We start from the raw sequence: 72,089 nt of genomic DNA on the forward strand, positions 1-72,089 counted from the left end.
AGTGTCATCGTGCAAGTTCTTTAAAAATGTTAAAATGTCGTAAAAGGCTGTCTTGAACGATTCTAAGATATTCTTTTGTGGCCTTGTCAAAATACCGGTGAGTGCTGCGGGATGACATAAATTGCACGACGTCGACGCAGGCTGGTTGAAGCGTCGGCTTGAATGCAGGCATGTAAAAGCGCGTATTAACACCCTCTCCTTTTTTCCTGACGCTGTTCGCAGTACGGCATCAAGAAGAAGGAAGAAGAAAAGCCTGCCGAGGTGGATGATTTTGCCGCTGGCAGTCTCAATCGGCGAAAAAAGACACCCGAGGAGATCGCCGCGGGAAAACCGAGGCCGCGGAACAGGACGATCTCACAAGTGAGTTTGTGCGCGCACTTGGCCCCCCGTCGTAATCTCAGACCGATTCTAAAATGAACCAAATGTCAGAAAGTTTTTAGCCACTCGCATTCGTACGCTGTGGCAGAAATCAGAGGTTTCGGTGTAAGTGACGCGACTCCGTGGGAAGCATAGAAAGCGTGCGTGCACTTTAATGCGCCGGATTAGCACATCGTGGTAGTAACGTTCCGGACGAGCACTCGCTGAGTCCAGTTGTCGTCCCTGAGACAGCCCTCAGATATAAGCCATCTGCCAAAGAACCACGTAAAAAAAAAAGAAACGCTACAGTGTGAGCGAGTAGATCATCTCACTGCGAGTAGCCTCCTTTGGCCTTTGCTCAGCCGACCGGTTTGTGTGTGTCTGACGCAGGACTGCGGAACACCATCGAGACGCAGGTGAACGAGCTGAAATCGAGCATCGAAGGCAAGTGCGTGCTGCAGTGAGCGCGGGCCTCCAGCTATGCAAGCAGCAGCAGAACACCGACGATGACGCAGAGCAAGGCCGCACGACGGGACGGGGGAGGGCACGGGGCCGCCCTTCCCCGGGCCGCCCGCTAGAATGGATACTCTATTTTTCGCCCAGCACAAACGCGCTCTTCCAGCGGCCCGCCGGGGGCGCGCTCGGAGACGCGCGGCCAAGGATACAAAACAAAAGTACAACGGACGAAACGCCGCCAGAGGCGCGGCTGAAGGCCCCGGCCGGTTCCCCCAGTCGTCTTCCCCTCGAGGCTGAATCGGCCAATGGCCCCTCCCAGCGCGCCCCCTCCTCGCACGGGCGGACGGCGGCCGCCTCCGGGCCCGCGGGCCGCACGGCGCCCGCCGACATGTTGATGTTGTTCGGCGCTAGCGCCCCAGGACCCCAAAGAGGGCAACCAGAACTCAGTGACTGTCATTGGTCACTGTGTGCTCGCTTCCCTCTCCGCCCCCCCCCCCCCCCCCCCCCCCCCCGCACCTCAGGATATAGACGCGGCAGTGAGCGAAAAAAGCAAATAAAGAAAGCAGCGTTCTACTTTTACCGCCAATAGACTATGAGGATAGAGCGTGTAGCGAGGTGTCCTTGTATACTTTTCTGCGTGTGGCCTTTCGTTTGCGTTTTTATAAAAATCTATATCGGATCTTGCAGGAGAGTGGCAGCGTCAGACATCCTCACCACTCTCCACTGGCCTATACGCCATGGCAATCCAATTCTCCGAGTTTTTTTTATTTCTTTCTTTGAAAGTGACAAGCCTTCTACCCGGCGAAAAATCTGAAAGACGGATGGCATGTGTCGCAGCGCTCCCACCTAAACACTCGTGGAGCCGTGCGGTCCGCGGCGCCTGCACGCGGTCGGGTGCATGGCTACACTCCGTTCCAGGTTGCTCTGCACGAAGGCAACGCTTAGGGCTCACGGGACTTTTCAGTGGTCGACGGTGGTGCCTGCACCCATCAAGGCCAGGCTGCGCAATGCGCCAACCGCTTGCGAGATAAGAGCTCTCACACCCGTGCTGCTCGCGTAGTCGGCGCGCCGGCACGAGACGTCTCGTGGTGCTGAGCTCTCGAAACAGCCCGTGTTTCTCGCTTCGACCACTGAACATCAGCCGCGTCTGGCGAAGGCCCTTGCGAACGTTGCGATGCGCGCCTCGTTTCGTGCGCCGGCTTTTGTCGAACTCGGGGCTCTCACACTCGGCCATCATTGGCCGCCTCTGTCCGACCAGAGCCGGCACGCCTTTGCCCCCGTTGGAACGGAGCGTGGTCCCTGAAGTGGCACCGACCGCAGCGCGCCCGGACAGTTGCTCAATCGGGGAAGAAGGCGCGGCCGGCGGAGCCGCCCGCCCCCCAAACCCTGTCTCTCTCTCTTGCTTTCCGTGTACATATGCGACCCTTTATCGTTGTGCTCTGTGGGCCTGCCATCGTGTGTTGTGCAGTATTCGCCCCCGAAATGCGGTGCGTACCCGTTTTTCTGTGACGTATGTGGCTCTGTCGCGTCTTGGAGGGGGAATAACTGTCTGGCAAACAGTGGTCTGCTTCGAGCGACGTGTCGACGTGCATTTTTTGCCTTCTGTCTGGACGCGCGTCTGTGTCTGTCTGTCTTTCTCCCCGCTGTGAGTGACAAGCCGGGAAAAAAAATGAAGACGCTGTGTCTCTGGCTCCGAGACAGACGGTTCTCGCTTTGTGGACCCGAAAATGACCTGACCTCCGTGGTCGGTGTTCCGGCTTTTGTGTTCAGCTCAAGGCGCCGGTCGTTGAAAATTGAACCCGTGAATGTGAACGAATTGTTTTTTTGAAGAATGGGGGGTTTCAGCTAAACAAGACGGCAGGGGACAATACATTACGCTGGGGCGGGCCGTTTCCAGGGGAAAAAAAAAAAGAAGAAACAAACTGTGCTCGGTTTTGGGTGTGCGTTGTGTTTTTTCTTTCCTTTCGCGAATCGCTGCGTCGCGTTTCTCGTAGCGTCGTAGCTGGCAGTACACATAGTTGGGTGAAAACACATCGGCGGTCCCGCGGCGCACCTCCGAGGCACCCGCAAGCCTTTCGGCTCCTCCCTGCGCGTCCGACCGCGGCGGCTTAGGAGGTGTGTGCAGCAAGAAAGAGCAGTGTGCGAGCTTAAACAAACACGCACTTTTTTGTGGCGAGTCTAGCATGGTGCCGCTTCGGCCAGCGCTAAGCGCAAAGGCTACGCGTGAGGGGTCAAGGTGTGGCCTACAATAAACGGTCTGCTGCGCGTCTTTGTACAATGTATGTATGCTTAGAAACGCTGCCTGGCGACATAGTTTTCTGGCTCTGTACAGCAATAACGGGACGGCTTGCGTAGCAGCGTGTCGAAACGAACCGTTTGAGGAAAGAGGGGCGCGGGCTGTTTCAAGGCCAGCGTTTCAAGCTAGCGAACGTTCATCGCCCCCAAGCTCGGAGAAACTCAGGTAGGTTGGCCCCGCAGTGTAGCACCCGACTTGCATATCGCGTAGTCGTGAACCACCGAAATCATGCGAAGCTTCCATTCGAAAATCAGACTGCAGCTCCATATTTGTGCGGAAATTCTTGGAATGCGGCTAAAGTCGATGCTTGCGCATGATGCGGGCGACCAATTAATAAGAACAGGTGGATGGCACGCAGGACTTCTGTCAAAAATTGGCAAGCAGCAGAGAGAGTAAAGCGCGTTCTGGGAGAAAAAGAAATTAAACAGCTGCGTAATAAAAACTCTCCCTACATCATTTGACCTGGACTTTCTCGGCATAACCGGCGCGGTGTAAGGAAGCTCAATACTTTCTTCTGACTATAGTCGCGAGATTAGGGGCGGCCTCCTATTTCTCCGACTTTGTTGCCGCAATACCGCTGCGGGCGGCACGACAGCTTTTGTGCAAGAAACTCGCGGGTAATCTGCTTGCCTGAAATGACTACGATGATTGGCTCTCTTCCACTCAGCTGCGATAGAGGCGAGAGGAATTATGGCGGAACGACAAAAGAAAGGAGAAAGAAGTCGGCTATTCAGTCTGCGAAGAAAAGAAGACTCCGCGAACACAGACCGAACTCCTACTTAATCTCCTTATACGAAATCGATTGATGCGAATACGCGCAGGAGAAAAACAGAAAAATACCGCGCGCTGCTTCTTTCCAAAAACCGGCATCCTTTCGTTTCCCTTGCGTGTGTAAAGTGCCTGTAGATGTATTATTTTTCTCTCTGAAGGCCTAGATGTGCAAAGCTGTCGGTGAGGGACCCATGCAGTGGGACATTAACCACTTGCGCCAGGGCGGCGCACGCATGGTCGGGCGCAGGGCAAGCAGCCCGACGCCCGGCCGGCAACTACGCTGACGCCGCGGAGTCGCTGACCAGGCCCTCGCCTCGCGCTCCCTTCTGCAGCACATCCCCACCCCCCCCTCCCAATACTGTGGTGAAATAAACGGTAGTGCGATGAAAAAGAAAAAAAAAAACAACGCTGCTGCTGTCCTGCCTATTCTGCGCGTCCTCTCTGGCGGCTTATGCACTTAAGCGAGCGACTGGAAGAGGCGCAGTGAACAATGGTAAGAGCATCTAGCGAGCGCGCCGAGCCGGCGTTCCAGCTGGCGGACCTAGCCGGCGCCTGATTAGGACACGCTCACCCGCTTTCACCCTGGGCGCTGCGTGCCCCTTGATGAGAACGTGTGGGCCTGTCTTATTCGGAGCCCCGACTGCGGGCAGCGTGCCGGTCCGCCCCGATTAGGACGGGTGAGCCTGTCTTTGTCAGGACCTCGATTTAAGACACGTCCACCTGTCTTGTCGCGGCTACACGGGCTAGATGCGCCACGCCCGCAGCACACTGGCAGATACAGGCCGAGAGTAATCACGTTTGCCGCAGAAGTTAGTGGCAGTGCATAATATCCTCAAGGATCAAGGAAAGTATCAGACAAGCAAAAAGGCTTTTCACGCTGCTTGCTGCAAGCAGGTGACGTTGCGAGGGTGCACAGTCCCGACCTGTAGTACTCGACGCAGATCAGAATTAAGGCCCGCGCAGATACAATAAAGGATGAATTGACTCACTGACCTGTGGACCCGTTTTGTCGCAGAGCCACAAGAGCATAGAAGCTGCTTATTGCCAGAGTCTGGCTTCATAAAGGCCGAGTTAACTGGTAAGCAGTCTGCGAGTTTTGCCACTGGGGCCACCCCAGGTGGTTCAGTGCGTCCTCTTCCAGGGGATTCCTCCGGGGGGGCAGCGTGCGCAAGGAGGGAGGCAGCCGGTCAGCGCGGGTGCCTCGGGGGCGCGCCCCGGGCGTGTCCCGGGGACGGCTCCAAACAACGAATCGCGCGGCGGGGGGAGCGCGTCTCGGAGGTCGTGGTGTGCGTGCGCTGCCCCGGGCGGGCCACGGAAGTTGTGTAAGGGCACCGCTGCATCGCCGGGGGACGACGCCCAGCTAGAAGGCTCGCGACCGCTGCACCTCCCCTGGCCCTCCCCTGCACAGGTTCCGCCTTCTCACGTCTCATAACCGCAGGTTCATCCTGGCAACACACAAGAAAAGGTCGATACAACGAGTAAAACATTAGCGGTGTGTGTGTGTGTGCTAGTCTCTTTCGTGCAAGACCCCCCCTTGACCGCGCCCCCTTTGCACCCCTCGTGTTTCTTCTCTCTATAGAGCTCTCTCTACATAGGTTCGCAGCTAGCTGGCTTGGAGCTCTCCAAGGCATTAGGCAAGGCACCGAGATGCAGTCTGTAGCGGTCTACTTCTCTGCCCGGGCGGACGGACGGCGGTCTGCCGCGAGCCACGGGGCCGGGAACCTCGCTCGCTCCGCACCTAGCGTAACTCTGTCAGCTTTGTGTATAGGTGCTTGGCCACATAATGGACTCACTAACCGTGTGTACACTAACCAGTGATTAAAGTTCAGAGTTTAAGCTGGTGCACCTCCTCCTCACTCTCTCGCCGAGCGCGCTGCGCTCCGGGCCGCATGGCGCCGGCCGGGGTGCGCGCCGACACTCCCGTGTCTGAACGGAACCGCGTCCCGCGGGACCGAGCTGCCAGGTAAGTACCTGTTTAGGTCGCAAGTGAGGACGCCTACAGCGGACACGTACCACGGGCGGGCGAAGTGGTGTTTCATGTCGGTGTCTCTGGAATTCTCACTACGTATGAGTGGACGTACGAGCCAAGAAAATCTCCAGTTCATTAAGAACTGTTTCTGCAACTGCTAAGAATACTTCCTTTGTGGCACCTGTAAAGGCTTATCCTCGATTTCACAATATCAGTAACAAGTGGGTACCGTTTTCCTTTTACTGTGTCAGCAGATTCATGTCCAACAATTTCGGACACAAATTTTGAAAATTGAAAAATTGTGGGATATTTTCACGGAAATATTGAAGGCAATAGCCCATTCTTCTTATATATGCAGCAGAATCTTCCTTTTAAAGTGTTTCCATCGATCGCATCGAACAATTAAGGCTTCCATAGAAAACCAATAGGCAACGCTTTTGACGATAGCAAAAACTTCAATAGAAAAAAAAATTCAAGACTTCCGTCGGGTGATGTACGGGTATATTGATTGTTATAGTGAAATCTTACATTATATGAAAAAATATTGCGCTCATAAACGGCTTCCCACTCAAAAATGCTTTTGTCCAGAATTGTTGGGTATGGTCCTCTTCCGGCGAAAAACCCGCGGTCTGTGTGTGTAGCGGACCGGGGCGGATCGGGGCACCTTCCGAGCGTCCTTCAGGCCGGAAAGGTGCCGCATAAGCTAATGCCTCTGTGAAAAGTTTGGAGCCCAGTGGAGCTTCCTTCTATAAAGCCGTGAAGTGCATGGGGCTCTCGTAGCATATGTGGAAGAGCAAAACTTCGGAACGGGGGAGAGGGCCACAGTTCCTCTTCCGCTTTCAAGAAATTTGAAACACTGGCGTTGAATAACAAGCCACACAACGTGCCACCCCCCCCCCCCCCCCCCCCTGGGCTCTATAAAAATTTTGGCAAATGCTACACGTACGCACGCAAAAAAGGGGGAACTCGTTTGTCACAGGCGCACGCGTTTATCCGATTTGTTTTTTTTTGCGCTTTCTGTCTGAAACACCTTGCCCTAATTTCCACCCATTTCAAGGATCGGACAGTACGCAGTTAAACCTGGCTATTTGAATGCGCTGAAAGTGGTCTCCGCGCAGTAAACGTGAAGGTGAGGTAGGACCTGATACCAGGTGACACTTTTAGATTAATTTTTTTTTACCGCGTTTTTTTTCTTTTCTCTTCCGTCACCTTTCACACCTTGACAAAAATTTCACTTCGTGTCTTGGCTTATCAATTTCAGTAGAAGACAGTGCAAACACAGTGCCGAAGGTTCAATCAGTCAAGCATCGCGTTCAAACCCGTAGAACCACACTGTGATCCCATGTAGTGCACAGTGCAATCAATGCAGAATTTTTGCATTCTGTATATTGGGTTTAACGTCCCGAAGCAACACTTGGACTGTGAGGGACACCCGTAGTGGAGGACTGGACAGTGTACATCACACGGGGGGTTTTTGCATTTTGGCTCCATCGAAATACGGCGGCCGCCGCTGGGATTCGATCCCGCAACCTTGAGAAGCGGCCGAATGCCAAATCTACTGAGCCACCACGGCAAGTGCAATGGAGTATTTATTTCTAAGCAGCGTCATCGAAAATATATGCGAACAAAACGTGCAAGATGATGTCGCGTCGTCAAGTCAATTGTGCCGGCTGCACAAGCCGTGCGTGCGGCAGCAAGTAGCACACGGACCGCGCAAAATGCCACAGCAATTTTTAATATCTTCTTCGTGCAATTAATTCCTGCAGGTGAAATAAAAGAAAAAATAGTACTTGGCTGCCTTTTCAAGGTCGTTTTACAAAGCTATCGATTCGCCTCTTTTTTTGCACATCACGCTTATGCAGGAACAGTTGTACGTCTGAAGCTACTTCATCAATAATAATAATAATAATAATAATAATAATAATAATAATAATAATAATAATAATAATAATAATAATAATAATAATAATAATAATAATAATAAAAGAAGAAGAAACTTTATTCTGAAGGTTTCTCGATGGGAGCAGTGTAGGTCGCTCCGGACTTGTTTCGTCTATGTCCAGGGCCCCCACGGAGACAGCCGCCATACAGACTCGGTCTATAAAGGCGAGCTGGTCCTCCAGGGCCGTGCTCGTCAAGGCCACCTCCCACGGCGCTCCAACGTGGGACTTTTGTGTGAAGGCACTGCCGGGTTACGCTGGCAGGCCCACGTGGTGTGGAATAGTGTAGTAGCCCTATACCCGCAATGTGGACATCTATCCTCATACGTGGTAGGATGAATTTTGCGCGGTATGTTTACGCACGGAAAGGCGCCTGCTTTAAGCTTAGTTTGAGGCGGAGGGTATCGTCTCCTACTGTCACTTATGTGCTGTAGTATTACGCCGTACCTTTGGGTTACAGGCTCCGGTAGCCACGCTTCAACCCCCGCTGGGTGATGCTGGTCTCGAACGAAGGCGTCAGCCGCGTGGTTCCCAGAAACCCTCGCGTGTCATGGTGCCCATAATATGTTTGATCCCAGGGGTTGCGCCCCCACGTTGATGAAAGAGTCACATGGCCGTCTTGCCTAGTCCTCCGTTGAGGTAAGAAGCAGCAAGGTCTTTTTATTATTATGGCAATTAGCGACCGAGGTACTTTCAGTATTATGCACTGCTAGTACCTCGGTCGCTAATTGCCATAATAATAAAAAGATCTTGCTGCTTCCTACCTCAATGGAGGACTATGTACTTTCAGTATTATGTACTGCTTGTAGCAGTGCATAATACTGAAAGTACCTCGGTCACTAATTGTCATAATAATAAAAAGATCTTGCTGCTTCTTACCTCAACGGAGGACTAGGCAAGACGGCCATGTGGCTCATGTACAAGCGCAAAATCTAAAAGGAAATATGTGACTAAGTTCTCCGACTGCTGCTCACTTTGGAGCACCAGGCATGTGAATTTTTCTGTTCTAGGCAGTTTATGTATACCCATTCACTCAATCTTTTGTCTTATCGGTCACTCATTAACTCGCTTACTCACACGTTCAAGCTGTGCAATAAAGAAGGATACCCTTCAATTTTTTTTTTCGCTTTAAAACCATCTATGAGCCCTCTATCGTCGCATCACCTCTTTAAAGCCCACCTACAATCTCGGTGGAGTTTATGGGTTCGTCGGATCAAACGGAAGAAACATTTCAATTAATAGTCACCTGAACGCAGCTACGTGTAGGCAGTTAAGGGAAAGCTGTACAGCTTTTTACGTCGAAAGCTGTTGCACGGGGCCCTCGCCGGCGGATTCATAGCGTAAACCGTCAACATCCGGTCACTTGACAGCAGAGACCGTCAGCACCCATCACGTAACGGTCACAGATTCACGGTCACGTGTCTACCGCCACCTACGTGACCAGCCCAAGGCGCGTGACCGGGCGCCCGTTGCGACCATTGTGGTAGCCCAGTAATCACAATGTTTGCAGGTCTTGGACTTTACAGCAGGTCTTAGCCATTAGCAAAAGACAGGCGTTTAGTGCACGGCAACAGCTTCCGCAGAGTTCAGTGTGTTATGCAACAGAGCGTACACGCTTGGAAATTTTTTTCAAACTATTCGCAAATGAAGAAAAATCTGTCCTGGTTTCGAGCCCGGGATCGCCGTCGCACCGGGGCAAAATTCAAGGTGCAGGGGCGAGGCCGAGCTAATCGACAACGCGAAGAGATCATTACTAGGTCAAGTTCGACGGATCCTCATCACTGTCGATCAAAGTACTTCTTTCTGCCCTTTCTTTTAACGCAGCACGCATTGTATAACCAGCAGAGCTGACAACAACAGTCCGACCTATCTGCACTTTTCCGTGTCTATAAATTCGCTCACAGGCATTCAGACGCAACGATTGGGTTGCCTCGCCCTCACATTAACTGCCCGATATCTTCGGGTAGTGTTAATTTTAGTACGACACGTAAGGAAGGCCATAAAGGTGAAACCTGTCCGGCGGCGTCTGTGTGGAGCCTCCGCCTGCCAGAGGGTGTTCAGGCAAGATTCTCCTCTCTCCACCTGCCGCCTGTCAACTGCCCCCGGACCTCTTTCCCCTTCCTCTCTACATCTTTAGGGGAGAAGAGGGAGATGCCGCAAGAAGATGGTTTCGCTGGTTTGGTTATGGGGGTTTAACGTCCCAAAGCGACTCAGGCTGTAAGGGACGCCGTAGTGGAGGGCTCCGGAAACTTCGTCCACCTGGGGTTCTTTAACGTGCACTGTCATCGCACAATACACGGGCCTCTAAAATTCGCCTCCATCGAAATTCGACCGCCGCGGCCGGGATCGAACCCGCGTCTTTCGGGCCAGCAGCCGGGTGCCATAACCACTGAGCCACCGCGGCGGCTACCGCAAGAAGAATGACTCAGGTTAAATGAAAATGACAAAGAAAATTACTCGGACAGCAGCAGGCCTACGTACAAAAAAAAATACAGCCTCCTTAAGAACTATCTGTGCAGAGATGAAGCTTGTCGGATCTACTCCTTCTAGCATAGCTCGGGAAGAGCAACCTGTGTCTCACAAGCCCTACCGGTGGCTGTGCTTGAAACAACCACCTGTCAGTGCAGTGGTGGCGCCGCTGCGGTGGTAGCTGTATGAGGGCTCGCCGCGATCTATAAATATGACACATTTTCCCTAGCTGCGTAGTCGAAATTCAAAGATAATCAGAAGTGAAACTGACTGCCGAGTGATGGAAACATGGTATTGCATTTCCTCCGCATCAGTCAAATTGATCGCCACTAATTTTCTGTCCTTTCTCTGGGTTCCGCAAGGAAACAAAAATTCCCAGTCGGTGCTTGAACTAGCCTTGGTATATGATGGCGACTTAACGTTGCGTCGATTTGAAATACATGAGAAGTGAAGAAGCGGCAGCGCCATCACCCAGTGTACTTTTAATGAAGCAAAAACAAAAAGCTGTAATAGGAACGATGCTGCGCCCCACAATTTTTTTAACGCGAGGGCGTTAAGGAGCTCGTGTCGCAGAAAATCAGGCGTCGTCGTCGGCGTCGTTAACCGTGAGCAAAAAAATCCACGAAAAACCTCGAGAGAAGCAGCCTAGGAGGCAGACGGGCCACCTAGACCACGTGACCTTGTGGCTTCATCCCGACCTGTTCACCGGATTGGTGCAAATTGCGCACCGCGGCAGGTGGCAGTTAAAAAAAATGATTGGTCGCGAGAGGTTGCTCGGTGCCATCGCAGGGCAGTGGCGCATCGCTTGACCACTGCACCACTGCTCAAGGAGTGGTATGACGACTCCCAGGGATCTATGAATGTTAAGTAGACAATGACCAATTCTACATATATGGGCATTAACCCATCAACGCTATCGCGTCATACCGCTAAGGCGGAGGTTAAGTGCCCCCTCCAATTTTTCTACGCTTCAACTAAAATACAAATTTATTACACTCCCATCGTTTACTGTTTCCTTCTCTGTTCATCGAGTGCGTGTGAAAGCATAAATGTGGCTCCGGCAGATGTCTGCGAATGGCCTCGGCGGCTTTGTCTTGATCCTTTGCTCCAGTGCCTCTTTCACTCTGGCAGCATCTACAATGACGCTTCTTGTCTGGACCAAATGCGGTGAGCCGTAAGATTTAAGTCTTCCTATTTTCCACGAGTGTCCTCAGCGCAGTGCTAACTTCCGAGGGTAGCCAGTTTTATCCCTGCTGCCTTTTTGTTCCTCCTACTAGCAGCGGGAAGAATGCGGCCATAAAGCCTTGATGCTCAAAGCAAGCTCATTCCTTCATTTCCGGCCGCGGTAGCGACATCGATGTAGGTAGCACGCGACAGCTAAAGTTCTGTAATGAGGTTCTTGTGCTTGTTGAAGAACCCCAGGCGGTCGAAATTGTTCCAAAGCCCTTCACTTCAGTGTGGCTCAAAGGTCGGGCGTAGCTTTAGCGCGCAAAAATTGACGATCTCATTTATCGCTTAACTGTTTTCCCCTTCCAGTTACCAATTTTTAACGACGGCCGTCTTAAGCAAAACATCTGCTTTTTCTCTTCCCCTGCAGTATTTTATTTGCTTTGCCACAGTAATTGTAACTGCGCGGCAAAACCAGCTTTCCAGTAGCATGCATTCGATGTTGAAGCCCTTTGCGATGTCTATGCGTTTTTTTCTTTTTTTCCGAAAGGACAGAATTTAAAAATTTTGCAAAGTTGAACGGCATTTATTAAGAGCACCTGCTACACCTAGTTTTCTTGTGAAAATAGGTAACACTTACCTGCTCCCAGAAAATTTCCTGAAGCGTCGCACGCCGTGCAAGCAACACGTTTGCGGTTACGTGGGTCATATATATATATAGTGATTATTTATTTAAAATAACAAAAGGAAGGTAAAAGATGTTTGCTCAAAGTAAAATGCAATCCTTTTAAAGTTAGACTAAACCGGTAATCCACTCGGAAGGCATTTGAGCACATGCAATGAAAGCTGAACATTACGATCTTAAAATAACTTTCCAGGTGCTAGTCACAGACAGACCGGACGGGCGGGCGGACGGACGGACAGACGGACGGACGGACGGACGGACGGACGGACGGACGGACCGACCGACCGACCGACCGACCGACCGACCGACCGACCGACCGACCGACCGACCGACCGACCGACCGACCCGACCTTACGGCACCTCTTTGGATTCGGTGCGACAGCGAGTGCAATTTTGCTGAGTAAATTAAAATGGCTGTTTATTTCGTACTTCTTTTTTCGTTTTTCACTTTAATCCTATTCTAGTTCCTTCCCTTTCTAATATATTATTTATCTTCTAAACTACGTTATATTGATTTCGGTGACGGTTCATGAATTTTTATATTCTGCTTTTACGCCACCAGTGCTGTATTCATCTCTTGCTCGTCTCTGCTGGGGCATCATGTACCCTAGCTGGATCGATGGAAGGTAGGAGCGTCCCCTTTAAAACGGGGTGATGGCAGTTGCCACCATGGTCAGCTTTTATCTTTATTTTTGTTTAACTGTGTTGTAAGTTATTAAAATTCGCCATTTGCCTTAAATACGTCTTACTGCACGTTTAACCTTATGTCGCCTCTCTGCTTTTGAGCCACCAGTCTTCCAATCGCTTTTTGCTTATTTCCACCTCAGATTTATTTACGTGACTATTGTTATCTCTAAACCCTAGGGCCTCAGGAAGAGTGACTGTGCCTGCATCGACATCGGGATGGATACCATCACATTTTAGTACGAGGTGTACTACTGTTTCTACAGATTTAGCACACACAGCACATGTGTCATCTTCTTCGTTAAATTTCTTTTTGTTTCTGCGCGTTTTAAGGCATCCTGACCTAGCTTCAAAGAGCAGGGCACTTCCTCTTGAGTTATCATAAAACGCTTCCTTCCTGATCTGCCTTTTACAGTACCGATATAGTTCAACGCTATGCTTCTTTTCCATTGAATCTATCCAATTTTCACCTTCCGCGTTTTTAACCTGTCGTTTAATGCTCTTTCTTTCTTCGTCCTCGTGTCTGGCATACTTACTGGTTAGCTTCCTAGTTCTTTACCGCCAGTGTGAGTCAACGCCCTTTCTGTATAGGCATTTAAATACCTTAGCCGCCCACCTGTTATCGTCCAATTTCCTCAGGCGTTCTTCGCATATTATTTTACTCTGAGCTTCCCGAGCTTCGATCGACGCCCAGCCTATATCCTCCTGTACTGCCTCGTTTGTGGTTTTCCGTGGGCACCTAGCGCTAATCTTCCAACAGCTCTCTAATTTACTTCTAATCACGACTGAACTTCTACCCTTAGGCACATAACCGCATTCCCGAAAGTAAGCCCCGGCACCATTATTCCTTTCCAAATACCTCTCAGTACTTCATACCTGTTGTACCACCACAATGCCCTATGTTTCATTATCCCGGCATCTCTTCGCCATTTTGCTTTGAGAGACTGTTCATGTTTTTTCGTGTACACCTGCCCTTCGTTTACCCATACCCCGAGATATTTGTATTCGGCCACTCGGGGTATTCCATGGCCTTTTATTGTAAGCTCCTGATCAGTTGTATCGTTGACAATCATCGCACCTGACTTAGTTGCGCTAAAACTGAAACATAAACTGTCTCCTTCGTTTCCACAGCAATTTACCACAGTTTGCAAATCTTTCTGGCTACCTTCTAAGAGTACAATATCGTCCGCATACATTAAATACGGTAGTCGTTGCTCAACAACCCTTCCGCCTATTCTGCACGACAGGTTATACCCTAGATTGATTCCTTCCAGCCTTCTTTCCATACTTATCATATAAAGCATGAACAGCAGCGGTGATAGAGGACAATCTTGCCTTAATCCTTTGTGCACCTCGACAGTTGTCGCACTCTTAATTCCTTCCCACGTTATTTCAACTTTTTTTCTCAATATATTTCCTGTAGAAAATCAATTACCTCATGACCGATACCTTCATCGTTAAATATGTTCCACAGGGGTTCCCTGTTCCCTTTGTCGTATGCACCGCTTATGTCCAGGAAGGCTAAATACAGAGGTCTGTTTTCCGCCTTAGCTATTTCTACGAACAGGCTATCATCTAAGCGCCTACCACTTCTGAACCGGTTCTGAAGGTCTCCTAGTATTCTATAACTTTCTGCCCATGACTGCATTTTAATTTCACCGCCTGCATCGCCAGCCTGTATACAACTGATGTTATCGTAATCGGTTGGAAGGATTTTATGTTCGTCTTATCGCCTTTCTCTTTATAAATCAAATTCATTTTACTGTGTTTCCAGCTGTGTGGAATTTGCTTGTTTGTTATGACTTCCTCCAATGCTTTTAGCAGAGTTTCCTTGCCTCTTGGGCCAAGTTCATTAATTATCTTGATTGTAATTTCGTCTATCCCTGCGGGCGTGCATTTTGGGATATTTTCTTCTGCCTTTTCCAGTTAAGGTTGGTCAGTTCTAAGCTGTTTTCTATTGTGCTCCTCCCTCTTTTAGGGCGATTACCCTATCGTCTTTCTAAATGACTCAGCTGTAACTGATGCAATGTAGTTCACAGCGTCAGCTCCCTCTAAACATTTTCCCTCGGCATCGTGAATCCGTTCCTGCTTTCTGCGATTCGCTTTGCCCAGCCAGCTTATATGGTTCCAGAATTTTCTTGCCCCCCCCCCCCCCCCCCCCCTTTAGTTGCATTGCGGACTTCAGCCAGCCAGCGATCAGATGACTGCTTTATCTTAGCCTGGACGATGACCTGCACTTGCTGTTTCTTTTGTCGATAATATTCCCATTTTTTTACCTATCTCCTCTTCAGATAACTGCGCCCTCTTTGCTTCTCTGTGTTCCCTTGAAGCCAACCGTCGTTGTTCGATGGCCTCCCTAATTTCTTATTCCACCAACTGCCAGGCTTCCTCTTTCCTCTCCTGTGGTTTACTCCTTTTACTTCTTTTATTTTTGCACTAATGAGTAGTTCTAAGTGATTATAGTCCCACTTTTCCATGTCATGTTGCTCTATTTCTTCCTGTATGCCACCGCTATTAGCGCGATTTTTTCGTCATTTAATTCGCGTACTCTTTTTCACTTCCCTGCATTTCTCTTTTGAGCAGGGCTCCCAACTGTAGACTAATACGCTTATGATCACTTCCGAGGCTGTACTTCCCCTCTTCGTCTATTTCCATTATTGTGAGCTTACTATGCTTCCCCTGCGACATTAAGCAGTAGTCAATGGTCGCTTGCCTGTTATGGGACTCCCACGTGGTTTGTCCCTCACACTTAGTTTCTGTATTTGCAATAATTAGGTTGTGTCGCTCACGGAAGTCTAGCATCAACTTCCCGTTACAATCTGTGTATCCATCCAGATCCTCGATGTGGCCATTTATGTCGCCCAGCAGAATAATATCGGCACCGTCTCCAAACTGCTTCATATCGTCATTGACACACTAGCCTAGATCCTTGTTTTCTTGCCTGCATTTGTGCCCTGTCCCTAAATAAACTACTCCTAGCCATGTCCTTTTACCGGCAATTGTACCTGACACCCAGCCATGTTCTTTGCAAGTTAACTTTATTCTTTGCCAATTTGTTCCTTCATGTATCAGCACACCTACTCCCCCTCCCTTCCTCTCCATTGTTGTTCTGTTGCTCCCTTCCCAGACGTAGCCATCAATGAACCGTGGATCTTCTAGATCCCTGAGATGTGTCTCGCATAGCGCGTATACACCTACTTTTTCGTCCTTTAACTGGTGTCCTATTTCTAACCACTTCGCTCTCTCTCTACCGCCTTGCATGTTTATGTACCTGATCCTGGTGTTAAATTTCTTTTTTTGTAGTTTTCTTCCCCGACCTCCTAGTGGTCATTTTGTTGGGGTCAGCCGCCATTGCTACACTTTCTACTTTGCTTCTACCTACCCCTTCGCCCTGAGTGGCAGTGGACTCCCTAAAAAAGCTACTGCCCGGCCTGCCACGCGCCAGCCAATCTCTGCTCCTAACCTTCCATTAAAATGAATGCCATCTCGTGTAAAGCCTCTGCCAAAGCCGGCTCTATGCACTTCCCTGTTTTTGTCTGCCACTTCAAAGACTTTCTCCTGGCTTAACTTCCTCAGCTCTCGATTCACAGCCACAACGTCATTGGCAACTCCTCCGTTCCATCCTTGCACCTCCGGCACTGTGCACACCACGATCTGGATTTGCTGTGCTATCGCCCTTAAATCGTCAACTCCCTCCGCTAATCTTTCCACTAATTTTGCAGCTTCACCATTCAGGACATCATTTAGCCCCGCCGCTATCACTACCAAATTGCGCTCTGCAACGTTCTCAGAAAGTTCTCTTTTTGTCTCTCTCAGTAATGCGTCCATTGTCCTCACTGGGAATGCCCCGACAGCTACCCGCTTATCACCCTTTACACGCTCCATTATAGTTCTTTTGCCCCTCCTCATATTTGAGCCACCACCCATAAGCACTCCTAACTTCTCCTAACTTCTCGATTATGCTGCCTCTTATCTGTTACTGTGACCTCATTCCTTGGAGCTAGCTGTTCCCCTTCTCTCCATCGCCTCCAGACTTCCCAGCTTCCACGTGTGCGCAGCTGTTCCTGTCTGAACCTGCCTGACCTACTTCCTGATCGCTGTCCATGCCAGTGCAGGCCCCATCCACGTGGCTGGCGCTGGAATGTCCACCAATGTGGCTTCGCTTGGCCGGTGTCAGCCATTTTTGCCTCCAACACTTGACTAAGCTGTTCTTGAAGTTTCCGCTTCTCTGCCCTCTCTACCTGTAGCTCTCTTTCTAGACCATCCATACGTAACGCTAGGTTGGTGTTCGCTTCGTCAGCCCTGTCCAGGCGTGCACTTAATACGCAGCATTTGCACATAAAATTCGCATCTTCAGCCTCCTCTACAAATTCGAACCGCGTTTCTTTCAAATTCACCGACGCCTCACACCCCTTGCATTGGCACATACGCTGTGGCACATACGCTGCGCCATCTGGCGGAGGCGAGCAAAAGCCAGGTGTTATTGCGCGACCGCTTGTCTGTTTAAATAAGGGCGGCTTATATTCACGCCATGTTCTGCGCTCCCTCAACGTTTACTGAATTCAGCCCTACGCGTGCCTCATCACGCTTTTGCAGCCACATGCATCTCTCGCTGGTGAAAGTACAACCAAAACTAGGAGCTGCGTCGGTTGAATCGGATATTGAACACCGGTGGCGTGAATAGCGGCTGTATTGAACATTCGCTGCACGTGACAGCTGCCTCACTTTAACGGCACGAAATGCTCAAAACCGCTCAGACGCTTAGCACGTCCCGTATTGCCCCCCCCCCCCCCCCTCTCTTCTAAAAAAAAAAAGGACTGGTGGCACTGAACACATTCATATTCTAAAAGGGTAAGCGCTTCCAGCGTGAGCCGTGTTTTTCTGTTGGTACTATGAACCTATAAGACGCGTGTACATTTTTTTTTTAGCTTGGTTTATTAGCTAGTTGTGTTTTCTGGCTAGTTCCACAATAACAGGACTTGGCAAGTCTGTTTGCATGCACTAATCAACGTCTGTAATAAAATGATTAATGAACGTTAATAGATAGATAGATAGATAGATAGATAGATAGATAGATAGATAGATAGATAGATAGATAGATAGATAGATAGATAGATAGATAGATAGATAGATAGATAGATAGATAGATAGATAGATAGATAGATAGATAGATAGATAGATAGATAGATAGATAGATAGATAGATAGATAGATAGATAGATAGATAGATAGATAGATAGATAGATAGATAGATAGATAGATAGATAGATAGATAGATAGATAGATAGATAGATAGATAGATAGATAGATAGATAGATAGATAGATAGATAGATAGATAGATAGATAGATAGATAGATAGATAGATAGATAGATAGATAGATAGATAGATAGATAGATAGATAGATAGATAGATAGATAGATAGATAGATAGATAGATAGATAGATAGATAGATAGATAGATAGATAGATAGATAGATAGATAGATAGATAGATAGATAGATAGATAGATAGATAGATAGATAGATAGATAGATAGATAGATAGATAGATAGATAGATAGATAGATAGATAGATAGATAGATAGATAGATAGATAGATAGATAGATAGATAGATAGATAGATAGATAGATAGATAGATAGATAGATAGATAGATAGATAGATAGATAGATAGATAGATAGATAGATAGATAGATAGATAGATAGATAGATAGATAGATAGATAGATAGATAGATAGATAGATAGATAGATAGATAGATAGATAGATAGATAGATAGATAGATAGATAGATAGATAGATAGATAGATAGATAGATAGATAGATAGATAGATAGATAGATAGATAGATAGATAGATAGATAGATAGATAGATAGATAGATAGATAGATAGATAGATAGATAGATAGATAGATAGATAGATAGATAGATAGATAGATAGATAGATAGATAGATAGATAGATAGATAGATAGATAGATAGATAGATAGATACGCAAACAAAGCTTCTAGACAAACTCTGCTCTAGGTGCTAGACGTTAGGCGCCTCTCCAGGAGCCCTAACCGGCCTCAATTAATGTTTGCGTATTCTTATAGCTAATAAACGTGAACAGCGATTTCTGCTATTTCCTTACTTTTTCTTTCCTTAACTGAAAAAGAAAAACGCTTTCAAGAGGTGTCAAAGTATCTTCAGCAAGAAATCCAGCATCATTTACAGAAGAAATCTCAGACACCAAGGCTATTGCGTCACCTTTTACCGACCATCGCCATCGCGAGTCCAAGAATGCTCAACTGCTGCACTACCATCCCTAGAAGATATCATTAATTAAAAGCAACCTGCGTTTAATTTGAAAGCGGCCACACAAAATTCGGTCGTCACCTCTCTGGTGCACGCCTCAGGTTTGCGATTGGATGGCATGATACGGACTCGATGTTAACTCCTATGCTGAGTGGTGTCGTTTTCTGCGTGCACAGCAATGAGTTTCTTTTGAGTGAACTCCAATAGATATTACGTGGCCGGTCCGTCGAAAATGATCGACACAATGGCAAGCCAGTCTTCACGCGCTGGGAGCTGATCTAGAAAAAGAAACGCGATTTAAGTAGACTGCTGGGCGGCCTGTTGGCTGTCTTGCGTCTGGTTACCGCTTATTCCTTTAGGCGTCAGAAGGAAACTTGCAGTGAAGTCGTGCGCAAGCCTAGCTCTAATATCGTTGCTGGCGTATGCGTTTGCGGGTCAGTCTTACGGAAGTCGATCAGATCGATATCGGTCCAGCGGCATCGTCACTCAGGAGCCTCATCAGCCCGGTTACTTAACTTCTTTATAGTTAACCCTAACATTTCATGAGGGCATCGGGTTTCAATGAAGTGTGGCAGCACTCGAGCGTCTCGAGGAGATCGTTAAGCCTGCCCAATAATCGTCGTAACCGATTCCAGTCGCACTCTTTCATTCTTATAGCGTCCACTTTCAAGCTACTTGCCATTATCCTGTAAAAGTCTGTCAGCCAGTTTTCCTCTGATTAGCAACTGGTTTCGCGTCTTCTTTACTGGTATGTGTCGTTAGTGTCAACGCTACTGGATACGGGACGTCAGTCATAAGAAGGAAATGTTGCACGTCTCACTGGAGTGTGCGTCATCAGCAGACCATGACACAATCGGAGCAACCTAATCTCGGGGCGAGGCCGGCACGGCAAGAAATACAGCGTCATAACGGTTTGATCCAAAAAGTAATGTCACACTAGGCAGGGTTGTAAAAATGAAACCGTTGTAACAAAAGCCTTAAAGCGATGATCGCACTCGCAAGGCGAAATATTGTTCCCGTTTGTTTTTTTTGTTTAAACATATAACAACATTTTCGCTCCTTGAGCTCTTCGTTGCATGCAACTCATTGCAGCGATATGCAAACGGCTGGGTGCTTTGTTTATTTTTCTTTTTAGAGAAATTGTAAACGCGGACAAGCTTCAGCGTTTCGCGCGAGATGTAAGCGCGGCACTTGGGGCAACACTTTTTTTTTCCTATTTTGTGTACGTTCTTTGGCACCGAAATAAAAATGCTGTTTTTATATTCAGCGCCGGAGCAATCTTTTAGTCTCACAAGGCAGCGTAAAATAAACCCGCCTTCTGAAAGTGCGGTAAGAATTATAGCCTTTTTTTTGAGAGCAGGCGCGCCAAGCGTATCACAGGTTTTTGTATTTTGCGTATTCACAAGCAGTGCGTCCATCTCTGGCCCAAGAATAAAAGTACGCGTGTGCCATCTGCTCTCTGCGCCAGCACAAAAAGCAATCGGCTGCCTTTTTTTTACAGCGCTAGGGCCCTGGAAGTGCGTCAGACTGCAGAGACAGCCATGCCGAAACATTTGTGGTTCTAGATAATCGTGCTCTCTAAGAAAATGGTGCAGCCAGAGCATGTGGTGCAGGCGGAGAAATATTTCAGGTCCAAGTAGTAAATGTCAATATTAAAATACAGATGCAAAACAACGATTAAAATTTGATGGCACACTTTATTGTTGATTTCAACACTTAAGATTGTCCGCGCGGGGTCTTGCCTGGACCCTAACCTCAAGTTTCATTACAACGTCGCTAATATTAAAAAGAAAATCGCCTACGGCATTGGGCTACTACTGAAAGCCCGTCTATATTTTAACCGTGCACCACTGTTCTCGCTTTATAAGGCTTTTATATATGCACACATTAACTACGGCATAATACGTTGGGGGAATACATACAATACTCACCTTAGTTCACTTCGAATTGTACTAAACCAAGCTATCAGAATAGGCACATCAAGCCTCTACAATACTAGTTCTATCCAGTTACTACACTCTAACAATTTTATCTGTCAGTGAGACTATAAAACACAAGCTAGACATATTATCTTTAAATTATTGAATAACCAAGCTCTTTTGTGTATGATTCCAGAAACATGCCTGGTAAACACTAATGTTACTAGATTTGCACTTAACTATAATTTTATCACTAATTATGGCAAACAACCAACTCATTTTTTAGTCTTCTCTTTTCGGAATACACTATCACACTGTATTAAAAAATCACGTTCCGTATCCGTATTAAAAACAAACAAGTAAAAAATTTTCTTCTAACAGGAAATAACTAATACGGATCGTTTTTAACCTTTAATGTTACGAATACTCATTATTTCTAGCTTTTTATTGTTTATCGTGGCTCTATGTAGTTCCTAAACTTTTTGGGTTGTTTATATTGTGTGTTTATTTGAATTTTCTAGTTCTATTCCGCTCAGTCTCGCTCTCAATTTCTTTTAGAGTATTTGTTGTATTGCATTTGTTCTTTCTGTTTATACAATGTTTCGTACCTTAGATTTATTGTCACTACTAAGCCCCCAAGTTTCTTCTGTTTATTAAATATGCTACATTATTTGTACTTTTTCTCTGTTCTCTTATATATGAATGTAATGCTTTCTTTGCCTCTTGCCGTACTATATGCTTATTTACAAGTAACAGCAGGCCCCGATACAGTCAGTGACTCTGGCACCTTCTGTATATTCATTTTTTGTAACCACCTATTCAAATTCAAATTCAACCGGTTTCAGTGTCATTGAGTCGATTCACTGAACGGTTAATGGTAAGCGATAGGGCTAACCTGGAAATTTAAGACATACATGACGGAAGCAAACAGCCGCAGAAACCAAGGAGCATAGGGGATTTCTTGAGAATTTATGGTGTTAATTAACTGGCAGTTAATTGTGTAAATACTCTATCACTTAAGGATAATTGATGAGAAGGCAGAAGAAAAAACAGCCACATGCCGCTGGTGGGATCTGGACCCACGACATCCGAATTTCGAGTCCAGTGCTCTACCAAACCAGCTACGGCGACGGCTGTCCACTCTGCTGCTCTCGTGGGGATTTATGTTTATTGGGTGTAAGCGAACCTTGAGAGTGTTCGCCAGCGCCACCCTCATCCATAGCGGTGGAACTAGTTCGTCCTGTATTACCGCGAGTGCCATGTAGGAACGTGGTCGAACGGCGGGGGCGGAAGCAGCGCGAGAGCCCTCTTATGCTACCTACGGCATCAAGACTGCCAAATTCGAGGCCCTGGCATAAGAGGGTTCCACAAATTGTATTAGTGCCATAGGTAGCATAAGAGAGTTCTCGCGCTGCTTCCGCCCCCGCCGTTCGACCACGTTCCTACGTGGCACTCGCGGTAATACAGGACGTGCTACGTCCGCCGCTATGGACGACGGTGGCGCTGGTGAACACTCTCAAGGTTCGGTTACACTACACATAAATACCCCCGAAAGCAAAAGACTGGACAGCCGTCGCCGTAGCTCAGTTGGTAGAGTGCCGGAAGGGAAATTCGGAGGTCGTGGGTTCGGATCCCACCGGCGGCTTGTGGTTGTTTTTTCTTCTGCTTGCTTATCAATTATCTTTAAGTGGTAAAATATTTGCAATATTAATCGCCAATTTATTAGCGCCACAAATTCGAAAAGAACAAATCCCCTATGCTCCTTAGTTTCTGTGGCTGTTAGCTTCCGTCATGTACGTCATTACGAACACCTGTTTTCTCTTCACCTGTGTCCTGGAAATTTAAGGTGCAACTGTGAAGTGCAAATTACCACATAGTGCTTGCGAAATTTTAGGCACGTAGGTGTAATGTGTAAAATTTGTCGCATGCAGGTACATGTGCATTCAGTCCGGAATGAAATGCGAACACGCATACGCCGTGCCTTTCTACTTCGCAGCGAGATATTCATTTACAACTGGTTTACGCGTATATAATTTGATAGATAACCTTAACTCAAAAATAGGTATCAGGCTATATGCACACCACAGCCGAAAGTATACTGGCAAAACATTTCGTCTTCTTCACAGGCGCTGTTCTCGTTTCATTCCGCCCTGACAGTACACCTGTGCTGACTGTTTCGCAACAGTATTCAGGCACCGCGAAAACAAGCAAGAAAGAACAGGAATGGGGGTTTTTACACACGCCCGTACAAAACTCGGGTCTTTAAACACGAAGAATATAACACGAGTTCTTCCTCGTTTCTCATGGGTGCAGTTTCTTCACAACCTTAGTGACGCCCATATAACCAGTAAGAAAGACGGTCTCCTAGGTAAATTAAAACGTCTCGCATAAAACGAATTTTTCGGTTAACTCGACTATTGCATTGTCCCGGTGGACTCCGATTGCAAATGCAAGAGCAACGGTGCTTCAAACTGAGCCCTTCTTTGGTAACACATGCTGAACGGGAACCGGAGTCCCAAAGCCCTCAGGCAGTGGAGAGGTTCTTACATGAACTCAAACAATGCGCCCTATTTCCTACCCTCGCAACGTCTTCGTCTCAGAATGCTCTTGGGAACGTGTAGTGGAAAAGGAAACAAGGAAGGCATAGACAACCGAGCTTTACTCTTTTTTGAAAGGGGGAGCACTACAACAAGCACCGACAGCGCTCAAAACATTTAAACCACCGCAGTGCGCCGGCATTCGAGGACTGAGCGAAAAGACTCCCCCCCCCCTCTCTTCCACTTTTTCTTAATTCTTGACCTGTTTCAGAAAGCTCCGTGTACTTCTGCACAGAATAGAAACTGGTACGTGCGAGATAGACGCCTGAAAAGAGAGCCTCTGGGCAAAGAGTATCAGCGCAGCCGCTGGATAGACGATTCAAAGAAATGTTGAAACAGGCAGACTCGATAGAGCAGCACTGCAGGTGCGAATGTCACCAATGCTAAGAAGAGCGTTCGGGGAATGCGCTACAGATGACATCAATTTTGAACGCAAAACGAGCTCTTTAGAAAGTATATCCAACAAATTTAAAATACAACTCATAAATAAATAAAAAGTTACTACCTGTGCTCTACAGTTTGCAGGAATTAAACCCATTCTTCTCTGCATATAAACCTATGTCGTACGTCGACCTGAATTCTAAGTTTAATAAATGCATGATACAAAACACTTTGAACGCGACATTCGAACATGCTTGTTGAGACTAAAGCGTAATGGCTGTTCCGTGTATTCCAGTGGGCACTGCCTTAATATAAAAGCCATCCAGAAGATACGATAGCGCTACAATGAAATTAGTTATTGTGAAACGGTTAGTATATAACGTCACCTGCTTAGTGCGTAACAGATTTTGTGCTTGGAACTTTTCGGCCACAGCTGCTCTAGCGCCATAAAGATACACAGTCATCAACAATATCCATCGATTTGAGGCTGCACTGCTAACAAGACGGCGCAGCTTATATACTTTCATTCTAGCTCGAGTCGAGTCTGTTAGACATCAGTTTTAAAGCTTTTGCGTGCAGCGCTGTCTCTGCAATAAGCTCTCTAAAAGAATGTAGCTTATTGCCTTTGGTTCAATGATCGTCAGACTTATCCAAGTTGCCTTCGCAGAAACTGTTCCTTACAGCCGCATTTTTTTTTGGCAGCTTCGCGATGCCTCTGGGCGGCCAGGATGATTGATGAGACAGATGAACAAGGCCGCCTCCTAACTTCCAGCGCTGAATCCCAAGCTCGCAAGAAAAACAAATCGTGCAACACGCCTATCTGAAGGTCCTGGTTACCGTGTCGAAAGGCTGTCTTTTTATTTATTTATTTTATTTTTCTGGAAAATCGATAATGCGGGGAATGACTTGCGCACGCTCGTGTTAAATATCAGTTTTTGCTTCCACTTATATGAAGAAAAAGCTGAGGTTATTCCTTGGTCGAAAGCGCAAGCAAGAATGAAATGGCTACATTATCGCCATTGCCGACCTCTTTCTCATGCGACGTCCGAGAACTATGCCCTCCCCTTTGCACTTTCACCACGTTCTATGCCAGCAGCGTCTACTGATCCGAACCCATACGTTTACTTATTGGCTGAGAAAATAACTCCATGCACTGCTTCCGGAAAAGCAATCTCGCAACACTTGGTGACGCCCTCTCCTGGCCCCTGTCACCATGCCTGGCCTTCAATGTCACATTGTACTTCCGCCTGCGCACCGAATGTCCTGTCAAGTGGAAAATGTTTTTCATTTAATTATGAGCACCAAACCTTTACGTTAAACTACGGTGGGGAGCGAACGGCTGCTTTGTAGACGCACAGCATAGCCGATACAGTCTCCTGTGCTCTCGCACTAAGACGATCAACCGCTCGCGAAAAGTAAGTGGGAGGGAGCGACATTCTCTAAAGAGCATTCAGGAAGGACATGGAGAGCACACTGCACTCAACAAATCTTGCCCTTCTATATTTCCCGAGGGACTCTCCGTGTGATAGTAGTCCCACGCGGTTTGCACACTCGCGGGCCATGCAGGATGCGTAAAAGAAATAACAAAAACTCCAATCTAGTAAGTTGGGTTTTTTTTTCGCGAAACTTCTGGGGGCGTACGAGCAGTGTGTGGCTAAGAACGTTTTCGAGTCGCTGACACGGATTCAGAGACTGAGAGAAAGAGAGAATAGAGGTTGAGGAAACGGCAGGGAGGTTAACCAGAAGGGTGTTCCGGTTGGCTACCCTTCACGGGGAGAAAGGGAAGAGGTGCGTAAAAGGAAAAGAGAGAAAAGTGCTAGGGGTTTAACGTAGTTAAACCAAGTAGACGCGCGAAAGCAGGTGTTCATTCTTCAATTGGAGAGGGCCCTTAAGCTCCGCCTTAAGGGTACGACACAATATCTTCAGTGGGTCAATGCCCATAATATGGAATTGGTCATTCTCTATACTTAACATTCACAGATGGCGGCGATTTCTCATACCACTATTGGCGCAGTGGCGCAGTGGTTAAGCGATGCCCCACTGCACTGTCAGGTGGCTGTTTCTATCACAGCCACCGGTATGGATTGCGCAACCCATGTTGCTCTCCCCGAGCAACCTCTTGCCTCCAATCATTAATTTAACTGCCACCTGCCTCCCATTGGCTGCAGATGGCGCGACGCTCCTCCGAACTTACTCGAACTTACCCGAGCTTACTCGAGTAAGCTCGGGTTAGTTCGGAGCACGGGACAAGACAAGATTCTTGCTCGAGGTTGGTACGTCTGGAGTCAGGGGCGTAGCCAGGAAGGGGTTCGGTGTCAGACCACCCCCGAAATTTTTTAAGCGCTGCATTCCCCCCTCCCCAACTCCTAGCGGCCTTTTTCTTTCGCCCATGTTATTTGCACAGTGCATCGATATATTAAAGTCTAAAAAAAAGGAGGTCGTCGATTTGGTCACCAAAATGGTTCCTGTTATAAAAACCAGATGGTATCACTAAGCTGAAGTTATCGTTATCATACATTCATCGCGAAAATAGTAAGTGCATTTTTTAAGCGCGGCCGGGCGCAGGTTCACATGCATGGGGTAGAAGTTTTCACAAATACCATTCGTTCGCAGTTGCTGACTTTGTTGTAGAGTTTTTGTGCTGTTGTATATTGTTTGAAAATATTGTAAATAGCCGCGTTTTTTCGTGCCAGTGTTCTTTTGTGGGAAAATAAATGTTCTTTACGAATCAAGTCCTCGGAGTCCTGTGTGCATTCGTGTTTTTATGTATTCGTGTTTTTCAAGTATCGTCCGGTGCTCCCCAGGGCAGTGTTCTTGTTCTTTACTATTTCTAATATATACTGACCATCTGCCAACCAACATTACCTCTACTATCTGTCTGTTTGCCGATGACTGTGTTACCTACCGTAAAATTTCTAATGCAGTCGATAATTCCGCTCTACAGAAAGATCTAGACTATATAACTGTTGCTTTAAGTGGCTAATGACGGTTTACACTCATGAGCGGAAATTCATGACTTTCAGCCGTAAAATAACAAATTCCTCCGTCACCTACTCGCTCAACAGACACCGAGTCACAACAGCGTCTTCATACAAATATCTCGGCATTCATCTTACTACAAACCTTTCCGGGTCGACACATAAATAGTCACAGCTAAGGCTTCACAAACCCTCGGATACTTAAAATGTAATCTTTATGGTGCACCATCTCACACTCGAAAACCAGCGTACCAGACATTTGTCAGTCCGCAACTTGAATTTGCATCACCCATCTGGTCACCTGAACCAAGTAACACTTAGCCTCCAATCCATACAGAGCCGTGCCGCACGCTTCATCGCTCGCGATTATAACCGTCATTCCAGCGTCATTAACATCAAGTTATCGCTATCACTTGAGTCTTTAGAATCACATCGCACAGTTGCACTCCCTTGCTTATTTCATAAAATGGTTTTCAGTCTTCACAGTCACACTCTGCCTTTGTCACGGCCATGTCGCCATGTATTTTTGGTCGTACTAAAGCGTTTAACATGTCTGCCTTACCACGTGCCATAAGCCTTTGGAACAGCCTTCCTGACGAAGTTACTAACACCAGAAATCCTGTCACATTTCGAGATATGATAAACACCGTAATCACCTACTATATTGGTTTTATACGCTTTTACCAGAAAAAAAAATTTACTGCTGTATAAAATGTACGAAACTGTGCTTCTGCTAACTTCGGGAAAAATCGTGTTCCACTTCCACCTCGCCGCATAATGAAATTTGTATGACGCTTTTTTTTTAATTCACTTGTAGTCTGCTGAATATCACTTACTAACTATTGTATAAAGTTTCTCTTCAATAGTTGTTTTTGCTGTAATGCTATCTAAATTCATATGTACTGCCCTACTCGCATAATGCTCCTATATAAAATGAGCCTGTGAGCAACGTACTTCAGTAAAAAGATATTACAGTGAACGAAATAACTAACCCTTCAGCTTTATTACAGCAGAAAAATTACTAAGATATATTGTTTGGGCGCAGGCTCTCGTTCTTTTCATTTTTTTTTACCGACGGCATATAACACCCCCTGAAAAATATTTCTGGCTACGCCACTGTCTGGAGTACTGTGGCCTGGAGCAATGTGGCCTGGAGCAAGCACACCAAGCTGAGATACGAGCGCTGAAAGCCAGCCCACCGCAGCAAAGGCCTGCACACCTTGAGGGCTGCCAAGCGCTCAGTACAACACAGCGTCCGTACTTCACCGCCAAACACATGGCAGTCACACGACGCAGACTTTCCTCTATGAAGCAGGGCTGCTTGCCGTCGTGGTTGGTAATGTCAATGATGGTTGGTAATGTCAAGGGGCGGATTGAACACAAGACCTGCAGTGCGTTTCGGGCAGCTGGCGTGTGCAGGCTGGAAAACAGCATGGTGTTCATAAAGGTCTTCAGGATAGCAACAACTTAATAGTCTTTGACGTGGGCCGGTTCTTGGTCTAGTGCCCGACCATCAGTGGGGTCAGGGAATTGGATCCGTGCAGCCTGCTCCGTCACTGAGGGTGTGCAGTGCTTGAACTTCGGGTCGCGGCCTTGGACCACAGTTTGGCCTGGTGGTGCTTCATTAGCAATAGCTTCGGGATCTTGGGTGCGCAGAGCTTTCTTGGTCACTGCGAGTGTGTCTAACTCCGGCAGGGATGGCCAACGCACTTCTCCGACAACCGTCCTTACATCGCCAGTCCTTTAAAGCGCCATGTGGAGGGGGAGGATAAGCGGCACAAATATCTGGATCATCCTTCCCAATGGCTAGTGCACTCTTAGACTTTCGATGAGGATGACGACGTCGTCGCACCTTAGCGCTGCCCTCTCTGTCATTTTTCTAAGTATCGCCAGTTCCCTTTTCATGTGGCGGCAGTATTTTGAGGCAGCGTCATGAGGGCCACGGAAGATGGCGCACTGCAGGATTGTTGCCCGGCAGGCATCGCCGCTGTGCGGGTCAGAACACTGTGGGCACACGATAATGAAACTGCACACAACACTAACATAACCCATTTCCATGCATTGCCAGCACTGGAGAGGCTTCGGGACGAAAGGCCTAACCCCGTGTCGGAAGTGCCCAACCTTTGCGTACGTTGGAATGCAGTCCCTTTGAAAAAAGCAGCTTGATGCACTTTGTCGTTCCAAGGCGCTGAGCTTGCAGTATTACTACTCCGTTGGTAGCTGATCGGACCAAAATGGACAGGTAGGACGTCGGCGTAGTAAGTGACGCCTACCGTAGTGCCGCTGCCTTGAAGGACATGGGATCGAAAGCTGTTGCCGCCGAGCGATCTGATTCAAACTTTCAAGAGCGTTCCGGTCCGTGATATCAATAGCGACTACATTACTATAGCGATTCACCCTCACGTCTTTAATCGCTCCCGGTACACAAGCCTCTAGGAACACAGACGTGGCTTGCTTGTTGATGTGGTTAAGTATATCGGTGGGAGTCTCTGACACAAACAGGAGAGTACGTGCCGGTGCTGCTCGCTCCGTGGTGATCGTGGACGTACTCGACGACGACGAGTCCTCACCTCTGCGCAGTCTTCGTTTGGCCTTATTGCTCAGGACCCTGATGAAGCCATCGTCAGCCGAGGAGTCACCGCTATCGGGCGAGTACAGCATGGTGGACTGGCTGCTTGCGTCGCTCTGGTGGCTGATACGTTTCCTCTGGGCGGCAGCGGCTGACACACCGGGCTCCACAGGAGGTCCAAGAGCGTCCACTTCCATCACCATTACAAAAAAGGAGCAGTGATAATGTCGCAAGCGAAGAGAAGCGAAGTGTTGTTGTTGTTAACCTCATACAATGGCACATGCCCACACAGGGGGATCGGCCAAGAATTGGGGTTCACAGAGAGTGTTTCACATGAATTTTTTCATGGCCGAAAGTAAAATGAACGCTGGGAAAGAAAGACGTAAACAAAAAGAAGAAACACCGAAATAAAACGGGAAACGCATAACGCACGCAGGAGATTCACACTGTTGGATTTGCAGCCGAGGGATTAAAAAAGACAACAACAACAACAACAACAACAACAATAATAATAATAATAATAATAATAATAATAATAATAATAATAATAATAATAATAATAATAATAATAATAACAATAATAATAAATGTTAGCAAGGCAGCGGATTAGATTCCAGTAAGAAATTTTGAATGCCGGTAAAAACAGATCGGCGGCTGTACCCATGTATGGTGGCGCCAAGCGGCAATGTGTTACGGCTGTACAAACTAAGGTCAAGCTGTTGCAATGGCATCGCTAAAAACCGTCTTCTCATCATTCTCATCATGGTGAAGCAGTGACAAAACAACAAGAAATGGTCTATCCATTCCTATTCACCACAGAATGCGCCGAACGGAGAAAGCGCCAAACCAGACCTGTGCAAATAAAATTTTAAGGGTGGGATCGCGCAGCGCAGCCTTGTTAGAGAGACCTCAAGCTGCCGTGATTGACATGATTTCCTGCTCCACGAATACCTCAGGTGCAGGTAATCACCAGATCTTAAAAGAGATCCAGTTGTCATTCTTAACAAATTCTGTCTCCGAAACCTCGCTGCTGTGCTGTACGCTGTAGCCGACAGGATAGGTAGCACGGGGTCACTGAGGGGCGCCTTTGCCAGGCTATCAGCAACTTCATAGACTGTCACACTGCTATGACCTGGTATCCATATCATGTGAACAAGGCTCAAATGTGGAGGGAGTAAGGATAAGAAGGTGTTTAATATTGGAGAATTCATAGTCGAAGCAAGGGACGAGCACAAAGAAAGAGAATCTGTAATGACAGCCACAGCAGAGAAAGATGGGTCTGGTTTGCGAAGAGCAAGCACCACAGCCAGAAACTCCGCTTGTAAAGTTGGGGCGAAATCCGGAAGGCCCACAGAAAGACTATTCTAGAAGGGGGCAATATGTTCCCACCCCTGCCTTTTCATCACATTTGGAGGCGTCAATTGCTATCATTATGCTATCGGCGATAGCATAATGAATAGTGGCGACGAGGCCGTTTTTTTTTCACCCATGCCACCAAGACGAATCCCGAAGCTCCTGCCTTCAAGCTGTATCGGAGCCAACAACGATGACCTGTCTACAGTAGCCGGACTTCGACGAAACAAAAGAAAAGTGGAAGCCTGTCCTATTCAGAGCAGAACCGTATTTCGAAGCAAACAGTGTAACGGGCTCGTCTAAGAAGATAGCAGTACTGGTTTGGGCAGTACTGGCAAGCAGTGCTAGCTGGCAGAGTTGCCTCACGTGCACCAAATGAATTGACTTACAGGGAAGTCGCTCAAAGTTTGGATGAGCACTGCGATCCGAAGAAGCACGAGATAACCGAGAGCTACAAGTTCTTCAACCACTCACAGCTTCCCGGTGAAACCGTTAGCACGTTTCTCGGCGCTATTCGCCGAATAGCAGACAATTGAAATTTCGGCACGTCGCTTGACCGCATGCTAAGGGATCGCATTGTCTGCGGCGTGCGCTCAGTCACCGTGCGGAAGCAAATGTTAGCAAAAAAAAAAAAAAAGATCTAACGCTAGAAGAGGCCGAAGCATTGGCGCTCTCTGTTGAAGTCGCTGAAAACGATGCTGAAAATACGACACCAGAATCGGCGCCCCTGCTTAAGCTTTTTCCAGCCCAAGTCGGTTCGAGCTTCACGTGTTCGTTTTGTGACGCAGCAGTGTGGTAGCGGCGAACATGACGACAGCAGCTGCATTTGGATCACAGCGAGCACCGGCAATAAAGGCCGCGTAGTGAAGGGGAAAGCTTTGGCTCTCGAAGAAGTCGCTCATAAAGAAGCCGTGCTTGAGGATGATACTGGAGGGGCGCATTTATGGACATTAGTTTCTCCACGAATAAAGCTGCCTCGAGCCCCCTATGCGGCGCACTTTCACACGGGATGGTGTGCAACTTCCCACGGAAGTGTATGCAGGGTCGCCTGACTGCGTCATTTCTCGGGATCTTTTTGACAAGCATCGCGACCAGTGGTCGGCGCTTAAGCCTTCGCGTGTGAAGTCATCATGTTATGTTGGACCACTGCCAGTGCTGGGAGAATTGCAGCTGTGTGTGCAATACAAGACTGTTTCCGTAAACCACTTGCTTACGATAAACCGCTCGGGGCCCAATCGGGGCCCAAAGCGGGGGTTACAGTTATCCGGTCGTCGACGCTAGACTTCCCAGACGCACCGCAAGAATCTACAGGAGCGATAAACATAGTCGGCGACTACCACGATGTACCAGCCGCGGATCTCAGAAGAGCACGGGCGAAAGGACTGCCCTTTGAGGAACACCTCTGGTTTGTTTATATCTCCCAGAGTTTACACAATTTAGTACACAAAAAACGTTAGAGATCACTGCGGCTACCCGCATTGGAGTAATGCGAAAACATATTGACGCTTCCACGCCACTCGTCGCCTCTCTTTGCCCCTCTTTGAGTCCATTGACGTTTGCTTCTAATTAATTAGCGAATTAATCTATGCCAATCAAACTTTTTATTCGATTAATGATCACTCATCAAACACATTTCAATCCATTTCTAGCTTTCTTTTTCCTTTTTTTGCATATTTTTCTACTATTTTGTCGTCCACGGATGTTTCCCCATCCACTGACTATATCGACGTCTGCGCTATTTCGACGTTCTTTTACATTTTTGGCCCTAATTAATTACTTAATCATCCTATTGACGCCAAATTATTTAAGCATCATCCTCAGATCGTCCTCTATTGATCACAACCATTCGTATGATGCTAGCTTTTTTTAGAACGTCACAATCGTTGTGGACACGTCTTGGTGACACGCTTTGGTGACACGACCCCGTCGACATAGCCTAGAAATAACCTAGATATCAGCCTAGATATTCACGCAGTCAAATAATGTGGAAACTGCATAGAGCTGCAATCTTTGCACTAATATGTTGTGTTCCACACTGTCATAAGCTTTGGCTACATCTAATGTCACCAAAGCAGCATGCATTTTCTGGCGCCGCGCAATGAGAATACGACTCTCGAGGTAGGCGTGTGCATTCCATATGAAATATTTTGGACGGGAACCAATTTGACAGAGGCTGACGCTATTTTCGCGGTCCGCAAACTTCGAAACACGTAGGAGTATGACCTTTTCAATTAATGTAACCACGTTGAATGTCAATGAAATAGGTCAATGTAGAGAATTTATTCCAACCAGCGGGGTGCCCCTTCGCTGAAACAAGCCGGTGTTTCAAAGGACTTCAGTACCTCGGAATGTATCCACCACCAGGCCAATAGCGTTGCTCAACAACGTGTTTCAGCCATGGAACACAAAGGACAAACTCTCACGGAGCAGGTGCTCACCAGACTTGCTCTCGTGTTTTCTTCTGGTTGCTGGGACATTTAATCGCCTGCCAAATAACGGTTGGCCCTCGGTCACCAGAAGCTCCGAAACACCTCTCCAAAGGCGTGGGCAAGAGGTGGTGAGTTAATTATTAACTAATAATCAACTAATAATAAACGAATAATAAACTATTTCATGCAATGTACAGATGTAACGGAAGTGAATGTGTGAGTCGTCTTTTCTATTCCTCCGCCTTCACGAGCGCGAAATAAAAAGTGGTCGGGGTTTAACGTGGTTAAACCAAGTACACGTGTGAAAGCAGGGGACACTTAAGCTTCACCTTAAGGGTACGACGCGATAGCGTTAATGAGTTAATGCCCATACATGCAGAATGGGTCATCCTCTAATTAGCATTCACAGATCGCGGCGAGTCCTCCTCCAAGTACCAGCGCAGTACCGCAGCGGTTACGCAATGCGCCACAGCAATGGTTGGCGGCTGTTTCTATCACAGCCCCCGGTAGGGATTGCGCAACCCATGTTGCTCTTCCCGAGCAACGTCTCGCGACCAATCATTAATTTAGCTGCCACCTGCCAGGGCAGGTTGGGATGGCGCCACAAGGTTACGTGACGCCCTCCTCCCATTGGCTGCAGCTTGCGCGACGCTCATACGAACTAACCCGAGCTTTCCCGAGCTCACTCGGGTAAGCTCGGCTTAGTTCGGATGAGCGTCGCGAGCTTACTCGGGTAAGCTCGGCTTAGTTCGGATGAGCGTCGCTCAAGCTGCAGCCAATGGGAGGAGCTCGGCTTAGTTCGGAGGAGAGTCGCGCCAGCTGCAGCCAATGGGAGGAGCTCGGCTTAGTTCGGAGGAGAGTCGCGCAAGCTGCAGCCAATAGGAGGAGCTCGGGTAATTTCGGAGGGGCCTCGCGCAAGCTGCAGCCAATGGGAGGAGCTCGGGTAAGTTCGGAGGAGCGTCGCGCAAGCTGCATCCAATGGGAGGAGGGTTAGTTCGGAGCTCAAGACAAGACAAGATTATCGCTCGGGGTTGGACAAGACAGCACGAACGACAAGATTCTTGCTCGGGGTTTATACGTCTGGAATAGTGCTTTCGCACTAATAGAGTACTGTGGGCGAAGATCGCTGACCTTTTCATTTTTTAACGCGATGGCGCTAACGGTCCCGTTCAGCGGAGAACCCAGCGTCGTAGTTGACGTGTCGAGAAAATCCTTATTGGTCGAGATGGTGGTGACGTCACAGCCACAGCCTGCGAAAATTACCCGCCTTAGTGGCCTGGCAGCTTTGGCGTTTCACCCCCGACATCGCCACATTAAACAGGAAAGGTGGCAAAACAGAGCCCTGCTGCACGCCAAGTTCAGCCGGACGGAGTGCGGGGGGAGCCCCTGAAACACGAACACGCATTGCGGGCCCGCTCAAAAATCTCAGGACATAGCGCAACAACCGTCCGCTCACCCGCGGCTACTGAGCCGAAAGTTGTGGGATCAAAATCGTGACCGCGGTGACCCCATTTCGACGGACGCGGAACGCAAAAGCATTCCCGCGGTGCGCAGTGTCAGTGCACGCTAAATAGCCTCGGATGACCGGACTTTATCCGGATCCCTCCACTACGGTGTCCTTCACAGTCCATGTGCGGTTTCGGGATGTTACACCTCACATATATTTACAGCACTGCTCCGTCACACACGCAAAAAAATTAAAAATTAACACCGAACAAAAGCAAACATAATGAGACCACAATATTTTAAAAGTAATGTGTCTTCTGCAGCCAACAGCATTTCAAGCAGACAAGTACACTATGAGGTTTTACGGTTCAACAAATTGACCTTTTGAGCTGCGAAGAAGCGTCACGTATCATTAGCATAATCGTGCACTCGAACTCTGGTTGATGTATGCCCAGGAACATGTATTGTATTTACGGACGCGTCGATTATAGAAAAGGATGGTAGAACAGCAGCCACTAGCCCAACACAGAGAGTTAAACGGACATCATGAATACGTATCAGACCCCGCAGACCCACTTGTGATGGAGCTTTACGAAATCCGCGATGCTATTGGAGGCCATAAATAAAAACAGAGTCTATAACACAAGTCAATATCTATGCATACAGACTCTATACGGACTCGAGAAAGTGCCACATCGATCGTGTCAGCGAAATCAGGGCTCGGGGTGCACTGAGGGGGTTACCGGCAATTGGAAGCACGCGCCACACGCGTGACGCACTTTGCACACCATTTCCGCACTGCCTTCGCTCCTTTGTGCTCCTGTAATTCATGTGGTGCGGACTCCGTAACCACCAGGGCGCACACACTGCTGAGATCATGCAAGCAACTGGACATATGCGGAGGAGCTCCTCCGCCAGCAGCACCACGACGAAGAGCTGGCGCAGTCCCTTCGCCACCCGCCACAAGGAAACAAAGCAACTGTGCCAGTCCACAATACCTAAATATACCAATACCTAACAAAACCTAACATCGCAACATGACGAAATCAGAGCTGCATAGGAATATATGTTAGTCCCCAAGCCCCTCCCTAACAAAATCACAAGCGTGGACGATAGGCGTTTGTAGTTCTCAGAAAGCACTGCCAAAACTCCACGATGATGGAACCCCATATACTGTTCTGTGCGTGATTGAGGACTTACGTTGGGCCCCAACCTTCCTGCGAAGGGATTCCGTCGAGCAACGATCCACAATGAAACGCGAGCCTCGCTACAAGCACCCAACATTATGGCGCTTCTTCCGCCTCGATACAACGTTGCTCGGATGCACAAGGCATGGTGCACCGGACGTTGATGTCCTTATGGACGGTGACGCGTGTACCTCGAGCATCCCATGGCTGCATGATTGCACTCTCTCGCGAGCAGACGCATCTCTGCTACACCGCACTCGCTTTCCCTAGGCGTTTGTGGCGTGGATGGCACTCAATAACAGACCGCCGACAGGCGGAAGTCTGTGCGAGGCGTCTGGCACCTCAGCGCACCTATTTCTTTCTTTTTCCTTTGCCTGTACCATCTGCTTTCCGCGAATTGCCTTGCGTACATGAGTTTATTGACTTCGTGAGCTTCCTCTGGAGGCCACTTAGGCACCGCAAACTCAGTTTGTTTTACTTTGCTCCTCCTTTTCCTTTAAGGCGCGGACTAATTATATTATAAGCCCTTTCCAGAAGGCTCGCTCTATTAGTCAAAACCATCACCAGCATGTCACTGCGCAACCGCTTACTTTCCTGCTCCCAGCAGGAAAACGTGCTTAATGATTCATCGTTTCGCTACCGTTCTGTGAGACTGGCGACGTCAGTTTAAGCCCCATTTGTCGGGACTAAGTACAAACCATTTTCGTAATAATAAAACGTTTGTCTCCTGATCATGCATGCTATTTGCGAAAGAACAGCAACAGTTCCTCTTATCAGGAAGTATGGCTAAATACGTTTCACGCTCTGTTGTACGGTGAACATAGATATGAGTTGTACGCATCCTTAGCAGAATTGTAACCTATTTCAAACACGCATACGTATTCCACTTAAGTGGGGCCAAATTTTTTTTCTTTATCCGAAACGTCTTGTTGCATTCTCGCTGTGGGTTTATACGCGCGGAAGGCACGCAGATTATCTGCAGAAAAATGCAGTTCATGACGTGCAAAACTGAAGAAAAAAGGAGGGTGTTAATTTTAACTTGCGTGGTCGCACGTCATGTAGATCTCACAAGTCTCTCTTCCATCCTTTCTTCACACATACGTCGAACAATTGGAACTACCTTCCTAATAATATCGCTTTCATATCTGATTCTATTCGCTTTTCAACAAAGTACCGCTTTCACTTTCTTTTTGTTTGCTGTGGCTGATTCTGAATGGATTAAAACATTTTCTTTTTGTTGTTGTTTAATTTCTGTGGCTGTGTGTCCGTTTTAGCAAGACGCCACGCGTAAAGTTCTCTTTTTTAAAAAAAACACCTTTTTATTGTTAGCACCTTGTTTCCGCTCAATATTTGCTGCAACCCTACTCCCGTCTGCACTGCTTCGGCGCTTGAGGGTATGCAAAATGCATATGTAGGGGTGTTCAGAGAACGACGGTAATCAAGGTTCCATGACCCTTTTTATTGTTTGTTTTCAATAAAATTTTTATTCGGATGGGAAAATTTGTCAGCACAGTGGAATGAACCTTAGTTTTGCGATAAACACTAGTTTTCTTGAAACAAAAAATCCTATTCAGTACAGGTGGAAAACGTTGCATTTGCGATTTCCCAGAACCGCCAGTTTGCATCCCCGCTGAACGAAAAACAAAATTTTTTGGAACCTGAATCCATTTTCGTTAATTATCGCACACATTGTTCAGAGTTAGGCGTTCCAAGAAGGACGCTTTTCAGGGCGATAATGGGATATATGTTGTAAAAGTTTGAGACTGAAATTTTTCTTGATATTTATTGGTACTGGTACTGCTACCTTCAGGGAAAATTCGTACTTTTAGACGCGTAGGGATTTATTTTTAGTTGCATGTTGAAATTTTCTGTACTTAAGAAATGCAAAAAATGGCCAGTTTTGATTCGGATTGCAAAAATCCATCATCGCCGGCAAATTTGAAAGAGGCAAACCACTGACAGAATGGCATTTTTCTGGGCCAGTTGGTATGAATCCATGATTTGGGCCAGCATGAACTTTGGGACACAAATGAAGAGAGACACGTGCTAGCATTTATGGCTTTTCAGTGTTGCTTGTTTTATCCCTTTTGTCCCCTAAAAAGGGAATCAATTATTCGCAATTGTAGTTCTATATGTAGTTCTTGTTTTATTTGTAGTTCTATATGTAGTTCTTGTTTTTTGCTAGCATTTATGGCCTTTCAGTGTTGCTTGTTTTAGCCCCTTTGTCCCCTAAAAAGGGAATCATATGTATGTTCCTGATGCCTGTCTGCTGACTGCATACGAAGCAGAGGCCTTTGCCAGGCTTCTCGCCTTTTGCCTTTTGCTCCGGTTACTGTAAATCAAAATGAAACAAATAAACTGAAACTGAAATTGAGTTGACATAATGCCTGCACATATACGTATACACATCCAGAATAACGGCCTGAGGGGCGAGTTGGTGCATGATGAAATGAACGGCGGCGCAAACAAGGGCACCGACAAGAAAGAGACACCACATGCGCACACTACCAACTGTTTATTGCGCGGAAAGGTGGCATATTTAAACATTCAGCTCAAGCATGTGACGTCGCATTATCGCTCCGAACCCAGCACGTGGAAAAAAGCAGCAACATTAGGAAAACGAACAAGAAAATTTAACCCCTGCAGAAAAAGGTAACTGATTCTGATAAAATGAAATAAAAAACTATAAGGAGAGGGCTATCTCTTAGCAAAAGCAGTGTCACACAATTGTAGCAATAGCAGAGTCATACATGAGAAGCAAAAGCAGTCAGACAGTAAAAAACCCATAACAAATAACAATCGTAGCAAAAGCAGAGTCAAACAAATGAAGCAAAGGCAGTCAGAAACCGAAAAACAACACTAAAAAGATAAAACCAATAACAAAAATTTTCGAGAAACAAAAACAAAAGAAAACGAACAGACGGCCGCTTGAAAAGGAGGGCTGAAAAGTCGCACTGAACAAGATGTCACAAAAAAACTATCAAGAAATGAAACTTCATTTCTACGGAGGGATACCGAAGAGTCGCTGACACAAGTGCTTCACTTCTTTTTAATCGTAAAAGCCTCAAGAATTTCACGTGCCACCTGATCGCTACTCCTGCCCAGAATACTTATTCCGTTAAGCACTGGCTCACACTTGCATTTTTTACAATGAGGAGACAAATTCGACCCACCTCCGTTTTCTAGCGATTTCTCATCTTCCCGTGCCCTGTCGTTAATGCAGCGACCCGTCTTGCCCATATAGACCCTTCCACACGTCAGTGGGATTTCATACACCACTCCGACGGCACAGGATACGAAATTCTTGCCATGCCTCTTTTCGCACAGAGCTTTATCTTTCTGGCTGATCCGCGAGCATAACCAGCTCAGCTTTTTGGGCGCGGAGAAAACGACAGGTACGTCGAACCGGCCAGCAACTTTCTTCAAGCTGTGCGCCACTCGGTGTATATAGGGGACCACTTGTGGTCGCCTCGATCTCGGCTTAGCATGGGATTTTTTCTTCTTGCCTTTAATATTCTTGAAGCAGGGTCTCTGCTACGCTGCAAACGACAGAGCACGGGAAGCCAGCCATTTGAAGCCTTTCGATCTGATTGTTGAAGCTAGCCCCAGCCGTGTGAGCCCAAGACTTAAGCAATGCAGACTCGAGGCAAAGTGAAGCGATAGCCCTTTTAGCTGCCTGGGAGTGCGCTGATCCGTACGGAAGCATTACCTTTTTTGCTCGTGGGGAATGCATCCAACACACTCGCCCTTCTAAAAACTTGATATTAATGTCTAAAAATTGCAAGCTGTTGTCTGGTAGTTCATGAATAAAAGCCAGCACTTTTCCTTGTTGTTTAAAAACGGATGAGATTCTTTCCAATGTGCTAGGGAGCGTCAATGCAGAGTTAGTATTTTTTAGTATCACCAAGAAGTCGTCCACGTATCTAAAGATTCGCAGGACTGGGCCACTGTCAAGGTAAGAAGCTAAAGCACGGTCAATAGTTGATAAAAATATAATACACAACGCAGGGACAACACAGTAGCCGATGCAAATGCCTCTTCTCTGCAAGTACATTCTGTTTCAAAGGAAACAAACGTAGGCCTAAGGTAAAATTCTAGTAGTGATAAAAAATTGTCCACACTTAGTCCAGCTGAGTTCTGAAATGCAATGACCCCATTAGATTCGATACACTCCCGTACGAATTTGAACAGGTCACTATGCGGAACTGAATAGAATAAATCTTCAACATCCACAGAAAACAAATATCCAATAGAATACTGTTCTTTTAAAAAAGCGACGTCACATGCTTGAGCTGAATGTTTAAATATGCCACCTTTCCGCGCAATAAACAGTTGGTAGTGTGCGCATGTGGTGTCTCTTTCTTGTTGGTGTCCTTGTTTGCGCCGCCGTCCACTTCGTATACACATCCAGCTCCTCGAACACGTTGGCATGCACCGGCGTGGGCAATACAGGTTATCAAACTTAAGCGGCTGAGCTGACGGACGTTTCCATTGGGCAAACATCGAACCACGTGCGTGCAGAGCCATACATACCCATGAATTGTTATTCTATTCTTCCAAAATCTATGAATGCAAGCGATAAAAGAATGAGTTAGGCTTCGACGGAGACGCCGTTTCATGCAACAACGTTAAGCTTACTAGAAAATACCTCGCGCAGACTTGACTCGCAATCGATGGCAACGCAGCGTTCGCGAATTGTGCGCGCCTGTCCGAGGCGTTTTGAGTGCATAGAGTTTCTTACTATTAACTAGAGGGAAAGCTGGCGCCCCGTCTATGGGAGTTTGCATGGAGCTTCCTCGAGACCACCTGTACCACCATGGGCGCTCTAAACATCATGGGGCGGAGAGCTACCGACTGCAGAACTACAACTTTTGGCCAAAAATAATGAAAAAACAAACGTTGTTCAATAATCAAGAATGTCCTGACGTTCAATATCTTGTCTATAAATTGCAACAAACGAGCAGAAAAGCACGTAAATGCAAAGTTTGCCCAAAATCAGCGATGGCTTGCTCTCCTATTGGCCAAGCATTGCAGACTACAAAAGCCAATATTTCGTGCTTAACAGGCGCACTTTTAAAAAGAAATATGTTTTCGAAAAAGATGTCCTTTCAACATCTTAAAAGGTTTTTCCACAGCATTTCGGAAAACAAAAACCTTTTATTGGCGTCGTGCTCTGTTGCGTTTTCGATACTATAGTTTTTGCACACACTACTTCTACGCCGAAGTCGTCTGCTCACGGAGGGCGCCGTCGATTCGGAATGGGACATCTCCGTAACGCCACCCTGTGTTCCTGAAAAAAACCTACTGTCCTGCACCAAGTAGCTCATCGCCCCATGATGCTTTGCGCGCCCATGGAGGCACAGGTGCAGTGCCGCCAGCTTTCCCTCTACTTAATAGTAAGAAACTCTATGTTTGAGTGCAAGGCGCGGCCTCCATTTCACTCCGGCTTGTCGAATGCGGCGCGCCAGCAATGGCGGATGCTTCGGTCTCGTTCACCTGTCGCTAAACGTTGAGCCGGGGTCTCTCCTTCTTTTGTATCTTTGATTCTTTGTTCATGCAGTAATACGGGCGACAGCGATACGGCGGATATGTATGTGCGCTGGCGTCACATCCAGCAGCATAAGTATAAGGTAAGCCCGAGGGCGTGTCAAAACCTATTAATTCCTCACCTGGCCTCTCAACAAAGCCGGAAGAAAGGAACTCACGTCAGTGACGCAGTGCCCATTGTACAGTGATGCCTGTCTAATGCTTCGTAGTAACTTTAGACCGTTTTATCCCACAGGCTCGTTTGTCACTATATCAATGACAGGGCAGCGAAAACACCCTTTCTTTTTTTCAAGAAGTCTGCACAGGCGGTTGTGGAAGCGTTCTCCGCACTCTGTACTTACTCTCGGCCAAACTGCTATGGGGAACCTGCGCTGCCAAGGTGGCACTGCAGTTGTTCCATTCGGTGACTCAAAACTGCTTTTGTCAGCCGCTTGGGCCGCTGCAAACGCGAGAACACATTCTGCGCGATTAGATGCCCGCGTTTGGCTGACAGCATTCAATGCCTAGCTTCTCTCGGCGTAGCCCAGATAGCTGACGCACGGCACGCGCGCCTTCGACAGAGCGCGGAGGCTCACGCCAATAAGCGCCTGAAGGTGGCGCGGAAAAGTACTAAGAGTACTACCCAAAACTGCTTGCTCTTCTCGCTAGGCAGTGTGTTATGGCGCTGCAATCGGCACCGCGAACTTCAGCGCAAGTTCCCCATACTTAGCGCTGTTGTCACCGAGTCCACACTATACCGCTTCTCATCAAGAGGCAGCAACGCTCTACGCTGAGTTTAAAGATACGCGCGCGCACACAAACGCACCACATACGCGTACGGAGTCAACGCTCTCAATCCAACTAAAGTGACAACGACAGGTACGTGGTTGGCAGTCGCAGTTTAGATGACCGGGTTCTCGACTGTCAAGCCTCATTCGAAGTCACTTCGACAGTACCCTCATTTTTGCCTCACTTATCAGCCGTATTCAGCACTTTCTACAAGGTGTTTGAGGCCCAGACGAAAACGAAGAAAAAAAAACGAACCGAACACTTTTCCAGCTCCGGGACCAGTCCGTTTGAACATGGCTCCGCATATTATTCAAAGAAAGTTATCCCAGTATCACGCGAGCTTCAAACAAACGGTCGTACAGCGACGAAGTGAAGTGCCGAAACGGGCGAACATATGTGAGTGCACACGAAGTGCATTCCGTTTCGCCTCTCCGCTTAGTTGCGTGGCGCTCTACGAGCGTTTGCTGAACGCTCGCGTGACACCGTGAAAAAAAAATGACCGGCTGTGCATTCCGTCCAAGTTTCTTACCAATAGAAGGATGCGCGGAGCGATAACCTCTTGCAGAAATTGGCGCCTGGCGTGTGGACGAGCACTTCGGTGCGTTGGCGGGCCACATACAACGGAGGCAGTTTGCAAGTCCGGGTCCCAAGCAAGGTTCCACAAATCAGTCTTCACAATTTTTTTGTAGTACTAGAAGAAGTGTTCCTTTTTGCGGGAAGCCGCCACGGTGGCTCAGTGGGCTCGGCTGCTGGCCCGAAAGACATAGGTTCGATCCCGGCCGCGGTGGTCAAATTTTCATGGACGCGAAATTCCAGAGGCCCGTGTACTGTGCGATGTCAGTGCACGTTAAAGAACCCCAGGTGTTGAAATTTCCGGAGCCCTTCACTAGGGCGTCTCTCATAGCCTGAGTCGCTTTGCGACGTTAAACCTCCATAAACCAAACCAAACCTATTTGCGGAGCACTGAGGAAAGCAAACAGGTAACCGGTATCATTATCCTTAAGTTGCGGTATATCGCTTACGAAAAACGAAGTTTTTCATGTTATATGTACACCCTTGAGCAAAAGAGGAGAGACCACGCGAACTGACAGAACTGCGTACCAGCGCCTTCTGACCATGCAGTGCCTGCTTCAAGATACGCATAGGGCGCCAGACCAAACATGTTAGCCAGTCTGCCCCCACACTTCTGCCAGGGACGCCTTCGTATACGCAGAAAAATCGCAATCATCGCAATTGGCGTGGTCTCTCCGCTTCTGCTCACGAATGTACCTGTAGCAGAGTTGAAACACATCGAAAGAAGGTGCACTTGATAACGGACTAGGTTACTTCAGCGCAGTGGCGCTCTACGCGTTAACGCAGGGCTAAGGCGTCAGGCGCAATTAGGAGCGTTTGAGTTCATTACGTAGCGGCGCAGCAAAATATGATCTCCTGATCATATTTTGCAGTTTTTTTAACTGTTTACAGTGTTGTAGCGGTTTCCAGCGGTTAAACTGCTCGCTGATTGCGCTGGACAGATTAAGTATTTGAACACAGTGAGCACATGATATATCGTCCGCTCTTGTGCTGCCTTTACGTCGTTTCGAAAAGTGCTGGCATTTCCCCAACTTCACGACCAGCCATGTTTTAGCGGCCTAATCGTTGGGATACGCACATAATTAAATGCATGGGTCGTATCGGTATAGTGGTAGAACCTGTGAAGCAGAAAAAAAATGGAGGCTTAAGGTTCGCCTTTAAGAGCAGAACGCAATAGCGTCATCGGGTCCCGTTCGCATAGCCTACCCACCCGGCACGTATCCGGGGGGGGGGGGGGGGGGGGGTGGACCGAACTCAACCCCTCCCCCCACCTGTCCTCCTAGCAGTTTCTTCTTAACCATGCACCCCCTTACGGGGAGGGAATACAATAAATTCCCTTAGGCCTCTCCCGAAAAATATTTCTGGCTACGTGCCTGTCAAGATGTAGTTAGCGCCAAAAACGAGGACCAAGGTGGGAGAAGACACAACACACCTTATTCATAATCAGCATACTCATAATTACTCGCATAACGATCAGTACATGCCTCTAAGACACTTTACTTGAACCAACAAGGCCTTTTGTTTTGTGAAATTAAGGCAATAAATAAAAAAGCCTTCCTATGGTTTGCGTGCCCGTCTAGCTATCCGAAGGTCCTGGGTTTGATTCCCGTCCTGCCCGAATTTTGTTTTCAGCTCAATTTTATTAATTATTTGCTGTCCGCTCACAACAAGCGCTCACCACCACCAGCGCCCTGCAGATATTACATGAAGGGCATTCTCAGCTTTCGCACAACTGAAATGGAAGAACACGGCATCTCGCTCGCGTAAATGCCGCTTGCTGCACTGGCAAGCAGCGCAGAAAGTACATCATTTGCACTGCTGACGTGTTGTGCAGCTTATCTGCTTGAACCTTCGCAGGGTGCAGTACACAACCGACCCTGTGATAATCAGCACATTTGATCAGAGCTCATTGTAAGCATTTTTCACCGCAACATTTCGTTCCTTATCTTGGGAGAACAGGTAATCGGCACTGTCCTCTTGAGGAAGCAGCAGGGCACAGATTTCCAGCTCAGACGTTGTTGGACACCGCCGGGGGTGCGTGGCTGGACTTTCTGGCCAGCTGCTTGGCGCTCAGGTCGAAGAAGAAAGCGGCTGTGAAGCACACGGCAGCGGCGGCGACGGCCCTAGTGGCGAGGATCACAACGGTGAGGTGCGCGCTGGCCCGCAGAGCCGTCCACACGCCGGCCAGGCACCTGGTCACGTGCAGCGGCGTCCGGCAAAGCAGCAGGAGCAGCGCCATGAGCCAGAAGACGCGCACGAGGCTCGCCCTCCGCACGACCGACCGGCCCGCGACTCCTCGCCACGGGGACATCCGGAGCCAGATGTACAGCACCGTCACCAAGAAGAACGGCGACGCGGCGAGAGCGGCGAAACAGACGAACGGCTCCGGCGTCCTCACCGTCGCGGGCCACTTGACGACGCACTGACCGTGGACAGCGAGAGCGCGCGAATCGACGAAAAGCGCGTGCGGCATGCACACGACAGCGCCCAGGAACCAGACGCCGAGGTTGCTGAGGTGGCTCGGCCTGGGGTGCCTTCCGGCGACGAAGCGAGCAGCCGCCACGACGAGCGTGTAGCCGTGCACGAACACGCCCAGGTGCTCGGAGAAGGAGCACGCGTAGCACAGAGCCTCGCCGAAAGGCCAGCGGCGCAGCAGCACCGAGACGGGGTCGAGCAGGATGCCGAAAACGCAGAAAAGCAAATCCGCCGCGGCTACGTTGACGGCGTACAGGCCGGCTGGGGTTCGCAAGCGAGCGTAACAGCAGGCCATGAGGACCACGGACAGGTTTCCGACGACTCCTAGGACCAGGAGAAGCGCGAATGCGACGTAGAAAAGTGGTCCCACACCACCCATGTTGGGGCCGTGCGGGAGTTGCCGTCCCGCCCACGAGTCCTCCATAAGGTGGCCGGCCGCCTTTACGCCCGGAGCCGCCGATCAGACGTTCCTTTCATCCGCTGCCCACGCGAGCTAGCAGGCCCTCCGCACGCGTCTTCCTGTCACCGGCATCTGCCGCAGCCATCAGACCGCGTTCGCCCGTCCTCTTCGTTGTTACGGGCCCCGGCTGAGTGCATTCTGCGCGCCACGAAAGGCGCTGCTGGCGTCAGCTGCTTATTCGTGCTTTCTGTCCTTGCGAAACAATTTATACGGCGTCTTGGAATCATCAGCGGCGCAATGAGGGACTTCCGGCAACCCTCTCAAGCGACGTTGGCGGGGGTCTCCGCCAAGCGCCGCCATCCCGACCGCGTGACCATTTCATTAGCGCGCCGCCGCAGACTGAATTCGCGTGGACTGCCTGCTCTAGCGACCCTTTGCATGGTCGCCTGTGACGCCGCCGAACGCGGTTACCAGTTGCGATAAGTGCATGGACAAAGCTTAAGAGATTCTGCACAGCAGGCGCTATACTGCCCAAAGGCCACTACTGTTTCTCTTTTCTTTCCAAGCAAAAGGAATTGTGAGGCTTAGTCTCGAAGTGACACATGAAAGGCTATGAGCGACGCCGTAGTGAGGGGCTACGGATGAATTTAGACTGCCTGGGGTCTCTAAACTCCACTGACATCGCACAGCAAACGTTTGCTAAAACCACGGCTCGAAGCACATACTGCACCCGCTTTCTGGGGGAAAGTTCTTCCTATTTTTCTCACCCTCTGTGACATTATTTGGGAAGCTATGTTAGGCGCGTCAAGGTACCAAATGCAACTCTGCGATAGGCTGCTCTAACTTGTGTTTCACTTCTTCCACATCTATTTCAATATTTCCTACAGCTCTTGTGGCAGTAAGAGCATGGGCTCTTTGCTGTGAAAGTTTAGTGCTGTAATTTCGCTGTCTTTTTTTAACGAAGGGAACGGAGCAGCGCAAAAACATGCAATCACGCAAGAAGGCCTTGACACGGCACGAGCGCTGACTGTAGCTGAATTCTATTGAGCGGAGGCACACCTTAAATAAGGCGAGCAACAGAGGTGAAAAGGAGGATAGCGGAAAATCAATAAGGATACCAGCAAGCACTGAAACATCAGCTGCTTCCAAAAAGTCTATTTCAGTTACAAAAAGCGATAACGAGGGAGTGCTTATGCAAGTGTCTGCATATTTCTTGATATAGTAGGCTTCCAGGCTAACACGCGCAGTCTTGTCGGCACTCTTGCCTAGAATCCTAGTCTCAGCCAAACGAGCCACGCATCCTCTGCACTTGATTACGTGCGCAACCAAATGTGCGTACTTATCTTTTAATTGACTTAAATATCGGGCATGTTCCCCCAATCGTTCATTGATGCAACAGCCAGTTTCGCCTATATAAATCTTTCCACTCGTCATGGGAATGGCATAGATCACGCCTGTTGAGCACTTGACAAACGGTGTGCCATGTGGAATCTGGCATCCTATTTTCTTGGAGCCACAAATGCGTGGGCACAACTTTCCCAGCTTGTTGGGTGCCGAAAATGCAACGGACACCCCATGCCTGTTGGCAACTTTCTTGATACTGTGCGAAGTCTTGTGCAGGCAAAACCACAGGCTTATCAGCCTTCCGACGGTCATCATTCAGTATTCTTGTACCAGTCTTCAATTTCTGAAGCAGGGTTTCAGCAACAGCAATCAAGACCTAAGGGGGGGGGGGGGGGGGGAACCCGCCGCCAAAAGTCGGCTAATCTGATTATGAAAACTTGATTGCATCATCTGATGCGGGCACGACTTTTTGAGACAGGATTCCAAACAGTGCGAAGCAATGGCTCTTTTAACAGTCTTCGAGAGTGCCGAATCATAAGGCAGCAAATCCTTTTTCGCACGAGGGTAATAGGCCCAGCAGACGTGTCTTTCAGAGAACGTTAGTTTCAGATCTAAAAACTGTAGAACAGCTTCGTAAGGTAGTTCATAAGTGAATTTTAGCCCGAGTCCATGTTGGTTAAAAGCGTCTATAACTTCGCCAACTGTAGAGGGGTAGGCGAAGGTCGTTTGTCTTTTTAAAAGCACTAAAAAATCGTCAACGTATCTAAAAACCTTTAAAACCACCCCCCTCCCATTAAGATACCTATCTAACTGCTGATCTACTTTGGCTAGAAATATATCGCACAAAATTGGAGCCACGCATGACCCAATACAAATTCCATTGCGCTGCAAAAAAGCAGGTTGTCAAAGACAATAAAAGTACATCTCGAGTAAAACTGCAATAAAGAGACGAAATTCTCTACATGTTATTGCGCTGCTGCATTCCCTTGGTTAAAAAATGCACCAACTAGCCCAAAAAGAAGCTGTACTGAAGTATCTTTTTTGTTCAGTGGGCCCATCTTTTTCTGTTCGTCCCTCTTCAAGCAGCATTGACCTTTTGCTCACCCACATCGTGGACTCTACCTGCATAGCAAGGCGATAGGGCTTCTGTATTCGCAAAGGCCTCGTCCCGCAAGACGTAAGTGCTCTCTTTGGTCCAGTGAAACCGTCGTGGGGACATGTCAAAAGACTATGCAAATTAATGCGTTCTGAACTGTGGCGGCAAGTCCGCCTTTTTCAGGACTGACTTCGTTTGCTTTGCTACGCTGACCACCCCGTATGGCTCGCTCCCAGGAAGCTAGCGTCACTGAGAAAAACAGCTGCTCACCTCACAGAGTTCCACTGGAGGTGTGTCTTGAACACGTTGCTGTTGTGCTTGGGCAGCAAGGAAGTCACGCAAGACAGGAAGAAGAGTGTAACCACCCTAGGAAATGTTTCCTTGCATGAAAATGTAATCCGCCTCCTCCAGAAAGGCCCTAAATTTGGCTTGGAGCCTAGTGTTTCAGCACCTGAGCTGATAGCGGTGAATAGAAAAATGGCCTTGAAAGCAAGAAATGAAGAGGATCAAAACCGTTGTCTTCTAGAAGGCGTGGACTGTCTGAGGAAGTGCTCTGCAAATGATATAGGCGCGCAGAACACCGAAAGACACCTTAATGACGTGGTATTCCTGTTTAAGAAAAATAACCTCATGCTTGTTCAAGCAGACAAAGAGACGGGGTTTGTTGTTCTGCCGAAGGGAATATATAATGAGAAAGCCCAGTCGGCAATCAATAAGAACTTTGTTCCTGTCAAAAAAGTGCAGTTAGAGTGAAGACAAAGTTCGTTAACTTCTGTAAAGATTTAAATCTTGGCTCACTTGCCAGGGATATACTGAATACCAGAGGAAACAGCCTAAATGCTTTCTTTACTGCTAAGACCCATAAGCCAGAAATCCCTTTTCGTACAATTGTTAGCGAGGAAGGATCGTGGCAGAGAAACGTTAGCCAGTTTTTGCAAAAGCAACTAAAATTGCTCGTCTTGAATGACCCTTTCCTCACGAAAAAATCTCCTGATGTCACGCATTTTCTCGCCAGCACAGATGATACTGGGTTTGGGTTCTCTGTATATGTGCAAGACCTGTTTTATTCGGTCCCTCAAGATCAGCTTGTGTTGGCTGTGAAAGAATGCATTGAAGAAAACAGTGACGTCTCTTTTCAGAACTCATCAGGCGTGTCTGTAGAGAATTTTGTCTCTTTATTGCAGTTTTACTTGAGGTCTACTTTTATTGTCTTTGACAACCTGCTTTTTTGCAGCGCATTGGAATTTGTATTGGGTCATGCGTGGCTCCAATTTTGTGCGATATATTGTTAGCAAAAGTAGATCAGCAGTTAGATGGGTATCTTAATGGGAGGGGGGTGATTTTAAAGGTTTTTAGATACGTTGACGATTTTTTAGTGCTTTTAAAAAGGCAGACGACCTTCGCCTACCCTTTACAGTTGGCGAAGTTATAGACGCTTTTAACCAACATGGACTCGGGCTAAAATTCACCCATGAGCTACCTTACGCAGCTGTTCTACAGTTTTTAGATCTGAAACTAACGTTCTCTGAAAGACACGTCTGCTGGGCCTATTACCCTCGTGCGAAAAAGGATTTGCTGCCTTATGATTAGGCACACTCGAAGACTGTTAAAAGAGCCTTTGCTTCGCACTGCTTGGAATCCTGTCTCAAAAAATCGTGCCCGCATCAAATGCAATCAAGTTTTCATAATCAGATTAGCCGACTTTTGGCGGCGGGTTCCCCCCCTTAGGTCTTGAGTGCTGTTGCTGAAACCCTGCTTCAGAAATTGAAGACTGGTACAAGAATACTGAATGATGAACGTTGGAAGGCTGATAAGCCTGTGGTTTTGCCTGCACAAGACTTCGCACAATATCAAGAAAGTTGCCAACAGGCATGGGGTGTCCGTTGTATTTTCGGCACCCAACAAGCTGGGAAAGTTGTGCCCACGCATTTGTGGCTCCAAGCAAAGAGGATGCCAGATTCGACATGACACACCGTTTGTCAAGTGCTAAACAGGCGTGATCTATGCCATTCCCATGACGAGTGGAAAGATCTATGTAGGCGAAACTGGCCGTTGCATCAATGAACGATTAGGGGAACATGCCCGATATTTAAGTCAATTAAAAGATAAGTACGCACATTTGGTTGCGCACGTAATCAAGTGCAGAGGATGCGTGGCTCGTTTGGCTGAGACTAGGATTCTAGGCAAGAGTGCCGACACGACTGCGCGTGTTAGCCTGGAAGCCTACTATATTAAGAAATATGCAGACACTTGCATCAGCACTCCCTCGTTATCGCTTTTTGTAGCTGAAATAGACTTTTTGGAAGCAGCTAACGTTTGAGTGCTTGCTGGTATCCTTATTGATTGTCCGCTCTCCTCCTTTTTCACCTCTGTTGCTCGCCTTATTTAAGGTGTGCCTCCACTCAATAAAGTTCAGTTGTCAGTCAGCGCTCTTGTCGTGTCAAGGCATTCTTGTGTGATTGCATGTTTTTGCGCTGCTCCGTTCTCTTGGTTAAAAAATGCACCAACTAGCCCAAAAAGAAGTTTTACTGAAATTTCGCTGTCGAAGGCTTCAACGAAACGAAAAGCTGAAGAAGGAAAGCGCTGTTTTCAACGTTGATGGGAACAATCGTGTTTCATCATTGATTCGCGGGACAAGGTGATGTGTTTAATCTGCCGTCAAACTGTGTCTGTGCCGAAGGATTACAACGTGCGACGCCGTCTCATGTCCTGTCATCATGACGAGTACGGTGCTGGAAAGTATGGAAGTACTGGGGCCGTATTACGCAACTGTCACAAATTCTGTCAAAAGTTATTGACAGTGACGTCAAAATGACGAAACAATGTGACGTCACCGCTTGACGCAACGAGGAATCAGCCAGTTACAGCTGGGGGGCGCCCCGAGAGCATTTATTAGCACGGAGCGAGGGGCCGTCTGCTTATTTTTTTGTAAAAATACTTAAGAAATACGCAGCGATCAAAATAACTAATATTTTATTTTGCCAAAACATTGCGTTTAAAGTTCGAAAATATTAAGCATACAAGGCGTTCGATATTGTGCTATTAAATTTGCTGGTGGGTAACTTTTGCTGCAGCGGGGATGTGCTGACGGCGGTAAAACGTCAAGCTGTTTTGCACGAAAGCAGCCGATTCCACGCCGTGTTGTTTCTTTATGCGGCACCAGAAATCAAGCTACTGTGCGGTTGACCTAAATGAGCAGAAAAATGTGAACGAATGCAGTGAAGACTACGTGCCTGCCGAGCAGAGATGGGCATCCTCACGAGGGCGTCTTCACCTTCACTTCGTGAGGATTTCACTCGGTGAGGTGAGGGTGAGGGAGGATTGCCGGATGAAAATTCGTGAGGACGAGGGTGAGGGAGGAAAGACATGGTGAGGCGAGGGCGAGGGTGGTGGCCCAAACCGTACTCCGGGCTAACGCTTTTGCCTGTGCCGTCTGTTATGAATTCCCATTTTAAAGCACTACTTATTAGGGTGAAGATACCGGGGAAGACGTAGTTTCTGCACTCTGGAGGTACACGAGGTGAACACGAAACGCGGGTGCAGCACACCTTCTCCGTCGTCGAGATGAACTACACCGCCGAAAAAGGCACTCTTATAACTCAGAAACCTTTTTTTAATTGTGGAAAGTATTTGGGGAGACACCCTGTATAGTGCGATAACAAGGGGCCCCTGGCAGGCCGTGCGGGTGAACGCCAGTCCAACGGGAACCATGGTACCGCAGTCAACATTTTCATTATCAGCCCCGAGTCTGTCGGATGATCAGAGTATAGAGTAAAACACGTAGAAATTATACCTAGTAAGGCTATTGAATTACCAAGTTCTAGGCCTTCTTTGCCGGAACGAAGTCAGATTTCAGCTCAGTGAGGTTTCACAGAATTAGCACAAGCGCAAAAGATGCTTTTGCGAAATTCTACTGGCGAATCAAAGCCTGTTGACGGCGTTGGTGTGAAATTTTTTTTATTCACGCTGTGAGTAGTTCAGTACAATCGTATCATCCGTCTATTTTCGCTGGAATTGCAGTATAGGAAAGCGGTGCCACACTGTGTTGAGCAAGGGCGACCACTGTAGTCTTACCATAAAAATAAAGCAGCACCTTAAAAACCTTGGTCTGAATCACCGCCCGCTCCGCCTTGCATTGTACGATGTACTAAAGAGAAAAAGTTGTGCTGCTCTCCAAACAACATCAACATCTCTAAGTTTAATTCTGTCCCTGGTAAGACCTGTGACCGCGTAATCGCGCGCCTGATTTTATGAACTAAATGTCTAGCAGACTTGGTAGGTAATTGACACTAAGCGTTTGAGTAAGGCGTAGGCGTGCAAGCAAAAATCACGGGCGGTTTCGCTTGGGGTTAACCATAAATTATCGTGCGCTAGCACCGTTAGTCCTACTTTGCATGGTCTATCCCGACTTTCTATGCTGTTGCTTGGCCTGAACATGCTTACTTTGGTGGATATGTCATATGATGTAAGTTTGCGTGATATTGCATTATTTTAGACATGTACTGCGGTAGAATTGGTCAGTCCCTACATTCACAGATACCTGGGTGTCCTGACTGCGCTCCAGGCGCTGAGGTGCAGCGGTTAAGCTACGCGCCACTGCCCTGCTATGGCAGGTGCAGCCAGCGGTGGGGCTTGACCTATGTTGTTCCTGAGGAATCTCTCGCGACAAATCATTAAATTGAACTGTCACGCTGGGTCGTTTGCTCACAGTCAGATGAGCAGCTTGTGATGACGTCACAACGTCACGTGACCAATGTGGCCCACGTATTATATGCAGGCTTCGGACAGACAGACACCGACTTTTCGGTGGATTGGAAGCAATAGAGCACTAAAATGTCGACCACAGGAATCTTTCACTCCAGACTCGGGGAGTTAGTGATGACTATTATTCAGCCCAAATGCTGCATTTTAGCGAGCCGTTTTATTTTCAAGTGGCCTCAATAATGTTTTATTTTAAGTGACCGCATAAAGGCCTCACTGCAGTGGAAATCCGAGACCGTACCGGAGGAAGACACTGAAGAAATAAAAAAAAATTAAACTGGGGGAGCGGGATCCGAACTCCCGGTGGCACTAAAAAATCAGTTACACCGTCGCCATGGCTTTTCTTGAAGTATGACATTTATAAGACTGAAAATATTTTCTATCTGCTTTAACTAAATTATTTACAAAGCTTTTAGGATACGCCACGAAACACGTCGCAAAAATGCAGCAACAGAGCAGTAGACGCGAGGCGCATCACCAAGAATGATTTCCACTCCGGTTTTAAGTCGGTCGGTTCATACATTTCCCTAATTTGAACAATCAGTTGGGAGAAATCCTAACATCCTGCCGGTACGTCCTACCAAGCTCTCGTGCTGTGCTTGCAATGTCGTCGTCTTCGTCACATAGCCGCGTTCACGAGAGTTGTTTTTCTTAAACAAAATTTATTGCCCCAGGGCATCAATAATGGGCGAAGGTGTGATGAATGGTGTAGTAGAGATTAAATTAATGGAAAAAGGTTAGCGAATTTGATGCAGTCCAGTAGAGAACGATGGTACGGTCCCTGTGTCCAGGCAATATATGAAGCAGGGTTGCGTGGTGAAAGACCCGCTGCCTTCAGGTGCCGGATCCTTGTAGGCTTGAGAGCTGGGCAGTCCCACAGTAAGTGATGAATGTCGGCCCCAATGTCCTCGTGTTTACATATCGGACACCCTGGCCGAGGAAACAATCCTCGTCGGTACTAAGGCCACTTCCGAGTGATGGCTGGTGTGAGGGCAACCCCAACCCGGATCCCCCTAAGCGCAACCTCCTCTGCACGGGTAAGACCGCGGTGGAGGGTTACCGCACACGGAGGGATGAGAGCACGTGCGCGGCGCCGGAGGAGTTCCTTTCTTGATGAAAGCAGGGTAAAATTGTCCAAATAAAGGAACCGAGGTGGTGATGAGTTTGTATTCGCAAGGCAGGTCACTAAATCTGCCTGGCTTTGATAGGTCAGCAGATCCCGTGGGACCCACCCAATACGTACTGGCTGCGGGATGCGTGCCGCGAGCCGGTGGATGTCCTGACATATCGTTGGACAGTGGCTAACGCGTCGTAGGAACCGGACAACTCGAAGGGCGTCCGTGCGGATGACAACGCGGGCCGCAGGGAGCATAGTTATGTCGGCCACGGAGCAGAGTGCTTTTTGAACTGCAACGAGCTCACCACAAAAACACGAAGGGGGTTCCGTAAGCTAAAACCAAGAGGTTTGATTCAGAGCAGGTCTGCACGGGCAGTAGATAACTGTTGTTACTTTGCAGTCTTGTATGCTTGCGTCTACGTAGACAACAATGGATACTTCAGGCAGGCAAGCATCTTGTTCCTCAAATTTCTGGCGAAGCAACGATGCCGAATGAGCAGATGTTGGCCGGCGGTTATCTGTTGGCTTGTTGTCGCTGAGATGTACAAACTTCCATGGGGGAAGAACTGGCGTTGGCGGCTGAAGAATGGAGTGTGACGTTGTATAAGTCCTCAGTGCATGCGTGGAGTGCGATAGACTGGCCTTAAGGCTGCCCGCTTCACGGCACTGCTGCACCAGCTCATCAATGGTGTTGAGCTGCGCATTCTCTTGTAAAGCTATGACCGGTGTGATGCTTGGAAGGCACGTAATGGTCCTCAGCCTCTCAGTTCACGGCTTCAAGGCGATCCCATTGGGCTCTTGTAAGATGTTGAAACTGGGCTTGATAAACAATACGTGGATGCAGAACTGCCCTCACCAATTGCCGTGTAACGAACGAGCCTGCGCCACCAGTTTTAGGGGCAATTCATTTAATCAAACCCAAAGTCTGAATAGCTTGCCTTTTTGCCTGAGAAAGCCATGCAGTCGCTGATCCTGATTGGTGAATCGTTAAGCCAAGGATTTTTACACTCGGACTTTCCTGTAGTGGGGTGCCTGATAGACAAAGACGGATTGGACTTGCAGCAAGTTTACGGCGTCCCCAGCGGTTGGCGACCGACGTGTATGTTGTTTTATGCACGGAAAGCTGAAGTCCAATGGATGATGCGTAATTACCGGTAACATCCAAGGCAGATTGAAGGGCAGCCTCCTGAGTACGGAGATCTTGGTGAGTACTCCACACCGTGATGACGTCAGCGTACTGAAGAAATTTTATGTCACGGATGTCATGTAAGCGCCAAGCCAGCGGGATGAAAGCAATATTAAATAACGTCGGCGACAATACTGATCTCTGGGGCACGCCGCAGAGAGGAACAAATGACCCGACCGCTTCGCCGCTAAGGCGTATTGCAAATTTTCTGCCTTCCAAAAATGATTGGAGAAAACTACCCACTATCAGAGGGAGATGAAGCATGTCAATGGAGTTCAGAATGGCTGCATGTCTGATGTCATATGCCTTTTCAACGTCCATTGCTAAAACAGTACGCACATTGCGGCTGCGGGCAGATGACAAAACTGCAGATGCTAAGACAGCCAACCCGTCCTGTGTACTAATATATGGACGAAAGCCGATTTGTGCTGGGTGATAAAAAACGTGCTGCTCTAGCCACCATGACAATCGTGTGGCTAGCATTTTCTCCGCCAGCTTGCACAGCGTAGGAGTTAAGGAGATAGGTCGCAAGTTGGCAAGGTCCGTCGGAGGCTTTCCTGGTTTCGGAATAGGAATCACGACAGTGGATTTCCAGTTCTGGGGCACTACGCCATCCAACCATACTTTATTTATGGTGTCAAGTAGTTGACGAAGTGTAGCGCTACTCAGGTTCTTGTACACCTCGTACTGAATATTGTCCGGGTCGGGCGCTGTTTTTCGATTCGCATCATCTATTGCAGCCAGCAACTCAGGCATAGAGAATGGACACGCAATTTCATCTACGTCGACATCAGACGGCATTTGATATACATGCGCTGGGATGCCTGCCATATTTAAACTAGCGGATGAAGAAGGCACAACATCGTATTTTGGGAAAAACTTTCGCGCTGCTTCTTTGCCGAAATCATCTGGCCACAAGTTAGCCGCGAAGCATGCGGTTGCCGCTGCCTCAGTCGAACGGCGACCGCGTTCCATTGTACGGAATGTTCACCAGAGAGAGGCATTCGAGAATTTTGCAGAAAATTGTTCGCACCACGCATGCCACTGCTGCCGAGAGAGGTCGCGGTCATATTTACGTGCCTTAGCTGTAAGATAGTGCAATCGCGTACGTGCCTGCGACGAAGTAGGGTCTCGCATAGCAGCCAGCTCGGCTTGACGGCGTGCCGCCCACAGGTTAAGAAGGCCGAGGTCTGGTGCCGGTCGACCAACATCAGTCCAGGTGGTAGTTGTAGCACTGCTGAGTGCTATTTGTATGCGCTCAACAAGGATTGGCGAAGAATCTGAGGAGAGATTGTCCTTACAGAAGCGAAAACTCCCAGTTCATCACAGAACATATGTAGCGTAAAGGTCGGAAATGTGAGGTGTGAAGACCGATGATGATAGGGTGATGATCACTTCCCCAGCAGTCTGGCTCCATGTGCCAGGAGGGAGTACCCGGACCCGACCACCACGTCAAGTCTGAAGCATAGGAAGCACTGCGAGTTTGACGCACTGGCCGTGTTGCTGTCCCTGCAGGATGGTTGAGCAGCACAAATTTGGCATCCGTGAAGGCGTCCCGCACACGCCTGCCACAAGGGCTTGAAGTGGGGTACGCCCAATCCTGGTGAGGGCCGTTAAAGTCGCCCCCGACTAAAATCGGACAACCGGGATACTGCCGACGGACACTTGTTAACCAGCAAAGATTAATGTGGGAGGAAGCCCCACCGGGAGGTCTAACGTAAAATGAAACGACCACAGCAGTTCCCTTCTTAGGTTTCGCAGCCACTGCCACTACCTCTTGATACGACGTGCACCAGTTTTCGAGAGCAAGGCGTACATGCGGAAAACGTGAGTCCACATACACCGCCGCCTTTCCCGGGGGAGCAGCAGTTTGTACACGGCGGTCTATCATTGAAGGAGACATGTAGGCACTGAAGCCTGGAATCGATGGCAAGGCGTTTGTTTGCTGTAGCAGCATGGCCCATACCTGGAGCTTGTGATTTTGTAGTCGGGTCTTGAGCTCTCCCACCTTCGTGGGAATGCCTCTGCAGTTCCACTGCAGCACACCAGCACGACTGGAACTTGCCATTTCTAGTTACTAGCCCAAGCGCTGTAGAATCACGGACGTCAGGTTGGACAACTGGTTGACCATAAACCGGAGCAAAGGAGTCGCAAAGTTGTCCAGTGGCATTGCGGTAATCTGGGAAGAGGCGGCCGGAAATGACACTGGTGGGCGGCAGGAAGGCGATGTTGCTGCGCCATTGATAGATGTGGCGGATGATTTCGCTGCCCGTCTACGTCGAGCGAGCAGTTCACGGTGTTGCCAGAGCTTGGTGACCTCCGCTAAAAGACGTTCGATTTGTTCGTCGACTGCGGCCATATCGTCCTGAGGCAGTTCAGGCACACTGCGCTGCTTTGTTGGCTGTTTTCGGAGGCGTTCTTTTCGCACAGTACCGTTAGAAGACTGCTGAGCTGAAGGATCATGCGAGGTGTGCTCAGGGAGCTCCGGCCACTCGTCGTCATCCCACTGGAGAGCTGCGAACCGATTAGATGTCTGCAATGAAGTTATACTGTCTTGTGTTGGCCAATGCTTAGTCATTCGACGACGAGCTGTTGTGTTGCCTTTTGTTTTGTCGGACAGCTTGGAGGTGTTATCTCGTGGTCGTCGGAATTACAAAGGTCGCATAGATAAGCCACTTTCCCTTCCGATGTACTTTCACCGGCAGCATTGAAGGGGCCGGATTTGCACATATGTCCAGTACGGAAGCAGTTATAGCAATATACCGCATTTGGTTTATATGGCCGAGGCCGTAAAATACAGCTATAATAGTACAGACGGGCTGGTAGTGTCAGAGGGCCTTGCAAGGTGACTATGCAAGAGCGCCCCTTTCCCATGCGTCGGGCCTGGATGACACGGTGCGTGGGACACTACAGCTGACGCTGGGGTGCAGTTTGAACCTCAGTTATATCGACGTTGTAGACGACGCAGCGCTGCAAGTCGCAGTCTTCAACTAAATACACTTGTACTGGCACTGAGATTTCGCTTGTCAGTGAAATACTGGTGAGCGTTTAGAGCCATTCTACGGCAGTCAGATTCGGAAGCCACACTGCAATGGTGTTGGACTTAGTCCTGGCTGTGAAGCCCCGAAAACCTTTGGTTCCGAGGCACGCGTCCAAGTTAGCTTGTAAAATCTTGTTCGGTATATCCGTGAGGCTTTGTTGGCCAGTGATTTAATGGCCACTTTGTAAGAAGACGATCCGGGTGTAGGCTCCACCGAGTTCACGATCGTAAGACAAGTGCGCTTACCTTGGGAGCCATCACTTGTCGAAGATGGAATCGGTAGGCTGTCGTTTGAGGGACGCTTGTGAGTTGCACTAGGGCACTTTTGCACGGGTAGAGGTGCCGATAAGTCCATTGGAATGCCCTGTTCATCATGTCGTGTGGTTTGAGGCCCATACGGTGGTGTAGAGTTAAAGGCCATGTGCCCTGGTGGCAGATCACTCACGAGCAGTCCGGCATTTCGGGAAGGCAGGAGGGGTGCATCTGCCAATGAACCGGGAGCACAAAGCTGTACCTGGCGCCGCGGATCAGGTGTCGACTGCGTGGCAGGTGCTGCCCACGAGAGACGGCGGCAGAGCTACCTCCGCCAGCGTGGCAGCGCAGGCACTAAGCCTAGCGTCAGTGCCCAGCACAGCTGCACTCATGCATGGTTCCCACGAAGCCTCAGACGGTGGAAGGAAGTCCGGAGCTTCTTCAGAAGGCGAGGGTGCAGTTCTCTTCAAATAGGGCACGCATTTACGTGGATGGCGAGGTTTTTCTGCAGAGCGATGTGCGATGTGCAGTCTCTCACACTGTAGTTTGAAAGCGTGGTTTTCATCATTTTCCATCCGTGCGCGTGGAAGCGTCATCAGACGAGCATGTAGCAAACCGCACGAAATGGCGGGAGATTAGAAACAGTGAAATGGAAAAGACCCAGTGCAATCGCAGTGTCATCGGGTAGTGGTAAATAAGCGACCTACAAAATTTCCTCGTTATGAGTCTATTCTATGTCTAGCACTCATTGTAATTATCGCGGTAAACGCTACTGATTTGTTTTCTAAGTACTCTTGACGTACATTAGTTTTTGTACACAGGCACAACAACGTGCTGACTGATTCTAGCAGTCCATTTTAGCACAGTGAGCATGGCAGCGGCAAACGGGGCAGCATGATAAGCTTTTGCTTTTGCTTTGCCATCCAGGTTAGTGATTCCAAATCTGCACATTGCTGCAGGAGTGACGATCGCTTTCTAGGGCTGCTGCCCTGCCCACTGTGTGTGTTCAGCGTTTCCTTTCTTGCGTCATCACATTATCAAAAAATCTTGTCTTGTGGCGGTGTTGAAAAAAATCCTGGCCCGATTGAAAAGCAAATGCGATCGGAATTGCTAGAAGGCCAGAGCAAGGCTAATTCAACAATGGGGGGCCTGCAGGAGTCTCAAAACATAACTGAGAATAAACTCTCCGGTTTAACTCAGCGAATTGATGGCACTGAGATATAGTTGTCGGGCCTAAAAAATCTTAGCCACAGAGGTAAAAGGCATAAAATCGGCAATATCGGAAATTCAGGAGCAACTTAGTACCGTTAGAAACCAGATATACGATTTAGAAAGCGGAGGCAAGAGAAATAACCTGATAATTCACGGAATAAAAGAGTTTAGCGAGGAGACTAGCAAGGAACTGGCAAAGGAAGTAATCGATGGTGTTTTTTTTCTAGAACAAGGTTTAACAGTGAGTGGTGCCGAAAGATGCCACAGGGTGGGTAAAAAAGAAATAAATAGGGCGCGACCAGTCGTTTTGAAACTCCTCGACTTCTGTGAAAAAAACTTCAACATTAGGATCGTACTATTAACTCAAAAACAACAAAATCAGCTCAAAATATAAACACCAAAAAATCTCTAAATCATTAGCTGATGACTCTTCTAAACAAGTTAGGGAAATACGGAAACAGCAGTGGAAAAGCTGTGAAGAAGGGGGGAAAGAGGGCGCCAAGCTTTAAGGCTAATCTATGATAAGATAAGCGTTAATATCGTACTGTATGGTTGGAATGAAACAAGAGCTCCTCGCTTTAGGCTTAGAAAGAAATCAAACTGACTCCGAACTAATAGACTTCAAACCCTGAAAATACTAAATGTTAATTGCAAAAGTATAATAGACAAGACAACTGAGTTGGAGGCCCTTGTGCTTTTGCACGGCCCTGAAGTAGCGGTTTTGACAGAAACTTGGCTTAACAATAGAGTGTTTGACAGTGAGTTCGTTACCACTGGCTACGCAAACTGAAAGGATTGTGATGGTAGAGGTGGAGATGTGAGCATTCGGTTTATATCACCCCTGTGAATTTTACCAATGACTGATGTACCCAATGTCCAGTGCATTTTTTGCACAACGTGCTATGGAAACGTTAGATATATTATAGCGACAATCTACAGGCCCCCCAACTCTACCATTGTCATGTTATAGGAAGTAAAACAATATCTGTGCGCGAATGTTAAACGAAATATTCGTATTTACTGTCAGGATATATTAATTTGCTTGAAGTAGACTGGTCAATCATTTCAGTTAAAAAGCATGACCCCCATGGTGAAGCTATGCTGGGCATTGCTTTTGGCTTCGACGTATTGTAGATTGTAGAAGAAAATACCATATTTCAGGAAAATTATCAATCAGTGCTCGACCTCTTTTTGGTTAGCGGATCAATTACTGTCAAAACAGCTAGCCAGATGGTAGATAGAATATCGGACCACAAAGCTGTACTGCTCACTACTGCACGCCGCTTTACATAAGAAACCTAAACATTCATCCTATCTAAACTTTTCTCGAGCTTTTCTCGAGATACATTGTAATAATCTCGGGCTCTTGATCACTAATGACTTCACATGGACCAAGCTCATTGATTACATAATGGCTAATGTTAAGCGCAAGTTGTTCTTTCTGAAGAGAGCTTCGAGATTTCCTACTCCTTCTGTCCGACTGCTGGCATACAAAAACATAATTCTGCCGATACTAAACTATGCATGCGTAACGTGGGACACTTTCACTAAAACTTACACTAATAAGATAGAAATGGTGCTAAGGGAAGCAGCTCGCTTCATTTAAAATGGATTTGGACGTACGTAAGTGACAGAACTATTAACCAAAGCGAACTTGCCCCCATCAACGCAAAGAAACCGTGTGTCACGACTAAAATTGGTCTTTTGCATTTATTAACGGCCATATAAGGCAGATCTTACGAGAATAATTTATTTTTCATCTGGTTACGCCACTAGGCAAAGACGCACAGTAAGGCCATTTACTACGCGCAATAACCGTTTAAAGTATTCTTTCCACGAACAGTAATTGAAGGGAAACTCTTAACCAATGACCACGTTTCAAAATCATCTATGTCGACATTTATTTCCAGTACTGTTTAAAATCTGTTGTGCGTGATTATTTTCCAAAATTTTCAAGCTACGTTATTCTACTTTGTTCTTGTGTTTATTGCCTGCGTTATTACGTCGTCTTTACTTATCTGTATCCCATCCTTCTAAAATCCCCAGTGGGGATTGCAGTATAACCAAAATAAATATAGATTACAATGAAATGTTATAAGTGCAGGGCACATGTATGCATGCAGTGCGTGCCAGAAGTAAAACCGGAGTGGTAGCTTAGGACCAAACTCACATATCGGCGGACACCTGAAGCGCGCCTTAAGGGAAGGATAAAGGCGGCAGTGAAAGAAGAAAGGAAGAAAGAGGTGCCGTAGTGGAGGGCTCCGGAAAAATTAATGTGGATTAGCTCAGCCAATCCAGGACATACAAGGCAAAAGATGTCGGCGTTCACTGTGTTCATTGGCGTTGGCGTTGAGAATGTTCTAGACGGCGATGGCAGTATGCAAAGGAAGAGCGCATAACTGGCTCCCTGGATATGCGGACGCCTTGTTCGGGCTTTTATACACGTGGTGATGGTGAAAGAGATGTGGCCTGAATGCATTATCGCTGACAGCGTTGTGGCTGACATGCGCCACTGCAGCAATAGCTGGGCCGCAGCATTCATTTGGTGATCAGTCTCTCGCGATCAACCATTAACTGTATGCCACATCCCAGGGGGGCAGGGAGGGCGCGTTCCCTGCCCAGTGGGCCGAACGCAATCAAAGCATGCTCTTGCAGTTGGACACCAACGCCACTAAAGGTGGTGGTAGTGTTTTTTTTATTATTAAAATAATAGTAAAAAGCAAGGAAAAGATATTTGCTAGCCCCGGCATCTGCCATCGATACTGAAGCACCTGAGCTGGGGAAGCGGAAATACAAAACAACATGCAGAAACTGAAAATTGAAAGTTGGATTTTGAGGAGAGGGCCGGCGCAGCGGCGAACACCTGTGGCTCGGTGCTATACTAGTGGCACATGCGCAGTAGTGACTAGGGAGCGAGAGAGAGAAAAATATCCGTGGCGAGGCGCGCGTTGTGACGTCATGTGCCTCCTTGAAGCACCGCCGAGGCGAAATCGCAAGTTCACGCCCACTAGAAACAGTAGAAACACTAGAGCACCTACTCCTTCACTGTGCCGCGTTCGCCGATGCTCGTCGCGATATGCTTGCGGCCTATAGGGCGCTGGACATACTACCAGACTCCCTCAAGACGCTACTGTGGCCGCAGGGCAGTGCGCGCACCCGTGAGCGAACCTTGGTGAGCCTCTGTGCGTTCCCCGAACACATGGGCTTGACGTCCCGTCTGTTCTCCGTCAGGTAGTTACACACAGTGACCGAATGCTCCGCGAGTTCTGCCTCATGGCACACATCTCGAATAAAAAAAAAGAGTTCTACCTTGAACGATTAATAACTGGACGCCCCACTCTAGTTGTAACCAACACAGTGCTGTGCGCGTGTGTTTTAATTCCTCCAACATGAACTAATCACGCTCACAACCTGGGCACATTTCTTATTGTGTAAATAGTTTGTATATATTACTTCACTGATCTCCACTAGGGGGCTGGATGCCGCATCGGGCGCCCGAAAGTGAAGCCACCGGAAGTTGGGTGGCATGACCCGGAAGTCCGCCTTTGGCAGGGCACGAAATCGGACCTCAGCATGGTTTTTCCGTTTTAGTTTTCGTTTTCCACTTAGCATTTTGTCGTTTCCACGTTCTAGTCTTTTTTCGTGACAATATGAACCTGTTGCGCCGTCAACTGCATGAGGAGAGCAGCAAAGTCCTCGGGAAAGACGTTCCAAAAATAAGGGTTCATTGCATCGCTATGGGACGAGACTAGCAGACGACAGAACGTCGCTGCACACGGTACGTACGGAGCCTCGTCTGCTCAACTGTGTCGTCCTGTTGCGCTAGCGTCGCCAACTCTGCTCTTCGTTGTGATGAATGTTGTCGCGCTCTAAGACCAAGTTATACCGTCAATGGGGGATAAATTTAAGAAAGAATAGGTAGAAACCTTCACCAGGCAGCTGACTTTGCAGTGAACGTACATTTTACCGAATTATGTTTAGACCGAACAGGAGCGAGCTAGGGCGAGGCCACAATCTGGTGAGGTGCCGTCGGTGTTCTGCTAGTACACATATTAGCGCGTACAAAAGGTATATGGTACTGCTTTTTCGACGGAGCGCATCAAGTACTGTTTCGTACTGTCGCAAATTATGCCTGAATGAGCTTTTATTTGTGATTCTTGGTGCAGTTGACTTCTAACGGCGCTTGTCACATGCGCTGCTGCATTCGTCTTTCTCGTCAGTCGTTTCGCTCGTGCTGTGTAAATGAAACGTGGCTGTGCTATAGAGTTAGATTAAAAGCATGCCTGGAAGATAAATGGCACATTAAAGCGATAAACATAACCTGTAATCAATGAGAAGAGACATCGTCGGCCACCAACCCAAAATCGAAACAGCGGCAGCTGTATATAACGAGTGGCTCTTCGAGTGTCAGGGTTTCCGCGCCATTGCATGTTTGGTACGCGAAAATTTGTTCTCAAAATGGCCTAGGCTCATCGTCATTGCACTACTTCTCCTAATTACGCTCGGAAGACAAGAACTAGGTCAGAAAATAGTGTTTAATGCACGTACCCCTTTGCCGCGGCATTATGAGACATGCATGCCTGTTTACTTCGGTTTCTCTGAAATTACAGTGTTCCCCGAACAATGCTCACATATATCACGTTCAGATTGCTCATTCCTTCGATATTACAGCAGCCGTTACACGAAAACAACGCAAAAAACTGAAAACGGAAGGGCGAAAGACGCGAGTTTTTGCATTGAAATACACAGCAAACACCGAACTTCCGGGACATGAAATCCAACTTCCGGTGACTTCATTTGCGTAGGGTCCCTAGAAATACTTGCTAGTCTGCCGTTCGTGCGGAGCTCCTTACGGAACCGGTTGGCTTCGCCTCGGATGAATGCGCAGGGGGCGCTGCACGCATTCGGAACGTCGTGCCTGCAGGGACGGTCGTGCCGTGCCTGCCGTGGCTGCGGAAGTGTTGCGCGCTGCTTTTTGGACGCAAGCCCAGAATACTGGTGTTTTTTTCTTCCAAATACGTGAACGCTAGCCTGCGTGTGTGTTGGTGTGCTCATGGATGTGTGATCGCGTCATGTCTAGACAACGTGACAAGCGCGACAGCACGTGTTTCATGCCGGGATGCAAGAGCGGCTACCGTGAAAATGAAAATGAACAGCAAGAGTTTGAAAGAAGGGTTAGTGGCCTTCCTCCTAAGCAGCAGCTTGCTGTCAGAACTTGTTTTGAGGCTGCCAAACGCAAGTCAACGAAAGGGATGGCATATTCCAATGAGTGGCTACTTGAATGCATTCTGATGCGAATGAAGAGCCCTAAGCTGTATGAACATATACGACGACGCAACATCCTGGCTCTTCCAGGTAGAACATGCTTACAAAAGCGCGTCCACAGCTTCAAGACTGGATTTGGTTTTAACCCAAATATATTCAAAGCTTTATCCGAGAAGTCGCAACATATGGATGAGTTCTCACGCAGAGGAGGTATCGTCTTTGATGAAATGAAGATCTCCGAGCACCTTGATGTGAAATCAACTGGTGAGTGGTTTTTAATCCTTACTTACACCCGTATGTAAGCTTTAAATGAAACATGTGGCCACTGTGTTTTTGTGTACACTACTTGTATTTTTTCAGGTGAGCTGGTAGGATTCGTCGATCTTGCGCAGTTCACGCACGATTCCCCAAAAAAAACCAACTCTCTGACCATGGCATGGTAGTTCTGTTCCAGCCTTTCCAGGGTAATTTATTTTTCTAACATATTGTCACGTAGTGGTGACGGCAGTGGAAGCAGCGAGAAGACGGACGAAAGGGTCTTCTAAAAGAAAACTGTTTATTGGGATGACTTGCACCCAAAATGGACTGAATCACTCGGCGGTGGCGAAGCGACAAGCTTGCTCGGCGGTCGTCGAACCGAACGCCCGCCGCTGTCGGCCGTGCTCAATTTAAAGCTGATAGCGAACTTTCGAGATAAAGAGCGCAAAGTTACTAGAACATTCCGGAACAACGTAGATTCAGCTCTGCCTGGCTGCGATCAATCGAGATAAATCTAGTCGCGTCTTGCGTCGCAAACACAGCGATAAAGTGGTGTGGCGGCAGATTTCAAAAACGAACAAACACTGCAAATATTCGCGGCATTACTCCCCTCTCAAAGAAGCATCGACCCGATGCATTAAAACAAATAATGCGACTAGTAAGGAAAAAAACGGATCTTGCGAAAATAGAGCATGGAAATAAAGCGGCCTTTAGCGCGCATAATACGGCTTCAGACGGACTACATGGACAACTTCTGGTCGTACGCGGCGTCGCTGGGATGCAGTCATTGCGTCAGGGATGACTTCATAATCCAGTTCACCCAGCCGACGAAGAACTTTGTACGGGTCGAAATAGCGGCGCAAAAGCTTTTCACTCAATCCACGGCGGTGAATGGGCGTCCACACCCAGACTTGGTCTCCTGGCTTGTATTCCGCGTTGCGTCTTCGTAGGTTGTAGCGTCTGGCGTCGGACCGCTGCTGATCTTTGATCCGTAATCGGGCAAGCCTTCGAGCTTCTGCGCGTTGAAGGTAGGCGGCAACGTCGACGTTCTCTTCTTCTGTAACGTTGGGCAGCATGGCGTCTAGCGTGGTCGTGGCCTCCCTGCCATGGACGAGCCTAAAAGGCGTCATTTGGGTGGTCTCCTGCACTGCGGTGTTGTAGGCGAAGACGACGTAAGGCAGGATGACATCCCAGGTTTTGTGTTCGGCATCGACATACATAGCGAGCATATCGGCGATGGTTTCGTTCAGGCGCTCGGTCAGTCCGTTGGTCTGCGGATGGTATGCAGTTGTCTTCCGGTGGCTGGTTTGGCTGTAGCGCAGGATGGCTTGCGTTAGTTCCGCCGTGAATGCTGTTCCTCTGTCCGTGATGAGCACATCGGGGGCGCCGTGTCGAAGAAGAATGCACTCCACGAAAAATTTGGCGACTTCTGCTGCTGTTCGGTTCGGTAGGGCTTTCGCCTCGGCGTAGCGGGTCAGGTGGTCGGTCGCTATGATGATCCACTTATTTCCAGATGTTGACGTTGGAAAAAGGTCAAGCAAGTCCATGCCAATCTGCTGAAAGGGCCCTGAGGGAGGTTCAATGGGGCTCAGAAATCCTGCGGGAGGAGTCTTTCGTCGCTGACAATCTCGGCAGGTTTTCACATAGTGTGCGACATCGGCAGACAGTCGGGGCCAGTAATACTTGTCTTGAATGCGGCGGAGGGTGCGAGTAAACCCGAGATGCCCAGCTGTCGGCTCGTCGTGTGAAGCCTGTAGAACTTCTTCGCGGAGACAAGTAAGTACAACAAGGAGGTAGGCTGTTTTGTTCGCTGTAAAGTTATTCTTCATAAGGACCTCATTCTGCACACAGAAGGAAGACAGTCCTCGCTTGAATGAAGCGGGGGGTGAAGAAACCTTGCCTTTAAGGTACTCGATGAGGCCTTTTAGGTCGGGGTCCGAGCGTTGCTGCTGAGCAAAAGAGCTGGGGCTGATGGGTCCCAGGAAGGCGTCCTCATCGTCGTCCGGCGGCGGTGCATCTACAGGGGCTCGTGAGAGGCAATCGACGTCAGAGTGCTTGCGTCCGGACTTCTAAACGACGGTGACGTCAAACTCCTGGAGACGCAGACTCCATCGAGCGAGTCGGCCAGAGGGGTCCTTCAAATTGGCAAGCCAGCAGAGCGCGTGGTGGTCGCTGACCACCTTGAACGGCCGTCCGTAGAGGTAGGGGCGGAATTTCGACGTAGCCCAGATGATGGCAACGCACTCCTTCTCAGTTGTCGAATAGTTAGCCTCGGCCTTGGAAAGGGAACGGCTAGCGTATGCGATGACTTCTCCAGCCTGTCGCTTTTTTGAACGAGGACGGCGCCTAGTCCCACGCTGCTTGCGTCGGTATGAACTTCAGTATCGGCGTTTTCGTCAAAATGCGCAAGGATCGGCGGGGACTGTAAACGACGCTGAAGTTCCTTGAAGGCTTCTGCTTGCGGCGCTTCCCATTTAAACGGCACGTCTGCCTTCGTCAGTTGGGTCAGGGGCTCGGCGATGCGCGAAAAGTTTTCACAAATCGTCGGTAATATGCGCACTGTCCAAGAAATCTGCGCACTGCTTTCTTATCGGCCGGCGGTGGAAACTGTTCAATAGCATCTGCTTTCTGCGGGTCTGGGCGTATTCCTTCCTTGCTAACGATGTGGCCTAGAAACAGCAGCTCTTCGTAAGCAAAGTGGCATTTCTCTGCTTTCAAGGTTAGGCCAGACGACTTGATTGCGTCTAGTACTGTTCGAAGTCGTTTGAGGTGCTCTTCAAAGTTCGAGGCGAAGACAACGACGTCATCTAAATATACCAGAGAAATTTGCCACTTCAGGCCTTTCAGCACTGTATCCATTACTCGCTGAAACGTCGCTGGTGCGGAACAGAGACCAAATGGCATCACCTTGAACTCAAACAGCCCATCCGGAGTTATGAATGCTGTCTTCTCGCGATCTCTTTCGTCGACCTCAATTTGCCAGTAGCCGCTCTTGAGGATCATCGATGAGAAATATTTGGCATTGCAGAGGCGGTCCAGTGCGTCGCCGATGCGGGGGAGGGGGTAGACGTCCTTCTTTGTTATGTTGCTCAAGCGGCGGTAATCCACGCAGCATCGAAGTGCGCCGTCTTTCTTTCTCACTAGAACAACCGGTGCCACCCATGGGCTGTTTGAAGGCTGGATGACGTCGTCGCGAAGCATTTCTTCGACTTGGTCCCGGATGACTTGTTCTCGCGATGACACACGGTAGGGGCTTTGACGGAGAGGTCGGACGTGTTGATCCGTTATAATGCGATGCTTGGCAATTGGCGTCTGTCGCACCTTCGGCGATGTCGAAAAACACTCACTGTAACTTTGAAGCAGATTGCGGATCTGGTCATGTCTGTTCCGCTGCAGGGCTGGGTTGATGTCGAAAGTGGGCGAGTTCTCTTGGTCAGGCGAATCTTCTGCGGAGGGGTCGGAGAGGGCGAAGGAGTCTCGTACGTCAGATATTTCGTCGAAGAAAGCAATCGTCGTTCCTCTGTTGATGTGCCGGTATTCTTCGCTGAAGTTAGCAGTACTTCGGCCTGGCCATTGCGGAAATGTGCGATGCCTCTTGCGATGCTGATTCCTCGGTCTAGAAGCAACTGCAGGTTCCCCTCGATGATGGCTTCAGCGTCGTTTTCAAGGCAGCCTGCGTCGTCGTCGGCGTTCTCATTGTGTGCGGCGTCGGTGCAGCGAGTGCCGGTTCTTCGTGCGGCGTCGGTGCAGCGAGTGCCGGTTCTTCATGCGGCGTCGCGGGTGCAGCGTCTTCATGGGGCGTGGTCGGTGGAGGATCTTCGGCGCTTCGCTCTTGAGCAACCTCACCTCCAGAGGTTGCTGCCTTTAGTTTCCCCTACGGGGGCTGGGAGACCTTCCTCGTAGTGCGGCTGCGTAGCTGCGGCGTGGCGACGCAAAGCGCGAAGTTGACGGCGATGGTGAGCGCGAAAAGCGGTTCGGCGTGTACTCTTCTCGACGCAGGTACTCGTCGATTTCCTGCGGACGTTGTCCGATGCGTGGTCGTGGGGCGTTAACGGCAAATCCTCGAAGACCGATACTTCGGCACGGGCAGTGACGAAGAATATGGCCGGCCTCACCGCAATGGAAGCACAACGGCCGGTTGTCGGAAGTCCTCCAGGCGTCGCATTTCCTGGGGCTGGGCGGGCGGGTGCTGGGAGGCGGCGTTGTGGAACAAGTGGCTCATCTCGGGGAGGACGTTGGGGTTGTCGTTGGGGCTGAGCTGTCCTTACTGCAGCGGCGTAGGTTATGGCCTGGGGTTCTGTGGCCGCCGGGGTGCCAAGTGCCTGTTGCACTTCTTCCCGCACCACGTCCATCAGAGTCGCTGCTTGCGACTGTGGGGAGGATGGCAGTAATCGGCGTAGCTCCTCTCGGACGATTTCGCGGATAACTTCCCGCAAGCTGTCGCTGGTGGTGGCCGGCGTGTCCGAACGGATTGCACAGGCAGAGGAAGGGCGGTTGTACTGCCGAGCTCGGACGTCGAGGGTCTTCTCAATCGTGCAGGCTTCTTGTATGAATTCCTCGACTGTTTTTGGCGGCTGGCGGACGAGGCTTGCAAAGAGTTGTTCTTTTACGTCGCGCATTAAAAACTGAACTTTCTTTTCGTCGGTCATCCCGGGGTCGGCGCAGCGAAATAGGCGCTTCATCTCCTCGACGTAACCGCGGACGGGCTCATTCGGAAGCTGGATCCTGGACTCGAGGAGTCGTTCGGCTCTTTCTTTCCTCACGACACTGGTGAATACCTTCAATAGTTCTCTCTTGAATAGCTCCCATGTCGTAAGGGACGACTCGTAGTTTTCGTACCACATGCGTGCAAAGCCATCCAATGAGAAGAACACGTGACCAATTTTTGCCGCATCATCCCACTTGTTGAATGACGCCACGCGCTCAAATTCATCCAACCATTCTTCAGGGTCCATTGAAAGTTGGCGGCACCCGCGGCTGCTGTAGTATGATCGGTGTCGACATCTTCGGCGAGATTGCGGTGCTCGTAGCAGCGTCTTTTCGCTGTCTGGTGCGGTCCGGCAGTTTCCCGAACTCAGGCTCTTCTCCCTGGAGACGTCGGCTGGCTCGCTGAGCTGCTGGCTCGTCCTCGAGTGCGAAGCGCTGAGGGCTGGCTTCACGACTTGAAGGGGGCGTCCGGAACATGGAAGGCTACCCAGCACCTCCACCAGATGTCACGTAGTGGTGACGGCAGTCGAAGCAGCGATGAAGACGGACGAAAGGGTCTTCTAAAATAACACTGTTTATTGGGCTGACTTGCACCCAAAATGGACTGAATCAATCGGCGGCGGCGAAGCGACAAGCGTGTTCGGCGGTCGTCGAACGGAATGCCCGCCGCTGTCGGCCGTGCTCAATTTAAAGCTGATAGCGAACTTTCGAGATAGAGCGTGCAAAGTTACTAGAACATTCCGGAACAACGTAGAATCAGCTCTGCCTGGCTGCGATCAATCGAGATAAATCTAGTCGCGTCTTGCGTCGAAAACAAAGCGATAAAGTGGTGTGGCGGCAGATTTGAAAAACGAACAAACACTGCAAATATTCGCGGCAATATATGTCGGATTTGTCACGTTACTGTTAAAACGCTGTGTTTGTGGAAAAAGTAAATTTGCTGTTCTATCTTTCTAGACAAGTGGACACAAGTCCTTGGGATTTTCGCTTCACGTGGCAATGTCAAGGCGGACACCTTAGCCAAGATCATCATTGAGGCGACAATTCTCTGTGAGGGGGCTGGATTATTCGTTGACTATGTCACGTGCGACGGAGCAAGCTGGAATAGATCAATGTGGAATCGTTTTGGTCTTCGAGGTAACTGCTGAACTGGATTCAATTGCAAACTGTTGTTGCCTTAAGATCATTTGGGTGGTTACGGCGTTACGGTTGTTCAAAGCATTTACTTACAGCGCTGCCTCATTTCCTTGCAGGTACGAGCACAGGCATGCGGTGCAAGGCGCCACATCCTGTCAGCTCAACGCGCCATCTGCACTTTCTCTCGGACTTCCCCCATCTAGTTAAAAATGTGCGAATTGCATTTGTAGGCAAAGGGTTTAACACACCTGAGGGTCGGGTGCACGTTCAACCGATCCGAAATGCTTGGAAAATGGACAGCAAGAGTGTTTCCCTTAAAGCCATGCCAAAGATCACCAGCATGCACCTGAATCCCAATTCTTTCGAGAAAATGAGAGTTGCTCCAGCATTCCAACTATTTGGTGATGACATAATTAGAGGTCTTTTTATTTATCGCACCCAGTTGAGATGCTCCTATGACTTTGTGAAGGCAACAGAATCTTTCATAAAAAGGATGAATAAGCTCATAAGGATAATGACTGCGCGTGTGCCAAAAGCAGCGTTATACCCGCAGTCACCAAACTTTGAATTTTTAAAGGAGTTCCTTGAACACCTCACAGAGTGGGAAACCATGCAAAGGCCACAATAGGTGGTTTTCTGAGCAACAGCACAGCAGAGGGACTCCGTGTTTCAATTCAGAGAACACACAGTTTAGTTGCACATCTAGGCACACTTGGCATTAAGTGTCTGATGACTGCAAACTTGAGCCAAGACAGTCTTGAAAGCGTATTCAGCATCGTTCGGCAATCATCAGGAACTAATGACCATCCGAATGCCGCTCAGTTTTTGGTTAGTGTTAATGCACTCACATTCTACAATCTTGCGAAACCACCACCATCGGGAAACTGTGCACCAGAAGTTGTCACTTCCTTAGTTTCGGTGCCTCAGAAACAGCCAAGCAGCGAGAACATGCTGGCTATTCTCGGCAGCCTTATTGATAAAGGAGAGCTCAATGGTGCAGAAACTGCA

General features: G+C 48.4%; 2 protein-coding genes and 1 non-coding gene across 3 annotated transcripts in view; 2 read left to right on the forward strand and 1 right to left on the reverse strand.

Annotated features, from left to right (window-relative positions):
- cpx (synaptic transmission protein complexin) overlaps positions 1-5,721 on the forward strand; it is a 291,580-nt gene extending 285,859 nt beyond the window's left edge. Inside the window, 3 exon segments of the mRNA XM_077645763.1 lie at positions 223-324; positions 327-360; positions 748-5,721. Coding sequence (XP_077501889.1) covers positions 223-324; positions 327-360; positions 748-821 — 210 coding nt within the window. The 3' untranslated portion in view covers positions 822-5,721.
- Positions 5,722-22,575: 16,854 nt separating this feature from the next.
- TRNAS-GGA (transfer RNA serine (anticodon GGA)) lies at positions 22,576-22,648 on the forward strand. The gene has a single exon. It is a non-coding gene; the product is annotated as a tRNA-Ser (tRNA).
- A 14,922-nt stretch (positions 22,649-37,570) lies between these two features.
- On the reverse strand, positions 37,571-45,918 carry LOC144112928 (somatostatin receptor type 4-like). The gene has a single exon (XM_077645764.1). It carries the CDS (start codon positions 45,728-45,730, stop codon positions 44,840-44,842), a length of 891 nt encoding a protein of 296 aa, XP_077501890.1. The 5' UTR covers positions 45,731-45,918; the 3' UTR covers positions 37,571-44,839.
- Between the last annotated feature and the right edge of the window lie 26,171 nt (positions 45,919-72,089).

The sequence above is a fragment of the Amblyomma americanum genome, chromosome 1, assembly GCF_052857255.1.
Source record: "Amblyomma americanum isolate KBUSLIRL-KWMA chromosome 1, ASM5285725v1, whole genome shotgun sequence".
NCBI classification, from domain to species: domain Eukaryota; kingdom Metazoa; phylum Arthropoda; class Arachnida; order Ixodida; family Ixodidae; genus Amblyomma; species Amblyomma americanum.

Excerpts from the sequence above, each read along its gene's own strand:
- LOC144112928 (XM_077645764.1), bottom strand. The coding sequence starts at position 45,730 with ATGGAGGACTCGTGGGCGGGACGGCAACTCCCGCACGGCCCCAACATG.